The sequence below is a fragment of the Gossypium hirsutum genome, chromosome A06, assembly GCF_007990345.1.
Source record: "Gossypium hirsutum isolate 1008001.06 chromosome A06, Gossypium_hirsutum_v2.1, whole genome shotgun sequence".
NCBI lineage: Eukaryota > Viridiplantae > Streptophyta > Magnoliopsida > Malvales > Malvaceae > Gossypium > Gossypium hirsutum.
The window spans coordinates 96,582,463-96,654,551 of NC_053429.1; the positions used below are offsets into that span (position 1 = coordinate 96,582,463).

Here is a 72,089-nt window from a genome sequence, read left to right on the forward strand (position 1 = left end):
GCAATTGCCTTTTTAGTCCTCTCCCTTCTTCACCTATTATCTTTCATTGAAATCCACTCTCGTAATCCAACCAAGTATGATTAATTTCATGCTCAACTAATCTCTGTTTAGCTTTAGGCCAGTTATTATTCCGCTAGAGAATTGTGATAAATAAACCCACACTAAAACCTTACAATATGATCTTCATTATCTCTCCGGAATATGGGATCCCTTAAAGTTAATTCAATTTCAACTCAAAAAATAAACGTTGAGTTGGAATAGTTTTCCATACAATTCAAAAAATGAGACGGTTGTTTGCCACGTTCTGGTTCCCACGAACAAATTAACGGGTCATGGTGGGAAAAGGCTAGTAGGATTCTGTTAAAGGAGATATTGATTGGATTTAAACGACTCACGCGGTTGAAGTTTTTAATTTGAGTTGGGATTTCCTAAATCAAAAGGCTACTGATATCTTAAATTGTAGACATGATAAGCCATAAAAGTAAAATGTTTTAATCCCATTCTTGATGCGTTTTTGGATGATTTATTATATTATTTAGTGAATTTGATGCTCCTAATCCTTTAACTTCATGTTTCTATACTTAGGAGAGTTAAAGGGAGCAAAAGAAGCGAAAAACAGGCCAAAATCGGACAAAAAAAGTTATTTTTACGAACCACACAGCCTAGGCATTCCCACACGGACTAAGCACACGCCTGTTTGAGCCACACGGGCTAGCCACACTCCCATGTACCAACTCGTGTCGATTTCGAACACTGTTTCCCTAACACACGAAAAAAACTAATTTTTAAGATTTCTGAGCATTCTAAAGTTTATAAATACACACTAGAAGAAGACCTAAAGGAAGTATGCATATAAGAATGAAGATTCTACTCGAAGAACGCCAACGGATTCAATTCAGAAACAGGATCTCATTCAAGATTGAATATCTCCATTCAATTTCTCTAGAAGTTTTTGGGTTTCTTTATGTCTTTTTGTTTTCCTAATTTTGAGATGTTTTCTTTTCAAATTATGAACTAAATTCCCTAGATACCTAGGGAAGATGAAACCTAAGATGGATCTTATTATTTGATTTTCTGAATTACATGATAAATATTTGTTTCTTGTTCTCAATTATGTGTACTTATTTCTTGCTTTAATATTTTCAGGATATTAATTCAAGTGTGATGTGCTTATTTTAGTGAAGCAAAAGTCAAATCTAGCATAATTGGGTGGAGTTGCATGCAATCCTAGAAATACGACGACATAAATCTACTAGATTAGAGTCAAATCTAATAGGGGAATCCATAGATTGAGTTAATGCGACAATAGGGGTTTTAATTAGAAAGAGATTTCAATTAATCAACCTAGAGTCAGTTGTTCTTATTCTCGAGAGAGATATTAACATAATTTAAGGATTTCTACGGATCAGGACAAGTGAATAAACTATCTAATTCAGATTCAAAATAATAAGTGAAGTCTTGGTGGATTCTTTCCTGGGTATTGTCTTTCTCTTTGGTTATATTCAATTATTTTCTCATCCTATTCTCTGTCGTGTTCTTAATAATTAGTTTAGTTAAATTCAGATTAAAAAAATCTCCTTTAGTTTATAGGCTAGATAATAAAATGATAGTAATTACTAGTACTTTTAGTCCTCGTGGATACGATATTCCCGACTCATTATAGCTATACTACTATTCGATAGGTGCGCTTGCATTTGTCATGACTTTAGTTAGTGTTAGTGAACCACTCATCAAGTTTTTGGAGTTGTTGCCGAGGACAAAGATATTAGGAACGCTTGATTTTTATTTATTTAGCCATTTATTTTTATTGCATTTTATTTTTATTTTTTATTTCCTAATTTTTCTTTTATTTTTTTGGCAGGTTCCTTTAGTTTATGACTAGAAGAAACCGTCGGGACCACTACTTTTCGACAATGAAATTGAAAAGACAGCTCACAAAAATCATAAAGAAGTAAGGCAAAGTCGATAAAGTATAGTAGAAGAGCAAGAGGACGTTATTAATATTACTGAAGAGATGGTTAATAATCATAATAATCATCTACCCTCTGTGGTTGTTGCAAATCATGTAAATCTGAATCTTGCTCCTCGTACTATGTACAATTATGCCAAGCCCTCATTAACTGGAGCTGAATCTAGTATTGTGAGACCTGTTATTGCTGCGAATAACTTTAAACTGAAGCCAACCACCACTCAGATGATTCAACAATTTGTTCAGTTTGATGGTTTGTAAGATGAAGACCCAAATACTCATTTGGCTAACTTTTTGGAATTCTGCGACACTTTCAAGATAAATGGCGTTTTTGATGATACCATTTGCCTTTGGTTGTTTCCCTTCTCGTTAAGGAATAAGGCTAAACAGTGGTTGAACTCCCTTCCACGAGGTTCTATCACTATATCGGAGCAAATGACCGAAAAAATTTTATTAAAATACTTTCCACCGGCTAAGACAGCTAAGCTGAGGAATGATATCTCTTCCTTCAAAAAAATGGATTTAGAGACCTTATATGATGCATGGGAGAAGTATAAGGATTTATTGAGAAGGTGCCCTCACCATGGATTACCTCTATGGCTACAGGTTCAAACTTTTTACAACGGTTTGAACCCTTCAACTAGGCAATTGATCAATACAGTCGCTGATGGGACTCTGAATAACAAAACACCTAAAGCGGCTTATGAGTTTATAGAAGAAATGTCACTGAATAATTATCAGTGGCAAGTCATGAGGACAAAGCTGATGAAAGCAGCTGGTGTTATTAACGTTGATGCGGTCACCATGTTATCGAATCAGGTAGAACTTTTGAATAAAAAGATTGATGGTTTATATGGCTCTACGCAGGTACATAAAACGATACAGTGCGATACAAATGGAGGAGGGATGAACAATCCAGAATGCCTATCCTACAGCTCTAGCACAGAGAACAAACAAGTCAACTATATGGGTAATAATTCTAGACCTTAGAATAATCCCTATAGTAACACTTATAGCACAGGTTGGATGAACCATCCTAATTTTTCTTGGGGTGGTCAAGGAAACCAAAGACCACAACCCCTTCCAGGCTTTCAACCACCTTATCAGCAATAGAAGAAGCCGAACCTTGAGGAGATGTTGACGAAATTTATTTCGGTGTCAGAAACCTATTTCCAAAACACCGAGACAGCACTTAAAAATCAACAAGCATCAATTTAAGTGCTCGAGAATCAAATAGGTTAGTTGGCTAAGTTGATTTCAGACAGACCACAAGATAGCTTGCGGAGTAATACCGAAACTAACTCGAGGGAGCAGCTTCATGCAATTACTATGAGAGATAAAGAAGGGTTAGTTGAAATTGAACCAAAACTAAAGCAAGAAAGTGTGGTAAGTCAAGGTAAGGTTGAGGTGAGCCACAGTAAACAAAAATCGGAAAGTAAAGAGTATAAACCTCAGTTTCATCTCCCATTGCGACAAAGAAAGGCTACACAAACGAACAACTTGGTAAATTTCTTGAACTTTAGAAAAAGTTGCATATTAATTTAGTGTTTATTGAAGCACTTTCGCAGATGCCCAATTCCATAAAATTTTTAAAGAAGCTTTTAGCAAACAAATGGAAGTTAGATGATTCGTTGAACGTGGAGCTAAATGTAGTTTGCTCAGCTATCTTACAGAATAAACTATCCAATAAGTTGAAAGATCCAGGGATTTTTACTATTCCTTGTTTAATTGGTAGTTTAAGTGTTAATAATGCTTTGGCTGATTTAGGGGCTAGTATTAATGTCATGCCCTATAAAATGTTTAAACAACTAGGTCTTGGGAAACCCAAACAAAAACTAGGATGAGTATTCAATTAGTAGATAGAACTATTAGATTTCCTAGGGATATTGTTGACGACGTTCTTGTTAAAATTGATAAATTCATATTCCCAGTTGAATTTGTTATTTTAGACATGGATGAGGATAGTGATATGCCTTTAATTTTAGAAGGACCATTTTTAGTAACTGTCAGAACTATTATTATTGTTGGTACAGGTCAACTCCTACTTCGTGTAGATGATGACATGATTAAACTCCAATCTCGTGATTCTACTAAGATGATCGAGTTGATTATACGAATTCTATTAGTACAAGTAACCTTGTGGCTCAACATTCTTTACAAGAAACTCCGTGAAAAAGTGAGATAGAGCCACAGCCTAGCTTATATGACAAAAGTAGGTCAAGTTATGAAGAACGAATGTTGAAAATCGATGAACTAGACGAATGGCGGTCACATGTCAAGGAGAAACCAAGAATACACAATGCAAAACTGAAGCGACTCCATGACGAGCTTAAGGATGAAAGAAACCACTTCAAGGTTGGGGACCAGGTACTGTTAGATGAAACGGTACTTAAATGCTTTCCATACGGTACAGTCGAGGTAAATCATTCTGAATTGGGCACTTTTAAGGTAAATATCACTCGACTCAAACCTTATTTTAATAATATAATTGGCAGCGAGAAAGAGGAGTTTCGACTTTGCGAACCACCGTAACATGCAAATCTGAGGTAAGTCGAGCTTAGATTTTAAATAAGCGCTTCTCGGGAGGTAACCCGAGTGTTAACATTCCTAAATTACTAATTTTATCTCATGATATTTTTAAAATTAATTAATTTTTTAAAAAAATATTTTTTAAAACCCACACGGGCATCTCCTTGGCCGTATGGATCTTTTGAATTAGCTTTAAAATTTGAAAAAAATCAACAGCGAGTTACACGGCCGGGCAACACAGTTGTGTGGAGCCTGGGACTTAATTTTTCTAAAAATTGATAGACACGGCCTAAAACAGTCCACATGAGTGTGTGACACGGTAGTGTGGACCGCTAATAAACCGTAATTTATACATATTTTTACCCCATGCTTAACGCATTTTATGGATGATTTCCCATTAGAATTGGTGAATTCGATGCTCCTAATGCTTTAATTTCATGTTTTATACTTAAGAGGGCATAAGAGAGCGAAAGGAACGAGAAACGGGTCAAAAATAGAGAAAATGGGCCAAAGTACGAAATCAACACGGCCTGGACCTCCTCATACGGGTAGACCACATGGCCGTGTCAATTTGGCAGGCTCAAGCACGGCCTGAAGTAATCGCACACGGGCATGTCCCTGCCAAGCCCAAGTTGAGTCCAATTCGGAAAAGGCTAATTTTGAGGGCTCTTAAGCATTCCAAAGCCTATAAGTACACCCTAAAAGAGAAAGAAAATGGGGACAGAGAATAGGGAGTAAGGAATTACTCCAAGGAAGCCGATTGATCCATCTCAGAAGCTGGATTCACTATCAAGATTGAAGATCTCTCCTAAATTTCCCCTTCAGGAGTTTTGGGTTTTCTTTATGTTTTGTATTCTTTATTATTCTGAGATGTTTTCTTATTTAGTTATGAGTTAAAACCCCTAAATACCTAAGGGGAATGAAACCTAAGATGAATATTGTTATTATTTTCTGAATTGTATGATAAATATTTAACTTGTTTTTAATTCTTGGTTTGATATCCCAGGATACTGATTCAATATAACCTCTTATTCAGAGGAGGAATAGACCCTGTCTAAGAGTACATTTGTCATAATTAAGATACACAAAGAACGAGAAATAGGACAATACTTGTGACAGCCCTAAATTGACCCTAGTCGGAAAGTGGTTTCGGAACCACTAAACCGAGTCATAAAGATAATTAACCGTCATAGTTGATGCTCATTATATGTACATATGCATGTGTGAAAATTTCATGTTTGAATTTTGTTAATAGTAAGTGAATTTTATCAAATAGGACTTATGTGAGAAAATTTGGAATGTGCTAGGCAAATGTAAAGTGGCCTAATAATGCATGTTGTGAAATGATGGGTTTGCATGTCAAATTACCCAAAAATTAAAGCATAGTGGCCGGCCATGCTATGGGTGGAAACATGTTGTAAACATGTTGTGTTAGTGAGTTATGTTAGAAAGAATAAAAAAAGGGGTTAGGATTAAAGTAATGCAAAAAGGTGGAGTGATGAAAAAAAATGGTCTCATCCATGCCCCCCCTTTTGCCATGAATGGAAGAAAGGAAACAAAGAAAAAAAAAGTGTTCATCCTTGAACATCTTTGACCGAATAAAAGAAAGAAAGGAAGGGAATAAGCTTGGAGAAAAATCGGCTATGAAGGCTCACTAGATTAAGGTATGTTTAATGTTGCTTTAAAAGTTCATACTTCCCTTGGATGATTAGTCTAAATTCTAACTATCTCATGGATGGATTTGGGATTATTAGAGAGTTAGTATTCGACTAAGAGGCTTCAAAAGTTTTAGTTGAAGCCTTGAGACTATTAGCATGTTAGCTATATGGATGTGTTATAAGGCTTGAGGCTTTAGGTAAATTTGAACTCATCACCAAGTTCTTTAAGCAATCCAAGCTAAAAGTTTCGATATTGAGGTATCTTGAGCATCCGGCCATGGTAGGAAGTAGAAGGGAAAATATGGTTGTTGTTAGATGAAGTAGAGTCTAACAAATGAGCACATATGTGCATTAGTTGCTAGATGGAGAAGAATCGGCTAGCAAGTTGTGTGCTAAGGCGGAACATAATTTTGTATATTAATGAGTAATGCATGTGTTGAATTGATGGAAAGGGAGAGGATGCTTTACTAGTGTATATATGTGTATTGGCCAAGTTTTGAACTTGAAACAAAATGGTGTTTAGTCAATACAAGTGACCATACTTGTAAAATGTATTAAGTGTTGCAATCGGCCTCAACATAGACATGTATGTTCGGCCACATGAATGAGTACATAAGTTGATGTGTATGTTCGGCCATAGGTAAGCATATTGATGGCTTTATCTTGACTTAGAAAATTCGGCTAAGGGGAATATTAGCTAATATGTTGAATTCGATTCGTGATTTCGTACATATGTGACTCTAATGTCTAATGTATATATGGGCTAAGTACCTTGAGCTTCTCTTTTGATGTTCGAATGAATTGTATTAAATTGCTTAATGTGATTAAAAATGCGTATGACCATTTTGTATTTGAGCTAAAGGTGGCCATATGACCCATCAAATTCATTGTCATGTTCGGCCATAAGCTAGCATAATGAGACTTTAATAAGTTAAATTTGTTTGAATTAGCTCAAGAGCTTAGAGGACCAAAGTTGGATAAGGGAAAGGAAAAAGTGATCGAATAGCCGCCGAAATCGTTCGACAACATCCGAGGTAAGTTTTCGATTAATGGAGCTTAGATTATGATTCAATTAGATTATGTCTTAAGTAAATCAAAATCATGCTCTTTGTATGTGGCTATTGAGCCGAAATTTGTAAGTGTGATAAGTGTTTTGTGTTTGAGCTTTGGTAATGAAAATGAAATATGGATGTGTCATGATTTATTGATATATGTGCATGGTTATTTGAATGATATCCGGGCTAAGTCCCGAAGGCTTTTGTGCTAGGTGACTATAACTGGACTAAGATCCGAAGGCATTCGTGCGAGTTGCTATATCCGGGCTAAGACCCGAAGGCATTTGTGCTAGCGATTATATCCAGGCTAAAACTCGAAGGCATTTGTGCTAGCGACTATATCCGGGCTAAGTCCCGAAGGCATTTATGCTGGTGACCACATCCGGGCTAAGACCCGAAGGCCTTGTGCAAGTAGTTATATCCGGCTAAATCCCGAAGATTTCTTGAGTTTGGGAATGAGCGATCTGCTGTAATAATTTCAATTAATACGCTCGTAAAATCTTAACAACGAGGTATGTGTTGTACATGCATTGGATTAATTGATTCCTCTTAAATAGCATTCGCTCAGTCGATTAAGGAGCTTCCGGTTTTTGGTTAAGTTGATCCCTTATGTATGAATATAAGGGTTGGAAATGTGAAGTAGGACTGATTTTTGAGAATATATGTGTATATGAAATTATCCATTTAGTTATATGAATGCTATACTTCAGTTGAGCCTAATTCTATTGCTCAAAACTTACTAAGCATTAAATGCTTACTCCGTTTCTTTGAATCTCTGTTTTATAGATTTTGGTTCGTCAGCTATCGGACTCGGGAGTGTCGAAGTCAAAGTCGCCCACACTATCAAACCCCCTTTTGGTACATTTTTGGTTGAACTTTGAAATGGCATGTATAGGACTACCCTTTTTGTTGTGGGTCATGTACCCTTTAGTTTTGTACAAATTTGGATAGCCATGCGAAAATGGCTTATATACACTTTGAGCTTAGTATTATAATCGTCTTGTATGATGTTCATTAAGAGGTATGGAAATGTTTGGGAATGATTAGCCATTGGAATGGTTAATCATGATCATATTTTGTGCTATTTATGCCAAAGGGCTAGTTGAATCATGGAAACTATGTAATAGGTAAAGTCTACCTTAAAAATAGATGCTGATAGCAGCAGTGACGTGAATGTGAAAAATAACTAAAAATAGTAGAAATGGAATTAAATAGTTAATAAATTATGTAATCGAACCTTGATGAATCTATTTTCATAGGAAAGTAACGAAACGATCATATGAATAGTATTTTAAGAGATATTTAAGTTTTCGTGAGACAGGGCCAGAACGGTTTTTGGATTCCCTGTTCCGACTTTGGAAATTCATTATAAATTAACAAGAGATAATTAGAAGTCATGCCATATATGTATAGATTCCTTTTCGAGTCTAGTTTCTATAGAAATAAGCAGAATCAGTATTGAAACCCTGTACAGGGAGATATCCAAGTCGTAATGTGCAAAGGTCAGTGTAGTCAAACCCTGAAATAGGGGAGACTTTAACTAATAAACTGTTCTAATTGGCTCGACCAAAAATTCTAGAAAAAAAATTTGTAGATGAACATACAAGTCTAGTTTCAGGAAAAATTTACGAAACTGGTTTTCAAGTTTTGAAACTCAAGATATGATTTTTAAGGCGACAGTGATGCAGTAACCAGCTTGTCTGGAAAATTTTCAAATGGACTGTGGAAATAAGTGGATTAAGCCCGTTAACCCCTCGTGTCCGACTCCGACAATGGTCTCGGGTACGGGGTGTTACAATACTCGACCTACAACCGAAGAGATGGCTAAAAACCAAGACAATCAGCTACCTCCTACAATTGCGGTTAATCAAAATCCTGCTCCACGCACTATGTATGATTATGCTAAACCTTCTTTAACAAGAACTGAATCAAGCATAGTTAGACCTGCTGTAGCTGCAAATACTTTGAACTAAAACCTAACACTATTCAAATGATACAGCAATTTGTTCAGTTTGATGGTTTGCAGGATGAGGATCCCAGCGCTCACTTAGCAAACTTCTTAGAACTATGCGATACATTTAAAATTAATGGTGTTTTTTATGATGCCATTCATCTTCGGTTATTCCCTTATTCATTGAGAAAAAAAGCTAAACAGTGGTTGAACTCATTACCACGAGGGTTAATCACTACTTGGGAACAAATGTCCAAAAAATTTCTATTAAAATATTTTTTGCCGACTAAAATGGCTAAATTATGTAATGATATCTCTTCGTTTGTGCAGATGGACTTAGAAACTCTTTACGATGCATGGGAGAGATACAAAGACTTACTGAGAAGGTGCCCTCACCATGGGTTACCGCTTTGGCTACAGGTTCAAATGTTCCATAATGGCTTGAATCCTTCGACTCGACAAATGGTTGACGCAGCTGCTGGCGGAACCATCAATAATAAAATACCTGAAGATGCCTATGAGTTTATAGAGGAGATGTCACTGAATAACTATCAGTGGCAAGTCAGGAGGATTAAGCCAACTAAAAAAGCAGGCGTTTATAACGTCGATTCAGTTACAATGCTGTCAAATCAGGTAGAACTTCTAAATAAAAAGATTGATGGTTTACTTGGTTCTACTCAGGTACATCCAGTAATGAGGTGCGAGACGAATGGAGGAGGAGCATGCATAAAGTATCAACCCTTCAACCCTAGCATCGAGGAGGAACAAGTCCAATATATGGGTAACAATAACTCTCGATCCCAAAATAACCCATATAGTAACACTTACAATTCAAGTTGGAGGAACCACCCAAATTTCTCATAGGGAGGTCAAGGAAATCAGAGACCACCTCCAGGCTACCAACAACCACCCTACCAACAGGAAAAGAAGCTAAACCTTGAAGACATGCTGTCTAAATTTATCTCAGTGTCAGAAACCCATTTCTAGAACACCGACATAGCACTTAAAAATCAACAAGCATCGATCCAAGGGCTCGAAACTCAGATAGGCCAGCTTTCCAAACTAATCTCCGAACGACCACAAGGTAGCTTGCCAAGTAATACTGAACCCAACCCAAGGGAACAACTCAACGCGATTGATGTTCAAGATGAAGAAGGATTCGTTGAGCCTAAGCCAGAACCGAGGCAAGAAACTATGGTAAGCAAAGGTCAAGGTAAGGTAGGTCACAATAAAAACAAATCAGTGAATGTCGAATATAAACCTCGTGTGCCATACCCCAACGCGACAAGGAAAGACCGCTCAGATGAACAATTTGGTAAATTCCTTAAACTCTTAAAAAAATTACATATTAACTTACCATTTATTGAAGCGCTATCGCAGATGCCAAACTAATGAAATTTTTAAAGGAGCTTTTAGCAAATAAGAGGAAGTTGGACGAGGCATCGCATATGGAGCTAAACGCAGTGTGCTCAGCTATTCTGCAAAATAAGCTACCAAACAAATTCAAAGATCCAGGGAGTTTTACGATTCCTTGCTTAATTGGTAGTTTAGATGTTAATAATGCATTAGCTGATTTAGGGGTTAATATCAACGTCATGCCTTACAAAATGTTTAAGCAACTAGGTCTCTGGAAACCCAAACAGACTAGGATCAGCATTCAATTAGTAGATAAAACTATAAGATTCCCTAGGGGTATTATTGAAGATGTCCTAGTTAAAATCGATAAATTTATATTTCCCGTTGACTTCATTGTTCTAGACATAGAGGAGGATAGCAACACTCCTTTAATTCTAAAAAGGCCTTTTTTAGCAAATGCTAAAACAATTATTGATGTTGGCACAAGTAAACTCACACTCCGTGTGGGAGATGAAACAATCATCCTTCAAGCTCGCAATTCCGACAACACATTGGAAATCAAAGGTGATCGTCTAAACCATTCGACTAAAACTGACAATATGGTGCAACCTTCTTTGCAGGAAATGAGTCTGAAGGAATTACATGAGTCATTCTCAAGCAATAATATAGGACCTATTCATGAAGATCGAAGGCTACAAATCGAGGAGCTAGATGAATGGTGGACACATAAATCGAGAACACACGACAAACTGAATCTACGATAGAACGAGCTCAATACCTTTCCAAATCAACTTAAGGTTGGAGATAGAGTCTTATTAGATGTCATGGATCCCCATATTGTCGTTATCACACCGAATGAAGAAATCCCTCTTATGGTACTTAACATTTTCCCATTCGGTACGGTCGAGGTGAGTCATCCCAAGTTCGGCACTTTTAAGGTAAACAACACTCGTTTAAAACATTATTTTGATGAGATTGATAGCAGGAATGAGGAGTATAAACTCCTCAAACCACCATGATCATTCAACGGAGAGGTAAGTTGAGCTTAGACTATAAATAAGCGCTTCTCGGAAGGCAACTCGAGCACTAACTGTATTAACTTCTTTAAAATTTAGACTTCAACACCTAACTTACTAACGGAGCTCTTGAATACAGGTTTTCCACAGAGACACGGCCAAGCACACGGGCGTGCTTAGGGCCGTGTAAAAATAGGGCAAAGATTTCCCCAAACACGGGCTACGATAAAATGCCACGACCGTGCGACATGGCCGTGGTCGAACCTGTCAAAACAACACGAGCGTGCGACACGCCCATGTGGAAGAACTATAGGCGAACCTGTTAAAAAAGCACGGTGTGCGACACGCCCGTGTCTAATACCCGTGGACAACACTATCAAAATAACACGGGCGTGTGCAGAGCTACACGACCGTGGGAGAAGTGAATCACATCACACACGGTCGTGTAACATGATCATATAGCCACATGGCCTAGACACACGGGCGTGCCCGAAGGCTGTGTGACTATATCTCACTTTGCGACAAACACGGGCTGGACACGAACCACACGGGCGTGTAAACTGGCCGTGCCACTTGAAAAATTAGATTATCTATCTTCTTTTATTTTTCTTTCATTAATTTTTGAAGATTCTTTTGTTTTTAAACATGGCTTATCTTTATGATTACTACCAAATCATTCCCCCAATTCTCCTTCTGTTCTTCAAAATCATGTTTGTCCTCCAACTTTATTTCCAACAACTCGCTCTCGCTAATCCAGGAATTTCATCCATTTTTAACTCAGGAAGTTTCACTTCCCTCCCTATCTTATTTTTATATTCTTATATCTATATTTGTACATTGAGGGCAATGTACATCCTAAGTGTGGGAGGGTATTTATTCCATTATCAGAAAAATCCCTGAATGACTTTCTTGTTCTCTTGAAAAGCTCTCATATCATATTTAGGATAAATTTTGATTGATTTATGATTGTGATTGACATATCTTGAATTAAAACATAGGCATTTGTGCATTGATTGTTTAAACTTTAAGACATTAGAGAATCAAGCATGATAAGTTTATTTTTAAGAATTTAAAATCTTAGGTTGTTTCCCCAAAGTATAGGTATTACATTGAGTTGGAATTCACAAGTTTTAAACATCAAAAAGCCATAATTTTTGTGAGATTTTTGAGCCTTTTGAGCATCTATTAATTCTTTCATGCTCACTTTTATTGTTGCTTTGAGTGCGTCAGTATTGAACTGTTATTCTAGAATTTGCTTGATTATGCATGTCGAGACCACACCATTTGATTTGATATGTCAAAATGATTAAGGGACTTAGGATTAACCCACTCATGCCATGAAAAGCCTACCTCCACGATTAACCTCTAGTAAATCCTCTTGAGCCTAACAAGCCATTTCTTGTATTACCCTTGATATTAACCCTTAACCCATTATTTTTGAAATCCCCTAAATTAATCCCTATTTTTGTCGAGATCTGAGTTGAATAAATCACTTAGTTATGTCTTGTTCTTAATAGTTAGTCTATGTTATTTAACTTGTTATTTAACTTGTTCTTAAAAAAATGTATACATATTAGTAGTGATCTTCTGTTTGTAAGCTTCAGTATTTAAATTCCATAGTCAGAGAAGGAGTTATGTTGTACGTAAGTGATGATTAAATATTTTTTCTAGTTAAGTAATTTTTCAACTCAATCTCGATTCTAACCCTTTCTTTCAGCTTGTGACCACACCCCCTAACCAAGCCTCATTGCAACCCTCTAAAGACCTTTTGATTGATGTATCATCTTAAATTATAGTGGTGGAGATTTGATTTTCATGCAAGCCTATGGTAATGACTTTTCATTATTGACTATTGAGTGCTTCATTTATTGTCCTTAAACACCTTGAGTGATTTGAGTGAATCTTTAGTGAGAATGTGAAACTCTGTGATATTCTAAATCAAAGGTAATTACTTAGATGAGGGGAGATACCAATGTTTGCATGATTAAATACTCAACTTGGAATGTTTGAAACTTTTATGTTCTTTTAGTTGAATTCTCTATGTAGATTACCTATGGTTTATTTTGAGATATTATCGATAGAAATTATAAGTTGAGAAGAATTTATTTTTTATTATGAGTTGAGAATTTTGCTTGAGGACAAGCAAATGCTTAAGTGTGGGGATATTTGATAAACCGTAATTTATACATATTTTTACCCCATGTTTAACGCATTTTATGGATGATTTCCCATTAGAATTGGTGAATTCGATGCTCCTAATGCTTTAATTTCATGTTTTATACTTAGGAGAGCATAAGAGAGTGAAAGAAACGACAAACGGGTCAAACACAGAGAAAATGGGCCAAAGTACGAAATCAACACGCCTGGACCTCCTCACACGGGCAGACCACATGGTCGTGTCAATTTCGCAGGCTCGAGCACGGCCCAAAGTAATTGTACGCGAGCGTGTCACACAGGCATGTCCCTGCCGAGCCTAAGTTGAGTCCAATTCGGAAAAGGCTAATTTTTGAGGGCTCTTAGGCATTCCAAAGCCTATAAATACACCCTAAAGGAGAAAGAAAAGGGGGACAGAGAATAAGGAGTAAGGATTTGCTCCAAGGAAGCTGATTGATCCATCTTAGAAGCCGGATTCACCATCAAGTTTGAAGATCTCTCCTAAATTTCCCCTTCAGGAGTTTTGGGTTTTCTTTTTGTTTTGTATTCTTTATTATTCTGAGATGTTTTCTTATTTCGTTATGAATTAAAACCCCTAAATACCTAAGGGGAATGAAACCTAAGATGAATCTTATTATTATTTTCTGAATTGTATGATAAATATTTAACTTGTTCTTAATTCTTGGTTTGATATCCCAGGTTACTGATTCAAGATATGCTCTTATTCAGAGGAGAAATAGACCCTGTCTAAGAGTACATTTGTCATAATTAAACGGAGTTGTTTGCGCGCCTAGACATAGGGTAACAAGATTTTTTCGTATTAGGGTGAAACCTAATAAGGGGATCCATAGATTGAGTTCATGCAACCCTAGGGTGTTAATTAGAGAAAGGTTTCAATTATTCAATCTAGGGATTAGACGTTATTAGTCTTGAATAGGGATAATAACATAACTTAGGGATCTCTATAGAACAAGTTAAGTGAATAAATCGTCCAATTCGGAGCCAGAATAATGAGTACAGTTTAGGTGGATTTTTCCTTAGGTATTGCCCTAATTCAATCGATTTTCCCAAAAGCAATTCCCTAATTCTATTCTCTGTGAATTCTTAGTTTAGATAATTAGTTAGTTAAAAAAAATTCTTTGTTCTTAGGCTAGATAATAAAAAGACTGTCATTACTAGTACTTTTAGTTCCTTCAGGTTTGACAATCCGGTCTTACTAAAATTATACTACTGTTCAATAGGTACACTTGCCTACATCGTGATAATAGTTAGTTTTAAAAACAATTAATTATAAATATTTAAAACCTATCACGAAATCACACGATCAACTGCACAGCCTGGACACACGTGTGAAACCTGGAGCCCAAATTTTCAATTCTAAAACAAGTTAGAGAGTTACACGGACAAGGTACATGGTCGTGTATGACGTCACAAGGCGTATGGGAGGTCACACGGGAGTGGGAAAAGCGAAGGAGATTGCACACGCCGTGCGACACGGCCGTGTGAACCATACGGCCTGGACACACAAGCGTGTCTGAGGCCATGTGAAGGCTAGGCTTCCATTTTTAATTGACACAGGCTGAACAGAAGACCACATGAGCATGTGACACGGTCGTGTGGCCCAGCACAGGCCTAACATGACCGTGTCATCTCTTTAAAAAATTAAACCCTAATTTTCTTTTTATTACTTTTGTCTTCTTCTTCAACTAATCCTCTCTTAAACCGCCGCTCTTACTTCCGACGAACTCTTCGACCACTGTCCTTCCCACGCCCGTGCACCCTAGCCCCAAACTCCCTTATATTTTCCCTCGTACGAGCCACCCTTTACCCTTCTCCTTTCTTTCCTTTCTTTCCCCATCTTTTCCCCAACCCCCACACCCACAAACCGCCCTCAACAGCCAAGTACCCCTCTCTCCTCTTTCATTTCTCTTCTTTCCCTCCCTCAAACCGCTAGTCACTCTTCCCTCTCCTCTTCTCTCCCTTGTCCGCCCCTCACCCTCGCGCACTCAACCTTCCCCCACGCGCACCCCATACCGCCAACGGTCCTCCTCTTCACCCTTGCTCTATTTTATTTTTATTATTATTATTATTATTATTATTATTATTATTATTAGTTCTTTCTCTATTATGATTCTGTTCTTTTTCTTAGTTTCACTGATTTTATTTATTTGTTCGTGTTGATTCAGATTCTTTACTGATGATTTTTTTGTGTTTATTCTTGAGTTCTGAACACTTTTACCATTTGATCTGATTTTATTTTATTTATTCTCTTTTAGTTTATTCTTTCTTCAGTAGTATTGTACATGTAGTTAGTTTTAGTTGATTTTATTTTTCTTCTTGCTAGTCTTATTCATTCATGTTTCTTGTTGACCATTATTAGTATTTTTTATTATTACTGATTTCTATTTTGATGGTAACATTTTATTTAGTAGTATTCTTATGTTTCCAGTCTATTTCATTATTAGTCAAATTGATGAGCTTCACTCAGATTTTTTATGCCTCTATAATGATTGTTCGTCCATTTTATTTTTTCTTGATTGCTTTCTTACAGATTCATTATGACGAACACATGTGGCAAGTCCAAGACTGCCCCGGTGGGACTTTCTCCTCGTGCGTTTTTGTCGAGGCCCATCATCCCTATCTTTAATTTTCGACGGGCCCCCCAGGAGGATTTATATCAGCTCCATCGAATACGGCCCACTCAGTCTAGGTCGCTGCATTGATTGGGCTATTTTGGAGCAGGTCTGACTCACTGATGACGTGCGCGCCATTATTGCCACAGCTCCGTGGGACAAATTCTTTTCCATTATCGAACCCACCTACGTAGAGCTTACCTTTGAGTTTTGCACGACATTCTGGTAAGTAGGCCAGTTACCATCAGTTTTCAACTTGGTGGTTTAATGCGACATATGAGCGTCCCCGAGTTTGGTACTGCTATGGGACTCTACACTGAGGAGTTCATGAGCGCGAAAGACTTTCTTCGACTTCATCGGCATATCCATCGTTCGCCATCATGTTGCTAGGCAGATCTTACAGCGAGCCAAACACCATATAATGTGAGTCACTCGAAGGCGACTTCTCTCTTTCCGGCATTACAGTACATTCACTCACTTTTAGCTCACACTTTAACAGGTCGGAGAGAGAGCATCAGAGTCGTTAGCACTCATGACACTTATTTTCTATGGAGCATGGCGCACAGGCATATATTTGACTTGGCATACTTCAGCACTCTATCCTTCTACCATCAGACTGACCGCCATAGGAAGGGCCCCATTTGTTTAGGCCCTTACGTGACTAGCCTTGACCGTCACTTTGGTCTCTTAGACACACCAAAGTAGTCCTCCACACTCACACTTGTCGGCTAGATGTCCCCACAGGGCATCTCAATCATGATACACATGAGGATGATCGAGCGGCGTCGTGGAATGGACCCCCTTCAGTACCAATTGTTTCATTTTAACACTCAGAATGAACCCGAGGACTTCACTGATGATGTTCCTCCCTATCACAAGGACCTACCATAGCCTCCACTTTCAAGTCACCGACCTGTTCCTTCTGCTACTAGCTTCTGAAGAGTATCCACTGAGGAGTTCACTAGCTTCCATCAGTACTGTATTCAGCGGTTCGACAGTATTGATGTAACATTGTAGCAGATTTGTCAGCATTTCCATATTTCTCCTCCAGCGCCGACGACTTACAATGCTAATGCGTTTGATGATGAGGACCATTGAGTCCATTTGTTTTTATTTTCTTTTATTTTTATTTTTATTGTTAGTTTTTATTTTTATTTTTCTGTTTATTTGTATTTTCCTAGACTTTTAAACTTTTATATTTTAAACTATATTTTATTTATTATGGTTGTTTCTAATTGGGTTCGAAACGCTTTAATCTTCTTTAGCATTGTGTTTATTTTCTTATCAGTTGCTCAGAATCATGCACTACATCTACATTTATCTACAATTTCGCTTTTCACTATTTTGGGGATTTCATCCATTATTCAGGGCAGTTTCAATTCTCTCCCTCTCTTATGATATTCTGTCTCTACTATGATTATCTATGTTTGTACATTGAGGACAATGTACATCTTAAGTGTGGGCAAGTTATTTATATGATTATTAGAAAATCCCTGAATTATGTCTTGTGTTCAAGTAATTTTCTCAAATTACTATTAGAATGAATTCTTATCGATTTGTGATTTTCATTGATATGTTTTAGATTAAATTCATAGATATTTTTGCATTGATTGTTTAAATTTTAAGACATGAGAGAACCAAGCATGATAAGTCTATTTTCAGAATTAAAAATTTTTAGGTTGTTTCCCTAAATTGAGGTATTACCTTAAAGTTTGAAAATTGTAAGATTAATATCAAAAACCATAATTTTTGTAAGATTTTGAGCCTATAAAGCATACACTTTTCTTGCTCATTCTATTATTGGTTATGAGTGTGTTAATATTGATTTGTTATTCTAGAATTTGTTTCGATTATACATGTCGAGACTACACTTTTGATTTGATATACTAAGATGATAAAGGCACTTAGGTTTTAACCCACTTATCCCATGAAAAGCCTACCTTCATAATTAATCATTAGTGAACCCCTTTGTGCCTAAAACACCATTATTGATTTACCCATTAACCTTAACCCATAACTCTTTTTTATTATTATTCATTGAGAATTTTTCTCATTTTATTGACCCCCTTTTTTTGTCAAAATTTGATTTGATTAGTTTCCTAGCTATGTTCTTTTGCTTTGTTTGATGAGTTATATATTATTGTTCTCAAAAAAATGAAAAAAAATTATATACATATACATTTATAGTTATTGATTATTACGTAGTTCTATGTTGATTGAGCTTGAACAGTTATATTCATATTTTGAGAAGAAGCTTGTATTTTATTGAATAGTTTCGATTGATGTAATCCAACATTTGTTTATTTTTCTAGATTGGTAATTTATCAATTCGATCTTGATTCTAACCCTCTTTTTCAGCTTTATCCACACCTTTAATCCAAGCTCCATTAGAACTTGTTAATGACCTTTTGATTTGTGTATCATCTCATTTTATAGTGGTGGGGATTTGATTTTCATGCAAGCCTATGGTAATGACTTTTCATGTTTGACGATTGAGTGCTTATTTTTGAACCTTAAACACTTTGAGTAATTTGAGTAAATCTTTAGTGAGGATATCAATTCTTGATGATTTTTGAATTAAAAATAATTACTTAGATAAAGGGAAATACCTATGTTTTCGGGCTTTAAAAATGTTCGACTTGGATTGCTTATGTCTTTTGTGCTCTTTTAGTTGAATTATCAATATGTGATTATTTGTGAATTATGATAAAACATTATCAATGAGAATTATGAGTTGGGAAAGATTAGTTTTAATTATGAGTTGAGGATTTTGCTTGAGGACAAGCAAACGCTTAAGTGTGAGGATATTTGATAAGCCATAAAAGTAACATGTTTCAATCCCATTCTTGATGCGTTTTTGGATGATTTATTATATAATTTAGTGAATTTGATGCTCCTAATCATTTAACTTCATGTTTCTACACTTAGGAGAGCATAAGGGAGCAAAAGGAGCAAAAAATAGGCCAAAATCAGACAAAACAAGCTATTTTCAGCAACCACACAACCTGGGCATTCCCACACGGGCTGAGCACACGCCCGTGTGGCAGCCCATGTTGATTTTAAATACTGTTTCCCTGACATGCAGAAAAAGCCAATTTTTAGGGTTTCTGAGCATTCCAAAGTTTATAAATACACACTAGTTGAAGACCTAAAGGAAGCATGAGGAGAAGAACGAAGATTCTACCTCAAAGAACGCCAACGGATTCAACTCAGAAGCAGGATCTCCTTTAAGATTGAAAATCTCCATTCAATTTCTCTAGAAGTGTTTGAGTTTCTTTATGTCTTGTTTTTTTTTCTAATTTTGAGATGTTTTCCTTTCAAATTATGAACTAAATTCCCTAGATACCTAGGGAAGATGAAACCTAATATGGGTCTTATTATTTGATTTTCTGAATTACATGATAAATACTTGTTTCTTGTTCTCAATTATGTGTACTTATTTCTTGCTTTAATATTTTCAGGATATTAAATCAAGTGTGATGTGCTTATTTTAGTGGAGCAAAAGTCAAATCTAGCATAATTGGGTGGAGTTGCATGCAATCTTAGAAATAGGACGACATAAATCTACCGGATTAAAGTCAAATCTAATAGGGGAATCCATAGATCGAGTTATGCGACAATAAGGGTTTTAATTAGAAAGATATTTCAATTAATCAACCTAGAGTCAGTTGTTCTTATTCTCAAAAGAGATATTAACATAATTTAGGAATTTCTATGGATCAAGACAAGTGAATAAATCATTTAATTCAGATTCAAAATAATAAGTGATGTCTAGGTGGATTTTTTCCTGGGTATTGTCTTTCTCTTTGGTTATATTCCAGTATTTTCTCATCCTATTCTCTGTCGTGTTCTTAATAATTAGTTTAGTTAAATTTAGATTAAAAACATCCCCTTTAGTTTATAGGCTAGATAATAAAAAGATAGTAATTACAAATACTTTTAGTCCTCGTGGATACGATATTCCCAACTTACTATAGCTATACTACTATTCGATAGGTGCGCTTGCCTTTGTCGTGATTTTAGTTAATGTTAGTGAATCACTCATCAAGACACGTGTTACTTGGTTAAGTAGTCAATAAAGGTTGGTTTACAGGGCGTACCGAAATCAACTACATAAGGAAGAGGTGGAGGTTAAGGTGGCATTGATCGCTATAACCAGCTTATCATTTGGAAGGAAATTTTCACTTTCAAGGATCAACTCAAGTCTAGAATATTCTAAGTCTAAGGCTAAGAATTGGCACATTTGATTATCTAATTTAATTTCAGTTATTTAATTTTGCATTTATAATTCAATTACTATTTTGTTCTTTTTCTATTTTAACCCTAACCAACTAAAACCCCCTTCGTGTTATTTTTAGCACAGCACGTTATAAGTTGTGGGTACGACAGCTGCCATGACTTTGGAATCTGGTCACGCAAAAAACGATATTAGGAATCCAGCCTCTATGGAATCGGTCTTAATTTTCTATACTACTGTTTAATTTAGTTAGAGCATAAGAAATTTATATTTAATGACGTAGATAGCTAAAAGCCAAAGATATAAAAGGTTTGAAAGTAAGTGGTTCTACCCTCTTTTTTACCTATGTAAAATAGAATGTCGATAATGACAATATATCGCAAAGAAAAGAAAGAAAAATTGAACGTAGATTTTACATGAAAACCCTTTTAGGAAAAAAAATCACAGGTAGAAGAGATGAAATTTACCAAGTCAAATTCGAATGATTACAAGTAGTATAGACTGCGTCTATTTATAGGTTTAGAAAAACTTATTCTAATTAACATTTAATAAAAGTAATGTAGTAAAATTGAAACACCTTATTCAAATCAATATCAAATAGAGGAAGTAAACTTCTATATAGATTCTTCTTGTGCAGCCTGTATCATACCGCGGGGACAGAACCCAATTACAACCCTAGTCCTATATCTTACTTATTGGGGATCTACGATGGACTGCAACTTTCACTCTCGTAAATCTCTCTCTTATCACTTATATTTTATTTTAATAAAAATCTAGATCACACCCCTAACAATCTAATTTTAGATGTTGAACTTCTCCTTCGTCCCCTTTTTATCTAAATATCTTGGTGTGTGTGTTTTCATAAATAATTGATGCTTTTTGAAGTCAAATGGAGTACTACTCTTAACAGGTTGTCAAACAGAACTTTTCTGAAAAACATAAATGAGATCTAATTTAAAATGCTATCCCCACTAAGATATTTCTTACAAAGGTCATTGAATACTAGTCGGTTCCCCTATAAGTCGTAAAGCTGATCAAAGAGATCCATACTGTTTTATCTTTTATGGGGGCTCATAAAAATTCAAAACTTCAAATGTCAAATCAATGGAATTGTGCATCAAGTGAAAAATGGATATGCAGCAATGAGTTTCCTTGAAATTTCTAGTTACCAGGACGGCCAACTACAATGTTGATGTTCTTTAATTGGGCGGGGGAGGGGGGAATTAAAACTAGAAGAGCACCATGCATCACATTTGTCAATTGAATTCATAAAATTATATTAAATCAATCAAATTCATAAGGTGACACTGAAACTGTCACAACCAGAAAGAAAGAATGGGACTATTTACATTCTAAGGGCTTCCGGATTCTTGCAGGCAACAGACCTGTAGATCAAGGTAGGTAGCTCTTGGCAAGAAAAGTCGTTCAACTAGCATGCAACTGCTAAGGGGTGCTCACTACTATTGACAAAATCCTGAATCTGGTTTGATTTCATTGGAGTTATTAGATGTAGATGAAGAGTAGAAGGAATGAACACTGGTTGAATTTTGGGTCTGGCTTCTACTTGAACTGTGATCTTCCTTCTGTTGCTGCAGATCTCTCATGGCCTTGAACCTTAAAGCTTCAGTAAAGCTGCTTGGTTCTGGTATTGAGTCAGGAACCCTCATTCGCCCTTCAAGCATGTTTACCACCTCGGACATTGTAGGCCTAAGTGATGCAGATGCATTTGTGCAGAACAGAGCTACTTTAACCATGAGTTGCACTTCTTCTTTTTTGACTTCGGACCTTAACCTCTCATCAAGAAGTGCTATAAAGTTTCCCGATTGTTGCAAATGGCATGCCTGCAATACAGAATAATATCCGGATATTTGGTGTTACATTCCAGTATAGAAGAAATCTGCAAACTAGTACACAAAGTGGTCCATCAAAAGAAGAAAGAAGGCAAGTACCCAATCCAAGAGACAAACAAACTTTTCGCTTGGCATGAAGTTATTGGTGTTCTTCCCACTAACGAGTTCCATTGTTAGAACTCCGAAACTATATACATCTGCTTTGTGTGTCAGGTGGCCCCATAATGCATATTCTGGTGCCATATATCCTCTGCACAATAAAATTGTGATGTTTTATGCAAAGCACGGTTTTTACGCAAGTCACTTAGTAGACATAAAGAGGAGGAAGTTTGTTGACTACCAAAAATTAGGGAACTCACATGGTTCCAGCAACTCGGGTGGTGATGTGGGTCTTCTCCTCTTCATCGAGCCTAGCCAATCCAAAGTCTGATATTTTAGGGTTTAAGTCACTATCGAGAAGCACATTAGTAGCTTTAATGTCTCTGTGAACAATCTTGAGTCTTGATTCTTCATGCAGAAAAGCCAGACCTTTAGCTATACCAATACAGATCCGAAGCCTCGTAGGCCAGTCTAGTTCAAGCTGATTATTTTCTGAACCTACATATCATGCCAAGAAGGTATAACTTGTATTAAATTTTATCCATGTGAAACACGACATTAGTTAATAATGTCTTAATTCTTTAATAGTTACAAAGAGTGAAAAAAAGGATGAGAGCATGATGCAGGACTCACCAAACAAAGCACGTGCAAGGCTATTGTTTTCCATGTACTCATACACCAGTAGCAATTGATCCCCTTCAACACAAAATCCATGAAGCTTGACAAGATTCGGGTGTTGTAAACACGATATCATCCCAATCTCATTCAGAAATTCACAATTTCCTTGCCGTGATTTAGAGGACAGCTGCTTTACTGCAATCCTGGTTCCATCAGATAACTGACCCTGAATCCCGAACTTTATTAGAATAAAGTAAATATTAGTAATAACAGGATCGTCATATAGCATTTAGCTAGGCACCTTGAACACGGGACCAAAACCTCCTTCTCCAATCTTGTTAGCAGGATCAAAGTCATCAGTGGCAACTTTAATCTGTTTCAAAGTGAAATTCCCCAATGACGAGTCTTCTTTGGTATCTGTCCAAAAAAAAGCTCCTTCTTATCTACACATGTATTGACTACAAAAAGAACTTCCTTTCGACTGTCAGTTGCTTACTATCTAATTCTATCATTTTCATGACAGGTAATTTAATTGCATCATTGACGAAAAAGCTACACTAAATCGAACGGATGAAGGACCTTGCTATTGCACTCACTGTTCCTGCAATTGATTTATTTAAAAGGAAACGGGGAAAAGGTGGAATAACTCCACTTAACTGGGAAATATACAAGAGAGTTCGACCAGCAGAAATGTAGAAAGTCTGTAAATGCAAAGAATTAATTTCTAAATAACACATCACCAACAGAATTAGAGGATGTACACTCCACTTAACTGGGAAATATAAAAGAGAGTTCGACCAGCAGAAATGTAGAAAGTCTGTAAATGCAAAGAATTAATTTCTAAATAACACATCACCAACAGAATTAGAGGATGTACCTTCTTTCCACCAATATTTCACAAGCAAATGGCCTTTCCACCAAAGAATTCCAAGTGTGAAGAGGACAAGGCATGATCCTAGAACCCCAACAACAATGGCATATGAAGATCCATTGTTTTTTCTTTTTGAGCAAGGTTTAGAATCTGCCCAACACAGCAATGTTAATTAATAACGCAGAACGGAAAAAAGGCCTAGCAGAAATCTTTTAAAGAAAGTTTGTGTTCATTTATGTTTTTCAGGGAATGGGGTCTCAAATTAAAAAATGCAAGTGCTGAAGGGGCGAGGAAAGACTATACAAGCAGGTATACCAGATATTACAGAAATAGCTGATACAAGTGGCCCATAGGCACTTCTTTGAGGAATCCTTGTTGTTCCTTTGCCATCCCAGAAGAATCGAATCTCCAAGAAATTAGTTGTCACACTTACATTTGAAATTTGTTTAACTAAAGGCTTTAGTGAACCCTTTGCCTCTGATTCAATATTGAAGTCTTTCCACACTAATTTTTCCTGTGACGATTGAGGTTAATGTACCCACAATTTACTCCAAAAAAGGGAAAAAAAAAAGGGTCTTCAAAAGCATGTTTAACTGATCACCTGAACATAAATGTCAAATATGCGCCTACCAAGGCTGTTATATGCTTCATCTGGAGTAAACTGTAACTCTGCAAAATTGAAAGTTATGGTGTAATTTCCATTCTCTAAGCAATAATGGAAATAAGTGAGCGATATTGGAGCTCTGCGAGCTGTTGTGTACAGTTCTGAGATGTTTGACAATGGCTTTGATACGGTGTAACGTGTATTTTGGAAATCATTGTCATCCATGAAGTCTCCAGTGCTACTAAATCCCCAATAACTATCTTCTTTAATATAATATTTTGCTGCACCACCTTCAACATCACCATCTCCTTCATATAATATGTTTGTTTTATGTTCCTTGATCCTTGTGCCCTTTCCACCACAATTAACATGTAAACAATTTGAATCTGCTACAAAGCAAATAATCAGTATTAAAGAAAGAAATAAGGTAAGTAATATATTTAAGGAATACAACATAAAGCCATTCTTTTACAGCTATGGTACTGTCATGAAATTTTGTACCAAACTCAGCACCATTGTGAATCTTTAATCTGATTGTTCCATAAATATATTGCTCCTTGGTGAATATGAACTTGGACTAATCAATTATCTATTAGTTTATTTTACTGTGTTCTTCATGTATGTTAGTGTTTCAAGGCTGCAACTATTTTTACAAAAAAAATAAGACTAAGTGCTAGGGAGATTTGTTAGCTTGTTAGTAGGAGTAGCAATTTGAATTTATTTTGTATATAAGGGCTGCTTTGTTTATCAATTAAATCATCCCTTCATTCATATTTTGTTCTATGCTTCAATTAGTTCTTTGCTAAACCAACAATGGTATCAAGAGCTATTTTTCTTGAGAGACCTGTGAAAAAAGTTTTGTGAAAGTTTTGAGAGAAAATTTAATGGAATCGGGATCGAGTAACCTGTCCATCTTAACCCCACTTGTGTTTGATGGAGAGAATTATCAAGCATGGCTACATGGAGGGTTGTGATTATTAGGAAGCTGTCGAGGAAGACTATAAGGTGGCTCCACTTCCCAACAATCCATGAACCAGATCAAAATGCACAAGGAGAGAAAAACTAGGAAGGCTAAGGCAAAGTCTTGTCTTTATGCTTCAGTTTCACCAGTCATATTTAATAGAATTATGGCTTTTGGATCAGCGAAGGAGATATGGGACTACCTCAAGGCTGAGTATCAAGGAGATGAGAGGATCAAGAGCATGAAGTTGTTGAACTTGATTAGAGAATTCAATAGGCTACAAATGAAGGAGTCTGAGTCAATCTAAGAATACTCGAACAAGCTGATAGATATTGCCAACAGGGTAAGAGTTCTTGGGACTGATCTCTCTGATTCTAGACTAGTGCAAAAAATACTTGTCTCTGTGCCTGAGAAATATGAAGCAACTATTGCCTCTTTTGAGAACACTAAGAACTTGAATCAGTTGAGAGTAATGGAGCTAATCAGTGCTTTACAGGCACAAGAGCAGAGGAGACTAATGAAGCAGGAAGGAAGCATAGAAGGAGCTTTGAAGACTAAGATGCAACAGAGTGAAAGAAGAAAGGATCAAAAGTGGAATGGAAAGAAGAGTGGTGGCGGTAGTGGTTCAAAAACTGCTGCAAAAGGTAATGGTACTGGAAATTCTCACAATTATTCTTCATGTAAGTTTTGTGGAAAACAGAATCATCCTCATTTCAGGTGTTGGAAAAGGCCAGATGTAAAGTGCAGAAGGTCTAACTCGATGGGGCACATTGAGAGGTTTTGCAAGGAATCAAAAAATCAGCAACAAAGTGGAGCACACGTTGCAGTTAAAGAAGAAGAGGAACAACTATTTGTTGTCTCTTGCTTCTCATCAAGTACTCCATGTGAAAATTGGTTAGTTGATAGTGGTTGCACCAATCACATGACTTGTGATGAGAAGCTGTTTAAAGTTCTTGACAGGTCATTAAAGTCAAGAGTAAAGACAGGAAATGGAGAATACCTAGAAATGAAAGGAAAAGGCACAATAGCAATTGAGAGTTGTGCTGGAACTAGGTTGATTTTAGATGTTTTGTTCATGCCTGAGAATGATCAAAACTTGTTAAGTGTGGGGCAATTGGTAGAAAAGGGATTCAAGGTAATGTTTGAAAAAGGAATGCGTCTAATCCTTGACTCTTGTGGCAATATATTGTTCAAGATCAAGTGCAAAAGAAGAGTTTCTCATTGAATCCACTCGATGAGGAGCAAGTGGCATTCAAGTGTCAAGTCAATGACTTTGAATTGTGGCATAAGAGGTTAGGACAATTTCATCACAAAGGTTTGCAGTTCATGCAAAAAAATGATATGGCAATTGGGCTACCAGTTTTGGAGGAGTTAAATTTGAGCTGCAAAGCTTGCTTGACTGGCAAACAAACAAGGTTGCCTTTCAAAAACTCAACTTGCAGAGCCAAAAAGAAGTTGCAATTGATTCACACTGATCTGTGTGATCCACAAGCAACTCCTTCATTTAATGGTAGCAAGTATTTCATTATATTTATTGATGATTTTACCAGAATGTGTTGGTTTTATTTTATGAAGCAAAAATTTGATGTTGCTGATGTGTTTTTTAAGTATAAAAGATGAGTTGAGAATCAAACTGGTTGTAAGGTTCAGGTTGTCAAATCTGATAATGGGACAGAATATACCTCACAAAGGTTCAATACTTTCTGTGAGGAGATGGGGTAGAGTATCAACTCACTGCTCACTGCTCACTGCTCCCTACTCCCCACAATATAACAGAGTTAGTGAGAGGAAAAATAGGACCATTATGGAAATGACTAGGTGCATGCTGCATGAGAAGTCCCTACCTAAGGAGTTTTGGGCGAAGGCAGCTAACACAGCTGTATTTTTGCTAAATAGATTGCCTACAAGGGTATTGGAGAAAAAAAACCCTATGAAGCTTGGATTGAAATGAAGCTAACTTTGAAGAATTTGAAGGTATTTGGTTGTTTAGGTTTCTATCATGTTCCACAAATTAAGAATGACAAGTTGGGAGAAAAATCTGAGCATGGAATATTTGTTGGTTATAGTTTGGTGTCAAAAGCCTAAAGAATCTATCAACCTCACGGAAGATGATTGTGAGTAGAGATATTCAATTCCTAGAATATGAGCAGTGGGATTGGACAAGTGATGCAAAAGAACGAAAATAAGAGTTCTCTCTTAATCTTAATGAACTGGTGGATGATACACCAATTAAAGGTACAAGATCATTGAGCGAAGTTTATCAAAGGTGCAGTGTAGCTATTTTTGAACCTGCAGGGTATGAGGAAGCCAAAGATGATAAGGAGTGGATGGAGGCAATGAAGGAAGAGTTGGGTATGATAGAGAAAAACCAAACATGGGAACTAGTTTAGAGGCTTGCAAACAGAAAGGTGATTGGAGTTAAGTTGGTTTTTAGGACCAAACTAAATCCTGATGGCTCAATGAACAAGTATAAGGCCAGGTTGGCAGTGAAGGGATATGCACAAGTTTAGGGAGTTGATTTTTCTGAAACTTTTGCACTTGTGGCAAGAATGGACACAAATAGAATTCTTTTAGCTATGTCAACTCAACAAGGTTGGAAGGTGTTTCAGTTAGATGTGAAGTCAGCATTCTTGAACGGAGTATTGAGCGAAGAAATATATGTTTAGCAACCAGAGGGCTTCATCAGACCAGGTCAATAAGGGAAGGTTAGGCTCTCTATAGGTTGAAACAAGCTTCCAGAGAATGGTACAGCAAGATAGATGAATATTTGCTAAACTTAGGCTTTGTAAAGAGTTTGAGTGAATCCACTCTCTTTTTAAAGAAGTTAGGTACAAATTTAATCATTGTATCTCTCTATCTAGATGACATGTTGGTGATAGGAAATGATGCAACTCAAATTGAACTATTTAAGAAGGATATGATGGAGGTATTTACAATGACTGATCTTAGTGAGATGCATTACTTTCTGGGAATAGAGATCAAGCAAAGACAAAATAAGGTGTTTCTTTGCCAAAAGAAATACATGAAGGAGATTCTGAAGAGGTTCCATATGGAAGAGTGCAAGAGTGTGAACACTCCAATGAATCAGAAAGAAAAACTTCAAAAGATGGATGGGGCAGATCCTGCAAATGAGAAGGTGTATAAGAGTCTTGTTGGGTGTCTTGTATACCTCACATCCACTAGGCCAGACATCATGTGCACTGTAAGTGTTTTGTCCAGATTTCTCCATTGTGCAAGTGAAATTCATATGATTGCTGCAAAAAGGGTATTAAGATATTTGAAGGGGACACTTGCATATGGAATCAATTTTAGCAAAGTTGAGAAGTTCAAGCTATGGGGTTATTCTGATAGTGATTGGTTCAGATCACTAGATAATATGAGAAGTACTTTAGGCTATCGCTTCACGTTTGGCTCAGGTTGTTTCTCTTGGTGTTTAAGAAAGCAAGAGATGGTGGCTCAATCAACTGTGGAAGCTGAATTCATTGCAGCTACAACTGCTGTGAACCAAGCCTTGTGGCTAAAAAAGCTAATGGATGATCTGCATTTGAAGTAAGAGGGGAGTATAGAAGTGTTTGTGGATAATCAAGCTACTCTAGCTATTTCACTTAATCCTGTATTTCATGGAAGAACAAGTATTATATGCTGAGGGAAGTACAGAAGACAAGTCAAGTAAAGCTGGTTTATTGCATATCAGAAGACCAGGTGGAAGATATTTTTACCAAGTCTTTCCATGTTAGTCAATTTGAGTTTTTAGGAACAAATTTGATGTTTGCAGCACTTGAGTCAGGAGGAGAATGTTAGTGTTTCAAGGTTGCAATTATTTTTTTAAAAAAAATAAGACTAAGTCATAGGGAGATTTGTTAGATAGTTAGTAGGAGTAAGAATTGTTAGCTTGTTAGTAGGAATAGCAATTTGAATTTATTTTTTGTTGAGGTTGTTATTTGGGACTTGTATATAAAGGCTGCTTTGTTAATCAATTAAATCATCCCTTCATTCATATTTTGTTCTATGCTTCAATTAGTTCTTTGCTAAACCAACAATGTATGACACTTTCTTTATTAATACTATGTCCAGATAAAGTATAAAGAAATTCCAGGATAAAGTTTACTGATGACTTTTCAAAAACCTTAACTTAGAAACTCAGTAACCTCAAAACAAATAACTATTTTTCGTATCCATTATCCAACTTTCCAACTCATACAATTATGTGACAAAATTTACTTATTTATCAATAAAAGTTAATAGGATGCATATAAGTTATAAACTAATTTTTGTACATCTTGCTGAAAATGAGATAAGAAACGCTAAGAGAGAGATGACACTAATCATCACAACACTGATTCACTTCATATGAAAGAAACCTGGGTAAAGAGCTAAAATACACGTGGTCAATCCAACAAAGTAAAGGGTTGAGCGGACTAAATTACTGGCAGTTCACCTATTTCCTACTCCTGAAGGAGACAACTTACATTGAGGACACGTGAAATCCTTCTTGCATGGAAGAGCTCCCCTCCTGTTAAAGAATTTGAGAACTGAAAATAATTAGCACGATGTTTGAACAGTACAAACAAAAGATCTTGAAGGCACCAAACATTTTAAGGGAAAAAGAAGAAAGAGAGAAGAAAGGGAAAGAAAACTCTTACAAGTTGTTCCTTGACGAAGAACTACGAAACAAGTTTAAGTTCAGATTCCTAAGGAAAAAAGACGAGATATTTGTTAGTTCTACATCATATCAAAGATGAAAGTATAAAGGAAAGACTAAAACAAAAGTAGTCTAACATGTTCTCCTGACAAACAGGTTTCTCAGGGCCTTGCCATTCAAAGTTATTGTATGAAAGATCGCTGCATCCAAGCATGGAGAATCAGTATAAATTTCCAAAGAAAAGATCAAAATGAACTTAAATAACACTATTTGATTATTCAGAGATTCTTCTTTTTGCTCTTCTTTTTTCCCTTTTGGTTTTTTACGAGCAGTGCCCTCAGACAAGGGAATAAACGGAAATGTGATAAGAAGTATCATAGGCAGAAACATACATGCTACTTCCTTGCTTCAGTATAGAATCTGGCACATCTCCGCTTAGCATATTGCCACTTAAAAAGCTAATAAAAAACCACACTAGATGGTCAGTATTTCCTATCAATCATGATAAGAGAAAAGAATCAACTTCAAAATATGAAGAAACTTAGAAAAAGATTATTATTCATTCTGCTAATTAGTTTACACCTATAAAGAGAGGAATTCACACAAACAAGGAAAACAATACCTAAAAAACAGTAACTTCCTAAGAATCAGTGACTGAGATTAGTTTCTATTTACAAGGGAACTCCTAGTAATAAAGTAAGTTTTTTGTCCTTAATCTTAGGAATTCCAACACTCCCCCTCAAGCTAGAGTGTAGATGTTTATCAAACCCAGCTTGCTAATAAGTTCTTCAAACATGTTTCTGTTCAAACTTTTAGTTAATACATCTGCAACTTGTTGTCTAGTAGGTAGGTAGGTGATGCACACTTCTCCTGAGTGTATTTTTTCTTTTATAAAGTGGCGATCTATTTCCACATGTTTGGTGCGATCATGATGCACAGGATTATGTGCTATGCTGACAGCTGCCTGGTTGTCACAGTACATCTTCATAGGCCTGGTGTAAGGCACTTTTAGTTCCCCCATAAGTCTTCGTATCCAAACTCCTTCGCATATACCATGAGATAGTGCTCGATACTCTGCCTCTGCCCTGCTGCGTGCTACAACAGACTGTTTTTTGCTTCTCCACGTCACGAGGTTACCCCAAACATAACTACAATAGCCACTTGTAGAGCGTCTATCGTTAACAGAACCTGCCCAGTCTGCATCAGTGTAGACTTCCACATTCTAGTTGGCAGTTTTCTTGAAATGCAGGCCTTTACCGGGAGTCCCTTTTAGATACCTTAATATTCTATATGCAGCTTCCAGGTGCTTCTCCCTCGGGGCATGCATGTACTGACTGATAACACTTACACCGAAGGCTATGTTTGGACGGGTGTGAGATAGGTAGATGAGTCTTCCTACTAGTCGTTGATATCTCCCCCTGTCGATTTCTTCTCCATCCTCATCAATTCCCAATTGTGAAATTCCATAGGAGTTTCGGCTGGTTTGCAGCCCATCAAACCAACTTCTGACAATAGATCAAGCACATATTTCCTTTGGGAGATGGAAATACCTGTTTGGGACCTTGCTACCTCCATACCAAGAAAGTATTTAAGATTCCCCAAGTCTTTAAGCTCGAGCTCTGTACCAAGAAATTCTTTCAACCTCACAATTTCGCTTGAGTCATCTCCGTTAATATTATATCGTCCACATAAACGATGAAGATGCAGCATTTTCCCTTTTCCGAGTGCTTGTAGAACATGGTGTGGTCTGCCTGCCCTTGAATGTAATTTCTGCTGGTCATAGCTTCTGCAAATCGGCTGAACCACACCCGTGGAGATTGTTTCAGCCCATACAAGGACTTCTTCAACTTACACACTTGGCCCTTGCTTTCTTCAAACCCGAGTGAGAAATTCATGTACACTTCCTCACTTAATTCTCCGTTGAGGAAAGCATTTTTTACATCCAATTGAGTCAAGTGCCAATCAAGGTTGGCAGCAAGAGATAAGAGGACTCGAATGGTGTTTAGCTTGGCAATCGGTGCAAACATCTCGTCGTAGTCAAGACCATAAGTTTGAGTAAAACCCTTAGCCACAAGTGAAGATCCATTTGCATCCTACTGTTTTTTTTCCCTTAGGTAGATCCGAGACTTCCCATGTTTCATTGTTTTTGAGGGCCTTCATTTCTTCCATCACAGCTTATCTCCACTCAGCTGATTCAAGAGCCTCTTCTATATTTTTTGGAGTTTTTACAGAATCAATATTAGTCACAAAAGCTTTGTAAGACTTAGATAAATTTCCATAGGATACAAACCGAGAAATAGGGTGTTGAGTGCAACTCCTTGTGCCCTTTCGAACTGCAATTGGAAGATAGATAGATGGTGACGGAGGTGAGACTTCTGTTTCAGAACAGTCCTCGGTTGGGGATGCAATTGGCACTGCTCTATCAATTTCAGGAGAACGATTCCGTCGAGAGTAAACCTGTATTTCGGGAACCTGTTTTTGTTGTTTTTCTTGATCAGAGGGCTGTTGTACTTCGGTGGTGGTATTGTTATTGGGAAGGATCGGGCTAATTTCTTACTGTATAGGGGAAAAAGTCTCTAAATCTGGGATTACCATAGCACCTTGGTTGTTAGGCTTGTTTGTGATAGTAGTTGTAGGATCATGAGGTATAATGAGGAGAGTATTAAGGGTCTCATCTTCATTAAAAGTCTCCCCCTGAAGATGAGATGCTGCAAAGTATGGTTCATTTTCAAAGAAGGTAACATCCCGAGAGACAAACATTCGGCGCAAGGTTAGTGAGTAACACTTATAGCCTTTTTGTGTGGGGGAATATCCAATGAAGATGCAGGTGTAGGCTCGAGGATCAAGTTTGGGTTGATTTGGTTTATGGTTATGGACAAAAACTTTGCAACTGAATATTTTGGCTGGAAGATTAGGAACACGAAATAGAGGAAAGGACTTTAGAAGGGTATTTAGAGGTGTTTGGAAATTGAGGACCTTTGATGGCATTCGGTTTATGAGATAGCAGGCAGTGAGGACAGCCTCTCCCCACAAGTATTTTGGAACATTCATGGTGAACATTATGGCTCGAGCTACAACAAGAAGATGTCGATTTTTTCTCTCAGAGATCCCGTTTTGTTGAGGAGTGTCAGGACAAGAGCTTTGGTGTATAATGCCTTGGTCAGAAAGGTATGGGCTTAGGACAGAGTTAAAGTACTCTCCCATTGTCAGTGTGGAGAGTATGCATGGTAGAGTTGAACTGGGTTCGAACCATTGAGTGAAAATTTTAGAATAATTTGGGTGTTTCAGATTTTTCTTTGAGGAGATAGACCCAACAAACCCTAGTGTGATCATCAATGAATGTTATAAACCACCTAGCCCCTGTAATATTTTTCACTCGGCTAGCTCCCCATAGATCACTATGGATTAATGAAAATGGTTGGGACTGGATATATGGTTTTAATGGGTATGGTATACGGGTATGTTTGGATAATTGACAAATTTCACACTTCAAGGAATTAGTACTTTTATTTCGAAATAACAGCGGAAGATGTTTCTTCAAATACAAAAAGTTTGAATGCCCTAACCTACGGTGCCATAACATAATCGTGTCCTCTTTTGAAGTGGATAGAGCCAATCCTCCTTGTGTGCTGTCTTTATTCCAAACATATAGTCCATCATCAAATTTAGCAGTGCCAATCATTCTCCCCGATTTCTGTTCCTGTATCACACAACCAATTGCAGAAAATTCAGCAAGAAATTTTTCATCCTTAGTAAGTTTACTAATTGAAAGTAAATTGCAGGACAAGTTTGGGACATGTAGGACTTTATCAAGAGAAAAATTCTCTATTATTTGTACTTCTCCTACTCCAGCCACAGGTGAGTAAGAACCATCAGCTATGCGAATTCGGAACTTGTCATGACAAGGGGTGTAGGTGTGAAACAAAGTGGAGTTACCTGTCATGTGATCGGAGGCACCCGAATCGAGTATCCAAGAGGATTGATTATTTAATTCAAAGGCAATATTGAGGGCAGTACCTTGGGTGGCTAGAGATCCATGAGCAGTGGAAGTACCAAGTATCTTATGGAGAGTCTCAAGTTGGGTTTTGGTTAGGCGAACATCGAGAACATCATCTGCAGCAGTGGAGGATAACAGGGCAGTCTTATTATCCTTCGGTTTTTTTTCAAGATAGCCATGAAGTTTGAAGCACTTTTCCTTTGTATGATCAACACGGTTGCAGTGGTTACACCATGGCCTGGTTGATCCAGAATCATTTCCAGCACGTGGTTTTTGTGGCTGTGGACCTCTAGAGATGAGGGCAGAGGTCTCAGTAGACCGATTGCCAAGAGTTGTCACATGTTTAGGTTCCTTTGAGTCTCCCATCATGACAAGATGGCGCTTTTCTTCTCTTCGAACTTCTGCAAATGCTTCACCGATGGTTGGTAGAGGTGATCTGCCCAGAATTCGGCCACGGACCTCATCTAACTCACGGTTCAGTCCTGCTAGAAACTCATAAAGACGTTCATTGTTGAGGTGAGTCATAAACTTGGTGTGTTCCAAGCCTTCACCCCAATCTGCCTCATAGTACATATCCAGTTCCTGCCACAAAATTTTCAGATTGTTGTAGTTGTGAGTTACTTCAAGTGTCCCTTGTCGGATATCCTTTAACTTAAGCTTGAGCTCAAATACTTGGGAGGCGTTTCCAAGATCCGAGTAGTTTTCTTTGACTGCATCCCACGTGTCTTTTGCAGTTTTGAAAAAGAGATAGGTGCGGCTTATATGGCCTTCCATCGAATTAATTAGCCAAGCCATTACAATTGAGTTGTTGAGTTCCCAAGTGGCATAAGTCGGGTCAGCTATGGTTGGTCGTGGAATTTCTCCATTGATGTATCTTAATTTGCCACGACCACGAATCACCATAAGGACCGATTGGGACCATTGCAAGAAGTTCTTCCCATCTAGCCGATGATTGGTGATTATAAGAGAGGAATTAAGTTCACCTTGAGTGATTCCCTGATTGACATTCTGAGTTATTTGTGAAGTCTCAGTTTCAGACAGAGTTTCATTGAAGTCACCCATGGGAGGAGGACAAAACCGGAGGGATTTTTAGGGAGGGAGATTAAAGACGAATGAGCAGGATCGAATGAATCCTAAAGCTCTGATACCATGAAGAAACTTAGAAAAAGATTATTATTCATTCTGCTAATTAGTTTACACCTATAAAGAGAGGAATTCACACAAACAAGGAAAACAATCCCTAAAAAACAGTAACTTCCTAAGAATCAGTGACTGAGATTAGTTTCTATTTACAAGGGAACTCCTAGTAATAAGGTAAGTTTTCTGTCCTTAATCTTAGGAATTCCAACAAAATAAAATTTTAATTTCCCATATCAATGTCAGTTTTTAAATGACTCGAGACTGGACAAATTTAACACTAGATCTCAGTTATGATTGCTCTTATCCTATCATTTTGCATACACCTATATTTCTACCTTCTACAATAAAGAAGTTAAAAATGCTTATTCAGAATATTAAAACCATCCTTTTTCTGCAATGAAGTCCAAAAGTTAGTAAAATGCAGCCACAATTTCAAATTTATACTTACACAAATCTTAGATGATCTGCACTTATCCTGGTTGGAATTTTCCCAACTAACTTGTTGAAACTGAGATCCCTGTTGCAATGGTGAGATAATTTCAAGAAAGTGCCCAAAATTTCAAACATGATTTTGCAAACTAGGAGTCTCAATGAATCAGTTACAAACTTGCTTTTTGAATCAAAAGGATACAAGTTGATTGCGGGCAATAACTTGGCGATAGAATATCTATTCAAGAAGGATCTTGAAGTAGACTTTAACCAAATAAATAATAAAGAACTCTACTCCAGAATATTACGTCCAAAGGAAGTAACAGGACTAAGGCATGAACTTCACTTTCATATACATGTCTAGATGTATCTTCCTCAGTTAAAAATAAAAGCAAACTAGTTCTAAAACCAAGAAACAGAGAAACCAGACATGTTATTGTTGACATGCCACCAATTCTAGAACTGCCTGAAATTTTGGGCTTTTAAGCTATCTTAGACCATTATAACTGACATCCCAAATTCATTATCTAAGTGTTAATTAAATACTAAGCACCCTTTGGCCAAGTGATATATTCTTATTTATAAACCTGATGCTCTACAAATTTCTAAGCATAAAGACCGTGACGTTTTCAGCAGAAGATTTGCAGTCCTTCAAGTGTAGAATGAATAACATGTCTGCAGCCGAAGTTTGAACAATGGCCACTTTACAGCACGATGGTAGAGAACAATGTAATTATGGCTGTCAACCAAATGTTACTGAGGCTATAGTTTTAGTTTCTTAAAAAGAGAATGACGGACTTATCTACCAGAACCAAAGAACAATTACAACTTTAGTTTCTTAAAAAGGAAGTGAATGCAAATAGAGGAAGGCAAGGACACTTCATGCCCTAGAACCTTGCACTTGTTTTACTTACAACATTTCCAGATTCTTCATTGCCCAAACGTAATCAGGGATCTCTCCAGAAATGTTGCAACTCCTCAAAACCCTGCAAAAATATAACAGGCTTAGGTTCAGTCAAAATGGATCCTATATAGATGGCACCTTCAAAATATTTGATAATGTTACACTAAACATACAACGTTACTAGGCCTTTCATGTCTCTGAGCACAGGAAAATCCTGACTTGGCCCATTTATATCACTAATCCTCCTGCGCAAAAGATAAGTACAACATTTACAAACCCATCAGTGAAAAAAAAAAGCTAGTTGTGCAATATTAAGTCAATGACTGCAAGTAACGGACGCATTACACTCACAGCACAAGTAAATTTCTCAAAGGAGATAGATTCACAGGTATTGGTCCCTTGAGCCCGCTTGCATGCATTTCTCTGCAATAATTCCAAATAAACAAGTAAAAATGTAAGAAAACGAATATATGCATATGTACATATATTAAAAATCTGAATTTTATTTTAACTAACAAACTTACAGTCTGCTGAGTTGTTCCCAGTTTTGTATGAAACCAGGTATCGTTCCATTAAAATTGTTATCATTTATCCTACTGCAATAGACAACAAAATGCTGTTGGTCCTATGATCACATCGAGATACATGGTTTAAAGTACAGGCAAATTTGAAGAAACTTACAGATCAGTTAGATTTTTTAGTAGACTAAACGTCACTGGCAAATTTCCAGTTAATTGATTGGAGGAGAGCATCCTGAAATTAAAATAAACGTAAAAAAAATGAAAACAAATCATTTAATGTTGATGACGGGCAAGTAAAGTGATTAACTGATTGTACAAGAGCATCCTGAAATACTGGGTTTTCCCTTACAATGTAGTCAAGTTCACTAAATTCCCAAGTTCAGGTGGTACAGGACCCGAAAATTGGTTTGCTTCAAGACTCCTGATTAAGAAAGCATCAAACATCCTTCATAAATTTCCTACCGAGTGAAAAAGAAAGATGAAAAAAGCTATAATTTTGTAGGATATATAGCTATACATATAAAAAATGCAGAGTTTGCTATTTTGATTTTGCATTGTACCTTCTTTCTAGGACTACAATCTTCATAACATCCTCAAAATATTAACTAAAACATACAAAAAACTCAAGTTCTGAACATACAGATATGTGAGAGTGGTAATATTTCCCAGGTACTTCGGAATTTCCCCTGACAAGCGATTTACTAGAAGAGAGCTGCACAAAAACTTCAGGTTAATATACCATATGAACAAAAAATTATGTTAAAAGTTTCAAAAACTTACATAGAAGTCAACTTCATTGAAGCCCATTCAATTGGAATGGTACCATTTAGGTAGTTGTAAGCAAAGTCACTGATAAAAAAGTAAGGTTACTTAGGACAGTTATCTACTATTTCTGTAGATTATATAATCAGTATGCACAATATAAACATCATAGTTAATCATTTCAAGAGCTCTTACATTTCCCGAAGGTAAGGAAGCTTAACCAGTTGAGGGGGAAGTATTCCAGGAAGGTTATAACCTTTGATCGCTCTAAAATACATAAGCCAAGATGTATTAGTACAACAACAACAAAAAGAAACAGATACTGATAGCCCTAAAAGCTTCACTAAAGAAACCATAAACTACATAAATTATTGAAATAGATACTCAAATAGCTTTACTGCGGTCATTGATTTTAAGGGTGTCTGCAGATATGAATATCGAAACCATGCCTCAAAAGGAGAATCCATGCAAATATAAGCTACTTCGATTACAACAGCCAAAACTACCCTCAAATGTTGTCATTGACAACCCCCTCAGGTTCACTTTAGTTAGAAATAGCCATGCATAAACATACTGGACACATGGAATAAATCACCCTTAATCAGATCAAAGAATTAAAGTAAATTAGCTAGTAACAAAATGAAGGAATAATACATTCTTACGACATGACAAACAGTGCCATCCGCCTCACATTCGCAAGAGATCTCATGCTCGGAATTTTTTGGTGGCACTAGCGTTACCCCAACCATTTCAATTTCACAGGAATCACCAATAAATTTCCAGTATGTGGAGCCCATTGCGGTAGTAATCTCTTCCAAAGCATCAACTAGGAGACATTCATAGTTCCATAAGCATCGCAGCAATATATATGAATGTAAAAATGAACAAAAGCATCTTAATTGGATCAGCATTGTAATTTGTAAACCTATAAACTGGATAAGAAGGGAAGGAAAATATTAGGATTATCTGCTTAAACCAAAACATCTCAATCACCCATAACATTAGTTCACACTCAGCGGTCAAAACCAAAAGACTATTCATCATTGACTCAATATTTACGACTCTTTGATTCCTTGTGGACTATAGACAATTCAATACCTCAGGCACAAGTATCACTTACAGATAAGCTTTTGAATAAAAATGGAAGTTTTAGTGTCATTATGAGCATGACAGAAGGGTACCTAAGCGGAAAAACAGTAGTTAATACCACCTACTTTCACCATAATCATATACTTCGTAATGAACCCAAGGAATTTAAAGCAGCAAGATCCTATAAGATTCCAGTTTAGAGATAAGCTCCTGCAATGGGTTTTAATTTGAGGAACATCCAACAAAAACTAAACCAAGTAAAAACTTAAATCCATTTCCACTTTCCTTTCATTTTAACCAGCGAACCCCCCATAAAAAAACATTTTCCCACACTATCTCATCAACCAAATAAAAACTACACTACTAAAATCAAATCTTGAACTCTGACTCACCTTCTTCTTCGGGCACCTTCGACTCAGAATATCTAAGCAAGCTGAAACAACCCACTGCAATGATCCAGAAGACAAAAAGCTTCCTGGTAACCATGATGACCGTAACTTTTAAAGAACCTATGAGAAGCAGCTCTATTAGAGTTCGACCCCCTTGAAAATGTAGATTAAAAAGCTAGCGTTTGTAATTATAATAGTGCCAGTAAAGTTAGAGACTTGATAAATCCAAAAAAAACCCAGAAATCGAGATACTGGGATGTATATTATAGAAAGTAGATACTGGGAAAGTAAAAAATACATTTGGTATATACTGAACTGTTAATTACATGAAAATGGAATTTTTTGTCCGGAAATGTTGGGATCTTTTTAACAGGGTAGGAATGTCTTAATCGTTTTTAATTGATATTTATTCTATTTTATTTGCTGCAGTAAATTCACGTTTTTTATATTTCCATAACAAAGATTTGCTGTTTAAGTTAAAAGCAGCAGCCATGAATGAGTCTTTAAGCACGAAACCACCTTTTGGGGTTGCTAAGCTGCCTTTTCTTTGGACTAAATTATGTATGTCTGTTGTCTCCATTAATTAAAGAGAAGAGAAGTCGAAAAATAGGCTAGTACTTTGAATTATATGGTCTAAAGTTAGGCAAGGATGATTGTTACCAAACTTTTTTTTTAACTACATCATTGCCCGCTAAGTGTTTGTTTTAATTACTTAATTAAAAAAATCTTAATTTAATCACTGAATTATTTAAAAAATTTTATTTAAATTACTAAACAATTCAAAAAAATTTATATAAATTACTGAATTATTAAGTTTTTTTTTTAATGTTTCGCCAAGAAGCTTCAAATGACAATTCAAATAAAGTTGTTTGAATTTTGACTCGCAGATTCACGATATCTAAAGTTATTCCATGAAAAAAAATAAACAGTAGAATAAATGAAAAAAGTAAGCTTTTAATTGGTACAGACAGTTAAAACAAAAAAAGTTATATAATATCAATTTTAACATATCAGTGATTTAAATGAAAATTTTTAAATAATTTAATAAACAAATTATAATTTTTTAATCAAATAATTAAAACGAAAAATTACTTAATAATATAATTTTTTTATCAAACATTAATAGCAATTGGCTGCTACTCGGACTCCATCTTGAATGAAATGAAAAAAATAGGATTTGATATTGAAAGTGGGTTGGGAGTGGCACATAATATTTAGATTCATTAACTGTTGATCCCACAGACTAAACAGTGAAAGGAAGTTGACTTTGTATTACGTTCAAAATAGGTGGGCTGCTTCTAGTTTTCCCAAACCCAAATTCATTAATTTGCCTGGAAGGGATGGATATAATTCCATATTTATCATTTGTCCTTTTTCGTTTTTTACTACCACAAATTTGCACGATTGTTTTACCATATGCTTCGATCTTCCTATCTATAGGTTGAGCCATCACCCCACCATATATGCATGTAATGTAATTCACACCAGTCTTTGAAATTTTGTAATTAGAAAACACCTTAATTTGATTTTTTTTTTTAATTAAGGATTAGATTATAGTGTTTTTTTTATTTCTTTTCTTAATATTTTTATTATTTTTTTAAGGATTAGCGGAAATCAATTATAAACTTAATATATATCATTTTTATTTATTTTAAATATATTTATGAAAATATATAATATTTTAAATATATAAAAGAGTTGGCTAATCATTTCACATTCAATTGATTTAAGGTAATCAAATGATTAAATTAATGTTGAAGGTCGCCATTTAAATGGATTAAATTCGAAAAATGAATTAACCCTATGCTTGGATTACACCAAAATAAGAGAAAGGTATCAAAAGTAAAATAAAGTAACACTCTTTCCCTCATTTGGAAAATTTTCCCTTATTTGATTAGTTTGTTTTATTTAAATAAAGGGAAAAAAAGGCTGAATATCTTTTCCTTTTCCTTTTCCTTTAATTACCTAATTTATTTTATTTGCCTTAATGCTAGAGAACAGAAAGTAATATTTTTCTAAGATACGAAATTACAATTTTTATCTCATTGACTTTTACATAAAATCATTAATATTCAGACAAAATATTGTTACATCATTTTTTTTCTTACTTCAATAATTTTTTACCCAAACATAGGTAAAAGGAAAACAGAATACTCACTAAATAATAAAACCCTAACCATAATTTTATCCTAAATTTACTAAGCTGATATTATTTGATCTCATAAAAGTCTCCTCTCTCATTAACAATTTGTGAAACAAAGGAAGATTAATGAACAAAACATTTAATTTCTTTCGCTTCTGGTTTGATTTCCATGGTGGGCCAGTGGTTTCCGTAAGAGACCATCAATTTCAGGAACATTACATATGAGTTTGATGACCCTAATCAACTACCATCTTGTGAGGTTCTTCAATTTGTACAAAATAAATAAAAAAACATCCCACCTTACCTCACACCATGTTTCAATGGAACCTCACAATCACGAGTCAATAGTATAGGCTGTACATACAAGAAGATTAATAAATCCAACTATGAATGCTGCTATACAGACATTGTGGAAGAGGCGGTCCACGATGCAGCTGACATTGATGTCTGGCTTTCCATTGCTTTGAACCTTAAGTAGGACTCCTCAATCTCATTACCAGATGCTGAGCTGCTGCTCCACTTACTATTATTATTGTTCATAGACTTATGATGGTCTCTGATGGCTTTAAACCTCAAATCTTGATTGTAACTACCAGGATCGGGGACCATTTCCGGGATGCCACTCCTTCCTTCTAGCATGCTTACTACTTCCAACATAGTTGGTCTTAATGAAGGCGATCCATTTGTACATTGAAGTCCTATTTTAATCATCCATTCTGCTTCTACCTTGTTGTTAGAATTGTGTGACCCAAATTCTAAGAGATTGCTTGCAAGTCAAGTTAAACAAAAATATATTTTCTTTCTAGAAGATTTAGTATTTATTAGTATAATATATTTAGCATTTATTAGTATAGTTTATTTGACTTACTAATTTAGCCTATAAATAGGTTCCTTTACAATCTTAGAAATTAAGAGACACCCATTAGATTAGAACTCATAACATATTCAGAGAATTTTGTGTTTACGTTTGAGGGTTCTTTGTTTTTCGGGTTTTCGGGGTTTAGTTTTTATCTCCATCTTTTGTACTCTTCATTCTTTTGCCATTATAGTAAAATTATCTTTGCTCGTAGTTTTTTATCCTCTTTTGAGGGGTTTTTCCACGTTAAATTTGTGTGTTCATCTTCTCAATTTCTTCTACTATTTTTACTTGTTCGTTGCTTATTCGGGACGATCCTAACAAGTGGTATCAGAGCTAGTTTAACTTTCATAGATCAGCCCGATCAGAGATGGCAGCAACAAGGTTTGAAATTGAGAAGTTCGATGGTGAGACAAATTTCAATCTGTGGCAAGTTCGGATGATGGCAATTCTAGTTCAAAATGGCTTGAAAAAGGTTGTTACAGGGAAAAAGCCTGAGAATCTAAATCAAACAGAATGGGAAGAGCTTGATGAAAAGGCCTTGTCTGCAATCCAGTTGTGCCTCGCGAATACAGTATTGCAGGAGGTATTGATGGAGAAGACCTCATTCACCTTGTGGAAAAGGTTAGAAACTCTTTATGCGACTAAGTCTCTGGCTAACCGTTTAGTGTTGAAACAACGTCTATTTACGTTTCGCATGAACGAAGGTGAGCTTCTTAAAGATCACATCAGTCAATTCATTACTCTTTTAAATGATTTAAAGAACGTTGAGGTTCATATTGACGATGAAGATCAAGCTATGCTATTATTGTGCTCTTTACCCTCTTCATACAAGTCTTTCAGGGAGACCCTGATTTATGGCAGAGACAAACTCTCGTTCGAAGATGTGAAGGGTCATTTGTTGAGTAGAGACAAACTCGACAATGAGTTTGATTTGAATAGCAAAGCAGATAGACAAGCTTCCGTTTTGGTAGCATCAAAGAAACGAGACAAAAGGTGTCGCTATTGCAAAAAGTTAGGTCACGTCAAAGCAGATTGTTATAAACTGCGAAATAAAAGAGCTGCTGAGAGTAACGAGGAAGATGTAGCTGGTGCTAATTTGGTCGATGAAGGCGGTGATGATTTCTTGTTAGTATCAACGAGCGATAACTCCAAGCTTACGTCTGAGTGGATCCTAGATTCAGGATGTTCTTTCCACATGTGTCCCAATAGAGAATGGTTCTCCACATACAGTTCAGTTGAAGGTGGAGTTGTGCACATGGGAAACGATTCATCTAGTAAAATAATCGGTATTGGTACTGTTAAAATTAGGATACACGATGGGACGATTAGGACACTCTCAGATGTCAGGTATGTACCTGATTTACAAAAGAATCTCATCTCCTTGAGTATTTTAGACTTGAAAGGATGCAGAATCAACATCGAGTCGAGCGACATTAAAGTATCTCGTGGAGCTCTCGTTTTGTTAAAAGGTAAAAGAACCGGCAGTCTTTATATTCTGGAAGGTTCTACAGTGACCGGTGAAATCGGACGTCCCTCGTCCGTTACGGAGTCAAAGTCAACTCATTTGAAGCGGAGGCAACTTGGTCATAGGAGGGAAAAAGGTATGACCGTTTCGTTGAAGAGAGGTTCTCTTTTGGATGCAGGTTTTGAAAAGTTAGGGCACTGTATTCGTGAAAATCAGACCCGGGTTAGTTTTGATTTGGCAGTGCACAAGTCGAAGGCTAGAAGTCTTCTAGCTTCTAAGCATAAATTCGACTCAGTTAATTCCCTGCATAGTTCAAGATAGGCCCGTGGCGGGTTTTGGCAAAGATGGCATTGAAAGAATTTGTGTCAAGGTGGAGATTGTTAGAATTGTGTGACCCAAATTCTAAGAGATTGCTTACAAGTCAAGTTAAACAAAATATATTTTCTTTCTAGAAGATTTAGTATTTATTAGTATAATATATTTAGAATTTATTAGTATAATTTATTTGACTTACTAATTTAGCCTATAAATAGGCTCCTTTACAATCTTAGAAATTAAGAGACACCCATTAGATTAGAACTCATAACACATTCAGAGAATTTTGTGTTTACGTTTGAGGGTTCTTTGTTTTTCGGGTTTTCGGGGTTTAGTTTTTATCTCCATCTTTTGTACTCTTCATTCTTTTGCCATTATAGTAAAATTATCTTTGCCCGTGGTTTTTTATCCTCTTTTGAGGGGTTTTTCCACGTTAAATTTGTGTGTTCATCTTCTCAATTTCTTCTACTATTTTTACTTGTTCGTTGCTTATTCGGGACGATCCTAACACTTGTTATATTCACCTCCCAGCTCTTCATCCACCAACTCTAATAGCTTCCCGTTTTGCTGTAAATTACTGGCCTATAACATACATTACATAACAATAACTAAGTTGTTTGCCGAGTCTTTCCAAAAAAATAAATCTGAAACACTTCATGTTATGTGTGTGTGTCTATATATAGTAATGATTACCCAATCAAGAAGGCAAGTATATTTATTCTCTGGTCCATAACTCATATTGTGCTTCCCACTGGCAATTTCCAATGCAAGAATTCCAAAACTGTAAACATCTGCCTTGTATGTCAAATACCCCCACAGTGCATACTCTGGTGCAATATATCCTCTGCATTGAAATTACATCACATGTTAAGAAACTCCATGTTCAGAACAGATTCATCAACTAGAACCAAGATTTCAAAAGGGCTTACATTGTTCCGGCAACTCGTGTGCTGATGTGGGTTTTTTCTTCCTCGTGAAGCTTCGCCAATCCGAAGTCGGATATTTTAGGATTGAGGTCTCTATCAAGAAGAACATTGGTGCCTTTGATGTCTCTATGAACAATTTTGAGTCTAGACTCTTCATGGAGAAATGCTAGACCCTTGGCTATCCCAGTACAGATCTTGTGCCTGGTTGGCCACTCCAGGTTGATTTTACTATTTTCAGGGCCTAAACAAAAATCCCAGAACATATTAGACAGACAGTTGTCCACTTGCTAAGGTTTTTGTTTTCCATCCAGGTAAATGATTGATGAACTTACCAAACAAAGCCCGAGAAAGGCAATTATTTTCCAGGTACTCATATACAAGCAACAATTGATTCCCTTCAATGCAGCATCCATATAGCTTGACAAGATTCGGATGTTGTGAACACGATACCATACCGATCTCGTTCATGAATTCGCGATTTACCTGAGTTGATTTTGAAGATAGCTGTTTCACTGCAATTACGGTTCCATCAGCAAGCTGACCCTGCAACCCAACAATGAAAATCAGATGCCTAAACCCTAAAACTGAAATACAATGTTATATCTGGTTTCTATACCTTGTAAACAGGTCCAAATCCACCTTCTCCAATCTTGTTTGCAGAATCAAAGTTATTGGTGGCAACCTTAATTTGCTTTAAAGTGAAAGAAATGACTTGAACATCTAGTCCTTCAGGATCTGTAAACGAAGACAGGACTTATGCACCAAACTACATAAGTTGTTCGTCTTAAAATGGCAAAAGCTGAAACAATGCAAACCTTTTTCTCGCTGGTTCTTGGCTTTGAAATGGTATCTCCACAAAAGGATACCTGATGCAAAGACCACGAGAAAAGCTCCTACGATACCGACAACGATTGGCACAACATTGTTCTTCTTCTTTGACTGATCGAAAGCTGGATTTTCCAAGGAGATTGCTGAAATGAGCGGGCCATGGGTTCCTCTGTCAGGGATTGCTTGAGTTCCTTTGCCTGCCCAGTAGAAACGGATCTCTAGTCTACCATTTGTTACACTAACATTATATGATTTTGCAAATGGGACAAGAGCTGCTTTAGCTTCAGCTTCTATATCGAAATCTTGCTCTTTAACCTCATCCTGCCAGTGCCAGTGCCACATTAAAAACAATCCAGGCTTACATTACTGTTGAAAAGTTATTAATACAAGTATGCATCTCAGTTTTGATCATTTTACCTGAATATAGATATCAAATAATCGCCTTCCAAGGCTTGCATAGGTTTCGTTGTTTGAGAATTGAATCTCAGCAAAATGTAGCGTCACATTATAGTTCCCATTCTCCAAACAATAGTGATAATAAGTAAGCGATAACGGAGACAGTCGTGCTGTAGTGTATAATTCAGAGAGGTTTGTTGACTGGACAGCTTTAGTAAAGCGTAATTGTGAGTTCACTTCATCATCATCGTCTCTAAAATCTCCGGTGTTACTAAATCCCCAGTTATCACCATTCCGATATAATGTTGCAGCACCACCAGATCCAAACGTTCTATCTCCTCTCCTATATAAGTTTTGCCATTTATTGACACATCATCGCCACCACAGTTTACGTACAAAGAGTGTGAATCTGAAATGGGAGACAATTAAGCACTAAACTACACAGGGAGGAGCATGGCAGATGCTACCAAAGTCGCTGTTACAATCAGGGATTTAAATTGATCTCGCTGTCTTGTTAGATGTAATCCCTGATTGCAATTGAAGATGCTAGTGGAAAATGAGTGAATAAAATTATTACTGAAAGAAACATTTTCTGCATACTTACATTCCTCACATTTGAAATCATTCTCGCATTGAAAAACTTCTTCCCTGTTATGAAGATATAAAATGGATGATGGATTAGCTCCAAAAGGGTTTAGAGTTCGGGGAAAATTACTTAATGTTAAGAACAACTTAGCTTAAACTTTTGAACTATTTAATCAAGAACTAAGGATGGACTATGCCTACACTGTGCGATCCATATATTCGTGTTGTGTTCATGCTTAAGGAGTTATATATAGATATAAATTTTGACATGATAATAATTCATGTTATATTGATTTCAACATGTTCATGTTCGTTGATGCAGTAAGAAAGGCAACTTAAAGATTACTTGATGAGGAACTGTGGAACAGATTGACATTACTCCTATTTAAAAACAAAAAACACAGTAAAATTCAGTAATTCTGCATTAGAAAAGCAAATAGGAAGTAAACATTTCTCTGCAATTAAAAGGAAAAAAACCAACAGTGGCTGACAAGCAGGCTGTTGAGGGCTTTGCCATGCGAAACTATTGTAAGAAAGATCCCTGTCAGCAAATATGAAATTGGAATCATCTTCTTAGTGCAGTTTCAAGTAACCAACAAATATTCCAGTAGAAAATAGATGCATACACAGTTGTTCCTGTCTTCAAGATTGATTGTGGTATATTTCCAGTGAGATTGTTTCCAGTTAGAAAGCTGATTCATCATGTCAAGTCAATATTTCAAGCTTTAGAAATCATAAACTTGACAAGATATTAGATGAGTTCTTGGGAAGTAAATGAAACTTACAGATTTTAATTCTCCAGGGGGTATGACACCTTCAAGTTCTCCATTTATACTGTTAAAACTGAGATCCCTGTCCACAATCATAGCCAAAAAAAAACATCATTATGTTACCCAATACTCGTAAAAATCCAAAACTTTTTACTACTTCATTAAGAATACTCACAGAACACGCAGTGCAGTCATTTTCCAAACATATTCAGGGATCTCCCCAGAAATGCTGCATTTCTTTAAAATTCTACATCCAAGATTTTGGCCATTTCAAATATAATGATCTGGAAGTGATTTAATCATATGCCTTTTTTTAAAAAAAACTATTAGAAGATCTGCATTGAACGTTACATTCGCTTGATGCGTGTCATCTTTCTCACATCAGGAAATGGCTGGTTTGCTCCATTTATATCACTTATTATCCTGTAAATAAGTATAATATTGAGAAGAAAACATTTAGCACCAACAAAAGTTCAGTAAATTGATGTAATATTGAGAAGCTTTTACTTACAAAATTGTCAAGTTTTCCAAAGCAGAAATGGATGATGGAATAGGTCCTTCAAGTCCACTACCTTGAATTTCCCTGGTTGTCCCAAACAAGTGAAAAATAAATAAGAATTTGATACTCGAAATCACTTTAGAAACCTCTTGAAAGTTGTGGATATCTTACAGTCTTGTAAGGTTATTCCAGTTCTGAAAGAAATCTGGTATACTGCCATTGAAGTTGTTGTCATTTATCCGACTGTGCATTTCACAAAATTAATGTTAACAAGTTGATTAAAAGAACTTCTTCCCATTTCGTTTTGTTGTGTTTTAATTCAACTTAGAATAAAAAGCTTACAAGTCCCTCAAGTTCCTTAGATCCGCAAGTTCTGATGGCAAATTTCCACTCAATCTATTAGATGACAATCTTCTGAAAAAACACAAAAGCATTACATCGTTCAAAGACTACTAAGAGACATATTCAAAACTGAAAAGAAAGCAATCCTGTATAGTTCAAATACAAAGTCTTCAATGTCTTACAAAGTTTCCAAGTTCACCAACTGCCTGAGCTCCGGTGGGACTTGTCCTGAAATATTGTTTACTTCAAGGTCCCTGTAAGATACTTAAGCTAAGGTTAATTTTCACAACAGGTTTGGCTCTAAATGGATTTCAGTTTCAAAATTAGAAGACTTAAAAGCTTACAAGTACTTAAGGGTGCTAATGTTCCCCAGAGAGCTTGGAATTGATCCGAATAATCGGTTTCCGAAGACAGAGCTGCATGAAGATTATCCAGTTAGCTCCATAACAACCAATTACGGTGAATTAGAAGGCAACTGAGTTTAACTCACATTTTCTCCAACTGCATTGAACCCCATTCAGTTGGTATGGAACCATTGAGGTAGTTATAAGCAAAATCACTGCAGGCAATATTAAGATTGTTGCAATACAACCTAAATTTATATCTATGCAGGTGACACCATGTCAGAGATTAAAAAAGAGTTTGTGTTGCTTACATCTCTTTGAGGTTAGGAAGATTTACTAGCTCTGATGGAAGTTCACCAGGAAGGTTCTGACGCTTAAATATCCTGAAATCATGTACACAAACTCACCTTTGACAGTCCGGAACTCGTTTTAAAAACCAAAGAATTTGGAAAACCTACAAATGTGTGACATGGCAGGTATCATTCTCGCAGTGGCAAGTAACATTTCTCTCAGGGACAAACCCTATATCTACAGTGGCTGTGTCATTCTCTTGGCAAACATTTCCATCAAAATTCCAGTTTATAGCTCCCATTGTTCTGGCTATTTGATTCAGCACTGTCACTGTATAATAACACAATTCCATCAAAAAGAAATCCCAAAAAGCATAACAACAAGAAGAACATACCCTCATCTTCAGGCAGCGTGGCAGCCTCAACTTTATGTGTTCCAATCCAACTCAAGGCTAGTAAATATGATAGCAGAATCAGGGTCTTGAATCTCTTGATCAACATCTCTTCCTGTTAAGCTTTCCTGCAAAACAAACAGAAAACTTTTCTGGGATTATGTACAGTTCCTTTTTCTTAAACAACTAGTCCTTTGGTTTGACTTTATGTAATGGATCGGGGAAAACTTGTGACTAAATTGCAGATGGCTATACTAGTCAACGGTTAAACTGCTTGCAAGGAAAGTAGCCACCATCAATATTATTCTTGACCTTTCATCACACACTTATCGCGTAGCCTGACCTAACCACGGTTTTGAAATACCTTGTCTGATTCTAACTCAAACTTTGCATTTTTCCAGTGATTTTTCATGGGAATTCAGGGACGTGTGCCGTTTTGACACGGTAGGTTACTTTATATTTTCAAACCGCATGCAAGACAAAGATCAGTACGTTGTTCCCTTTCTGGATAAATATATTATATTTGTACTCAATTTTCAGTTTTTGACACTCAGAACTCATTGATTGGCTAATTAAGAAAAAAAAAAAGCAAGAAATGGGATTTTTTATAAAAGTAATCTAAAAAAATTTAATTAATTATATAAATGACTTATTTTTTTAATTAAACACGTAAACAACCTAAAATCTACAATAGCAGTTGGTGGAGTCAAGGAGTTTAACCCCACCAACATGCCACGTCAGTAATCTACATTAAAAAATTTATTTTTTAGTAGAACTATGTAGAATGGCGTCATTTGTATAAATACTAATGAAATACTATAATTTTTAAAAGTATACGAGAAGACTTTAACAATTTTATCTTTTTCTAATAGAGCTAGATAAATTGACACCACTAAATTTCAAAAATTTTCCTGACACTCTATTACTTTATTCTTTTTTTCTACTTGTTTTAAGTTTTGTCCTATTACTTTTTTCTATTACTTTGTTTTATTACGTCATATTTGTCCTTATTTATTTTATTTATTTTATTACTTTTTTTAAGATTTTATTTGTTCTTATTATTTATTTATTTATTTATTGATTTTAAAAAACTTAAAATATATATTTGAAATATTTTATAATATATTTTTTTAAAAATTTTAAATATATATTTGAAATTATTTTTTTAAATTTTACATATTAAATATATTTTTTTAATAATATAAAACATTTAAATATTTTAAAGATATGACTTTTCAAATTTATTATTAGTTTATAATATTTTTAATGTATATTTTAAGTTTTAAATATTTTTTAATTTGTTTTATAATATTTTAAATTATAATTTTTAAATTATTTTTAAAGATATTCAAACATTTTTTTAAATTCTATTTAAAATTTAAACAATAATAATTTATTTAAAAATGAAATTTGAATTAATTAGAAAAAATAAAAAAATATTTTTTAAAAAAGATTTATTTGTTAAAAAGTATAACTTTATTTAAAAAATATATATTAAAAATAAAATTTTAAATGTAAATTAAAAAATTAAAAATATATATTATAACTAGTCACATCGTGTCAATGATGTGATCAGTCATAAAACTAAATATTAATTTTTTAAAAAAAGATAAATGTTATATAAGGGGGATTTGGTCCATTTCAAATAAAAGAAGAAAAGAGGGAAAAAATGAGAGTAAATTATTTAAAATTTTTATTTTGTATTTTTATATTTTATAGTTATTGTAATATAATAATTAATTATATTGTATTTATGCTTTTTTTTTATATTATGCAGATATTAAAATATCTTCTGGAACAAATACGGATCACACTTCATCGACGATCAATGAAACAGTAAAATTAATTATAAATTAAATAAAAAAATCGTTTTAGTTTCTCTTTTTTTCTTTCTAAGCGCTACTTTGCTCAACGTGTTTTGATTGCATGAAATTGATCTCTATTTAGTTGTTATTATTCCTTTTTAACTATTTTTTGCATGAAATTAATCTCTACGTGTTAGTTATAATTTTTTAATTTTAGTACACATTCATAAATTTATATATTAATTTTTTAATATGACGACCTTTCTGCTTAATTTTACTGTTTACTGTGTTTGGTTCCATTTATGGGGTACAAAAAATTTATATTTGTCCTTAACGAATGAATTTTTTGGCTTTTTTATAAAGTTAATTTTTTGGTGGAGCCATGTAGAAAATGGGAAACTTTAATAAAAATTTTCCATTTTCTGGTGAAGCCAAATAAATTGGCGCCACCAATTTCTAATGTGATTTTTTTTTAAGTTTTCTAAAATTTTAAATATATTAAAAAATGTTAAGTATAATTAATTTTAAAAGTTTAATATATTAAAAATTTTAATATACTTAATATATATTTTTAATAGGTAAAGACAAAAAAAAATTCTTAATATATTTAAAATTTTAAAAAACTTAAAAAAATAAACATATTAAAAAATATTAAGTATAACCAAATTTAAAATTTTAATATATTTAATATATTTTAAAAAAATTAAATATATTAAAAAAATGTTAAGTATAACCAATTTTAAAAATTTAATATATTCAATATATTTTTCTATAAGTAAAGAGAAAAAAAATTTTAATATATTTAAAATTTTCAAAAACTTAAAACAATTTAAATATATTAATATTTTAAATATGTTAAAAGAAAATGTTGAGTATAACCAATTTTAAATTTTTAATAACCTAATATATTTAAATATATTAAAATTTTGAACATATTAAAAAAATTTTAAGTATAACCAAAAAATTTTAAGTATAACCAATTTTAAAATTTTAAAATATTTTTTAATAGGTAAAGACCAAAAAAGGTTTTTTAATATATTTAAATTTTTAAAAGGAAAAAGGGGTGGGCAACTTTAGAAACTGGTGGCCCCAATTTATTTGGCTCCACGAAAGAAGGGAAATTTTATTTTAAAGTCCCTCTATTTTTTAGAAATTGTAGTATTTTTCTAATATTTATACAGGTGGAGCCATTCTACAGGGCTTCACTAAAAAATTGATTTTTTTATCTTGGTTGCTGACGTGGCATGTTGGTGGCGCCAAACTCTTTGGCTCTATCAACTTTCACCGTAGATTTTAGGTCATTTACATGTTTAATTAAAAAAAAGGATCATTTATGTAATAAATTTAAATTTTGTAGGTTAGTTTTATAGAAAAGTCGAATTTTATTTTTATAAAAGTTCTCGTATGTAAGATAAATTTTTGAGTTTGAATATGCCTAGTTTATATTATATGTAAAACTCTATGTATTATTATAGATATCAATTCAATAAAAATAAGTCTTTTTTTTTATATTTACCCATACCACCTATAGTTTTTTAGGACATTATTATTATTTTTATGTACTTTTTGTAGTTATATAGTTGCCTTTAGTTTTAATGCTTAACTATGATTAGGACTAGAGGTGTGCATGGGCTAGGCCAGGCCCAGACAAAATTTAGGCCCGGTTTCTAGGCCCGGGCCCGGCCCGGCTCGAAATATGGGCCAAAAAATTTGTCCAAGCCCTGCCCGAAATAAAATTGTTAAGCCCGAGCCCGGCCTGGCCCGGCCCATATTAATTTTTTTTAGCTTATTTCATTAAATAAAAAAATTTTAAAATATAATAAATCAAATATATTTAAAACAAATATTAAAACAAGAAACAAATAAAAAATGATACTAAAACAATTCTTAAAATAATACACAAATTGAAAATATAATAAAAAATGATTATATTAAAATTGAAAATAAAATATAAATATGATTAAAAATAAAAAAAAATATATATTTAGTATATAATTTGGGTCGGGCCGGGGCCGGGGCCGGGCCAAAAAAGTTTTGCCAGAGCCCGGCCCGTTTTCTAAACAGGCCTCATTTTTTTTGCCCAAACTCATATTTCGGGCCTATATTTTTACCGAACCCTCCCATTTTTCGGGCAGGCCTTCGGGCCGAGCCGGGTAGCCCGACCCATGCACACCTCTAATTAGGACATAATAATCACATTTGTTTTCTACGTGTTATTATTAATATTTTATGACAAATTTTCATTCTATTATTAATATATTATTACTTATTTAATTTAACTTAAATAAAAAATACTTTATAGTATAAGTGTGATTTTTTTTTAATTTTAGTCTTCAATATATAATTTTACGTTTAAATTATATAGATAATTGATTTATCATATTTTTATAAAAAATTTATCGGGTTTTGAGGTTGTGGTTTCATTTTTCCCAAGTATGATCCAAACGAGCAGATCTTGTCATACTTACAATTGGCGGGATTTAAGGACGTTGCATTGATCCAGAGGTTTGACCTGAGGGCGAACTTAATATCCTCCTTTGTTGAGCGGTGGTGTACGGAGACCTATACCTTCATTATGTCATGCGGGGAGTGCACTATCACATTGGAAAATGTCGCTATACAACTTGGGTTACGAGTTGACGGTGCTGTGGTCACGAGTCGAAGCAAAGTGTTGGAACCTTCAGTACTATGCCACAGATTGCTTGGATGGTCCCCTAATGATGAGGAACAAAATTTCACGTGCTTGACATTGGCATGGTTGAGAGCAAATTTTAAGGAGTTATCGAGCACTGCCACTGAGCACGAGGTGATGTGTGCTGCTCGAGCCTATATTATACAGCTGATTGGGGGTACTTATGCTTAACAACATGTCTAATAGGGTCCACTTAAAGTACTTGCCTCTATTGGAGGACTTTTCTCATGCCGGTAGTTATAGCTAGGGATCGGTAGTGTTGGCTGTATTGTACTATGAGCTTTGCCGAGCAACAAAACATGGGATTAGTAACATGGCTGGTTGTCTGGGTCTACTGCAGTATTGGGTTTTATACAGGATGTCGTTTCTAGCGGCTGTTAGACACCAACCATATTCGTGGCCACTTATAAATAGGTAAAAACAAAATAATACTTAACATTTAACGACTCATAAGTGTGGATAATATTTTCTAAATTTTAGTTGCTAACGTGTTTGTTTCGGTTTCAGATGGGCCACGGCTCCGAGAATTAGTGCGATCCAAACATTAATCATTTACCGTCAAATGATAGAGGCGTACGCCGGAGAGAAAGTAATATATATTAATATGGTTTAAGTAACGTTGATTTAACTTATCCACTTGCAGTATATAATGTGACTTGACTCTTTATGTGTAACACTCCAAACCCGTATCCGTCACCAGAATAGAGTTACGAGGCATTACCGAACTTATACACTAGCATTTATACATAACCGAGTCATAAATTTGCATTCCAAATCAAAACTTTTCAAATTTCACCATAAAGTCCCTAATATGGGCCTATGGGGCCCAATACATGATTTAGAAGTGATTTGGAACTAAACCGGTAACTTTGAAAAACTTTGAAAAAAAATTCTTGAAGTTAGGGGCACATGCCCGTATGGCTCCTATGGCCTTGTGGCCAGCCCGTGGGCAATTCTAACTTGCAATTTCTTAAGCATCAAAGGGGCACACGGCCTGGGCACACGTCCATGTGGCTAGGCTATGTGGTAAACTGATTTTTCACTATTTTCACGCTATTTTCACACGATTTTGTCACACGACCATGCTTGAAACTCGTGTCATTCACACGACCAAAACACACGGCCGTGTCTTTTGCCCGTGTACTATCATGACTTCATATTTAAGGATGCAGGGGACACACGGTCATTTCACACGCCTGTAGGCTTACTGTGTGTCACACACGGCCTAGACACACGCCCGTGTGTCTAGCTATGTGGACGAAAATATGCCGTTTTAGGCCATTTTTCTCATCCTAAACTTAATCATTTTCCTGTACCAAAATTTATAAGTATATACCAACCAATTCAACAAATTTATAACATTCAAAACAACATGTTTTTATATTAATCCATAACATACCAATATCAAACATGCTCCACTAGTCACTCTAATGACTTGATTACAAACCAAAATATTAAGTTGTTATTTGGCCACAAAAGCTTATACATGCCATTATAACAAAATAGATTTATCACTTTTACCAAAATGAAGGGATTGATAGTGTGATGATAGCTCCGACCCAATTCCAACCTTCACGAGCTTGGAGCACTATAAAACAAAAAAAAAAATAAACCTAGTAAGCATTAATGCTTAGTAAGTTCATATAACCAAACTACACTTACCATTCGTGTTCATCAAGTAATTCATACATTAAGTAATATGTCCATTAACTTAGTCAATTAGCAATTAAGGCCCATACACAATTATTCAACCAATTGATTAGTTTCCAAAAATACTAAAATTCATAGATGAGCTCATCATGCCATTTCTCTTTATATCACTATGTATGTCGTTATTTATATCACTATGTATGTCGTTACCGCTGAATTATTGAATTCCGATGGACCCTTCCTTTTCCAGTTGTACACTTGAGGTGTACATTCCTTTCCAAGTGGTACACACAAAGTATACCTTTCCTTTTCATATGGTATACACAAAGTATACCTAACCTTTCCAAGTGTACACACAAAGTGTACATAACCTTTTCAAGTTGTACCATTTGGGTATACAAATCCTTTTCAAGTATTACCCTTTCAGTTTACATTCCTTTTTATAATGAGATCAAAAGATTATCCTTTCGGAACAACCTTTACTGCAACATATGCAGGATCTCATATACACAGTAATCACCTGTCCAATCGGAAATCAATATTCAAACGGATTCATGTAATATTTCATCATTTACATGTAAATCACAAATCAACATTGGTTTATTTCATGTACATACCAATTACAAATCATGATGCACATAATTCAACAATCAATTCAACACATTTACATGCTTAATTTAGTTATACGAACTTACCTTGACAATTGATCGTATCTACTAATCCGAAACTTTTTCTTTCCCTCGATCTTTTTCTTTGTTCGACACTTCTAGATCTATATAAATAAATTTAATCATCAATTCTATTATTTTTACATTCAATCAAGCCCATTTCACATTTTAGGCAAAAGTACCATTTTGCCCCTAAACTTCTAATTAATTCTAATTTCGTCCCTAGGTTCGGAAATTGAAATTCATGCAATTTACTCCTTATTCCAAGCTTATTCAAAATTCCAACATAACTTTTATAGCACATGTATTTCATAAATTTAAAAAATTTTCCAAGAATTTCACTACTTTGCAATTTAGTCCCTGCACATGTTTTCGCTAAAAATCACTTTGTAAAAGTGGGTTATCTATCAATAATCTTTCATTTTATATTAAAAACTTTCAATTTACAACATATTCATCCATGGGTAATTTTCTAAACTTTAATTTCTTTTAAATTTAATCCCCCAAATAAAGAGATTAATCTTTCCCGATCTTAAAAATATAAAAATCACTAAAAACGGGACATAGAACTTACCAATTCAAGCTTGAGAAATTCCCTTTCTCTCTTCTAGGGTTTCCATGTATTTTATGGAGAAGATGATGATATAAAATAAGTTTTATTCTATTTAATCTTTTATCATATATTAATTTATTCACTTTCCAATTTTGTCCTTGCATCTTTTCAATTTTCCATGGATGAGTCACTAAAAAATATCTACATGTTTTTTATCAATCGCCTAATTTCCATGTAAGGACCTCATATTTTGAATTCTCTAGCTATATAATCCCTATAGCTATTAGTATACAACTTTAACATTTTATTCAATTCAGTCCTTTTTGCAATTAGACACATAATTGATAAAATTTTTCTATAAAAATTTCATATGATATTCCTATCATAATACCTATCATTTTATGAAATTTAAATAATTTCATTTTTCGGACTCGAATTTATAGTCCCGAAACCACTATTCCAATTTCACTAAAATTAAACTGTTGCATTATTTATATTGTGCAGTTCTTGTAGACGCCGCATTCTACACTGAACATTTATTCCTCAGCGGGTTCACGCTGAAGCCCATATGTGGTGCATTAACACGCCGATGCTTAACTTCTCAACCGTTGAGTGGTACAACGGTGATCGAGTTATGCGACAATTTAGGTGTAGACAATTTGTGTTGGTCGAGCGACAAAAATTTGCTAATGTCCATAGTAAAACCATGAGGGGGAAACATACAACAGATTGGAGCGTGGAACATTAATCGTATATAGCACTATGGAATGTCCGGTACGACAAGTGGCCTAAGATGCACTCCTGCATGTTTGACTTCAGTCCCTCGACTGAATACATACAGTGGTACATGACTCGATGGCACGTTTATTTATATGGTGGACAACTTATGATAGTACCGAGTCACGGCTACAAACGTGGAAATCAACCTATAGGGGAGCTAGAGGATCAACATATGGCGGAGCCTGACTCGGAGGACCAACCTTTGAACACATCGGACCAATGGGTTAACGTTTTTTGTGATGAGTCGTAGAGAAGTTCATATCACTCTGACATTGGCGGTTCAAGTTCATATCATCCGGACATGGGTAGTTCGAGTTCATATCACCCGAATATAGGCGGTTCGAGTTCATTTCACCCAAAGCAACCATCGATATCATTTGATATGTTTGGTAATAACATGTACTCCACCCTGCCTCAGGCCACGCTCGATCCATCTGATGTGTACAATACACCCCAATATCCACCCTGTCAATGAAGGCCCGTGAACTGCTATACCCCGAACGACGATACCACTCTCAGTTCTTTCCAACATTCCCCAACATATAATGTCGGTGTAGATTTGACAACCTTTTAATCAATCGACAACTTCATGCTGTATTGTTTAATGGTAAACACACAGTCTGCCTTGTTCTCGAACGTTACCCAACGAACAACTCCTCGAATTGTGAATTTGACACCAATCTATGAGCGAGTACTAAATTGGCATACTCAAGGATGAATGAGTTGCATCTGGATCTACGTTCAACATGTCGCCCCCAGGTTCATTTCGTAAAATAATGCCACGACTTAGGTTACTGAATGAAGGGCCGTGAACATCTTTAACCTCCTCCGGTCACTAAAATCTTCAACGTCTTGATCAAAATCTTCACCATTATTGGTCATTTCTCTGACATTTGCCTCTGTGCTTATTATCACCTCCGGATGTATTTGTAGATAGGGACTAGGGGTAGGGTTATTATACGAACTTCCACCATAGTTAGGATTTTTGGGTATCTACGATGTCCCTTCACATTCTAATTGATCTGTCCATCCAACATTAAGATCAAAGTCAAATTCGCGATTTTGACTTATTGGACTAACATTCTCAACAGGCTCTAAGTCTGCTAACTCGGCAAATAATTCAACTGGTTAGGGGTTCTCACTCCTAGCCGACCACCATATTTCTATCATAGTGCCCAAGTCATCATCATCTAACAGCTGCGTCTCACAAAATTTGAACGGATCTGTAAAGATTGGAAACTTGTAAAATAATTTGGATATCGCCCCTCCACAACAGATAGCTATTTTTGCATTGATCTTCCTTTTCATTTCTATTAACTTCACAGTTTTTTTGAATCGCAAACCTACTCTTTGTCGACCTTGAAATACACAACCAACATCTCCTTCTACAATTTCACCATAAAAAAGAACATACACCAAAAACACCTCATTATTCACCTTGAATAGATATTTTGAACTCTCCTAATGAACACAAAAATTTGATCATTCTATATATGGTAGAGAACCAAGAGGTGTAGCCATAAAGAATAACTGCACCAAAATAAAATATTAAATATTAAATTTTTATATTAAAAACATATAAAAAAAAGTACACTATAAAGTGATGGAGCCATTCTAAATGGCTCCACCAAATAAAATATTAATTTTTAAAATTTAAAATTTAATTTTAAAAAACGTTTGAATATCTTTAAAATTAATTTTAAAATTAATAGTTTATAAAAATTATATTTAAAATTTAAGAAATATTTAAATTATATATTTAAAATATTATAAAAAAATAATAAATTTGAAAGGTCATATCTTTAAAAATAATTTAAAAATCATAATTTAAAATATTATAAATTAAAATAAAAATATTTAACATTTAAATATACATTTAAAATATTATAAAACTAATAATAAATTTGAAGGTCATACCTTTAAAATATTTAAATATTTTATATTATTAAAAAATATATTTAAAATTTTAAAAAAAATAATTTCAAAAATATATATTTAAAATTTTAAAAAATATAATATAAAACACTTCAAATATACATTTCAAGTTTTTTAAAATCAATAATAAAAAATAAATAAGAACAAATAAGAACAAATAAAAAACTTAAAAAAAGTAAATAAAAAAAGGAATAGGATAAATAAAATAAATAAGGATAAATCTAATGTAACAGAATAAAGTAATAGGACAAAACTTAAAACAAGTAAAAAAAAAAAAGAACAAAGTAATAGGTTTCAGGAAAATTTTCGAAATTTGGTAGCGCCAATGACTCCACCAAAAAAAGGTAAAATTGCTAAAGTCTCTTTTATACTTTTAAAAATTATTAGTATTTCCCTTATATTTATATAAGTAGCACCATTCTACATGATTTCACAAAAAAATTAATTTTTTAGTGTAGATTACTAACGTGGCATATTAGTGGCGCCAAACTCTTTGACTCCACCAATTTTCACGATAGATTTTAGATTATTTACGTGTTTAATTAAAAAAATAGGTCATTTATATAATTAATTAAATTTTTTAGGTTATTTTTATAAAAAAGCTCAAGAAATGTGAATGGTTTACCAACTACCTTTTTAACTTGGAAGCGGATCTATCAAAAAGTCGAGGCTTTTTTATAAAATTAACCCAAAAATTTTCATTAATTACATAAATAATTCATTTTTAAAATTAAACACGTAAATAATCTAAAATCTACAGTGAAAGTTGGTGGAGCCAAAGAGTTTGGCGCTACCAACATGACACGTCAGCAACCAGGATAAAAAAATCAACTTTTTAGTGAAACCGTGTAGAATGACGCCGCATGTATAAATACCAAGAAAATACTATAATTTCTGAAAAATGGAGGTACTTTAAAAAAAATTATTTTTTAGTGGAGCCAAATAAATTGGTGCCACCAATTTCTAAAGTTGCCCACCCCTTTTTCCTTTTAAAATTTTAAATATATTAAGAAAACCTTTTTTTTTGTCTTTACCTATTAAAAATATATTAAAATTTTAAAATTAGTTAATACTTAAAATCTTTTAATAGGTTCAAAATTTTAATATATTTTAATATATTTAAATATATTTAAATTTTAAAATTGTTTATACTCAACATTTTCTTTAACATATTTAAATTTTAAAATTTTTTAAGTTTTTTAGAATTTTAAATATAGTAAAAAATCTTTTTTCTCTTTTCATATTAAAAAAAATATTAAATATATTAAAATTTTAAAATATATTTTAAAAAACTATATTGAATATATTAAAATTTTAAAATTGGTTATACTTAATATTTTTAATATATTTATTTTTAAAAATATATTAAATATATTAAAGTTTTAAAATTGATTATACTTAACATTTTTTAATATATTTAAAATTTTAATATATTTAATTTTTTAAAGTTTTTAAAATTTTAAATATATTAAGAAATTTTTTTTGTCTTTACCTATTAAAAATATATATTAAGTATATTAAAATTTTTAATATATTAAAATTTTAAAATTAATTATACTTAATATTTTTTAATATATTTAAAATTTTAAAAAACTTTTAAAAAGTTCACGTTGGAAATTAGTGGCGCTAATTTATTTGGCTCCACCAAAAAATAGAAAATTTTTTTTAAGTCCTTTCATTTTTTCAAAAATTATAATATTTATTTAATATTTATACAGGTGGCGTGATTCTATATGGTTTCACCAAAAAATTAATTTTTTTGGTTTGTTGGTGGTGCTAAACTCTATAGCTCCACTAATTTTTACGGTAAATTTTAAATCATTTACATCTTTAATAAAAAAATATAGCATTTATATAATTAATTAAAATTTTTAAGTTAATTTAAAAAAAAGAAGAAGCGAAAAGTCCATCTTGAAAGCAACATGTACGGTCAGGAAAATATCTTTGTTCGTACAGGGATCATTTTTGTCGGGAGAACAAAAAATAGGTACTGTCATTAGCCTTTAAAAATGACTCTATGTTAGTTTCATACTGATCATGTTCAGAGGAAGATTGATCAAATATCATGTTGGAAGCTGACGACCATTGGACTGTGATGTTTTAAACCCTAATAATTTTCAAGATTAAAAAATAGTTTCAAAGTTCAACCATTTTTAGTACACCACAAGATTACGTGGTTTACTTTTTTCTTACATCACCCTGAAATAAAAGTCTTTTATGTTTCTTTTAAGATTCAATCTCATCGTCATTTTCAATTTTATCTATTCACACCCAAATTAAATTTAATCAAGATAATTTTGATTTGTGTATATTGCTCGACGGGTCGGATCATCACAATTAACGGGAGGAAATCTTAGCGACGCTGGGTATGCATATGTTTCTTATGTTCCCTTATGGCCTTAAAACCTTAAGAACTTGCTTTTTATATTACTAATTAAATTAATGTTTTATTTTACTTAACTAACCATTCTACATCATAATCCACTCACTCATTATATAAAATGGTTAAATAATCATTTTGGTCCTTGGGTAATTGCTACCTAGGTCTTCAAGCATTTTGTTGATTAAAATTTAATAGCGATTAGACTTTTACAATTTAATTATTAAGCCTTAATTAATCATATTTTTTGTTAAATTACTTAACCGAACTTTAATATATTTTCATAATAACTCCATAAATATTTTTATTTTATATTTATGGGCTCGGTTTATGAAAATGGGGTTTCAAAATCGCATTTTCCACATCACTAAATTTTGGGTCATTACAAATTTAATCCTTTATACTTTTAATTTTCTCATTTCTACCCCAACATTTTTCACTTTCTTACAATTTAGTCAATACCTCAAATTTATTTATTTCAATACACGAGTCTTTTCAATTCCTTTCTATATCCAACTACCTTCTTATTTAACATTGATAATTCCTAGTTTATTTATTTCAAAAATTCTAACATGTATTGTCTCGTATTAGCATTATTCTCAACTTAAAAGGGCTTTTGGGATGTTAAACTTAATGCCAAATTTGAAATTTTCATCAATAATCAACCAACTACAATTATAACAAAGCAAGCCAATGAATAAGGAGAGAATATACAATGCAAGTAATCACCATCCATTCACCAAATAAAATTCAACCATCTGTTAATACAAATCTTCGGTGAGGAAAATCTCAAATACACGAACAAAACTCGAATAGAAAATGAAGAAATAGAATAAGGCTCCAAGGTGTGTATCAAACCACTATCTTTAAGGCTATATTCGCCCCCACCTATATTAGGTGTGCAAAAGAGTTTCAAGCAAATTAACCTTGATGATATAATGAAGCCAATGACTATTTGCATTTTGCACTAACGAGAATAGTCCACTAAGCACTGAGCAATGAATAACAAGAAACTTAATTTCTACAAAGAATTTCTACAATAACTCTTTATAGAACAATCTAATAATATTAGAAAATGAGGAAGGATAGAAAGAACTTTTAGAACTTGTTGGTGTGATTTCCAAATGAAATCTCATTCCTATTTATAGGAATTTTCATATCTCTTCATAGAGACATCTTTCAATTGGTGTCTTTCTGAATAATAATGTCTTTAAAAAACATATAATTATTCATTTAATATTATAACTATTTAAATAATATTATTTGAATAGTTATAATTCTTTTTCAAAAATCAAATGATATAACTTTTGACCAATGACCAAAAGATTTATCTTTTGATTAATTACACCCATTCATTTATAGTTATTGGAACACTATAAATATTTGAAAATTCTCTCACAATCTCCCCCCATTTTCAAAATATTTTAGATTTTGATATTCTTGAAAATTAATTTGTATAAATGAAAGTACCTTACCATTGAACCTTCACTTAGTGAAAATATGTTAAAGCTAATTGAAATTACATGGTAGACTAAGCTTTGAACCAACTATTCCATTTGATTGATTGAACACATCTCACACATGATTTCAACATCGGTCAATGCATAGTATCTAGAGACACTATTATGGCCATGTGTTTCTGTCCTCTTTTCATAAGTGTTGTCAGAGCCAAGCCCTTAAGCTCTTAGAAACGGCCACACTTCCACTCAAGTAGGTAAATCCCATCAAAAGTGTTCCTGTAATTATAACACTCTAATATATTTATGTTATGGATTCATTAAGAGTACATAACTCATTCTTCTATTATCATTACGGGTACCTAGCACTTTAATTTTAGGATGGATTTATTTATAGTGCTAACAGTCACATACTAATGATGTATTTTATCTCATTGAACTCAAAACTTGATGTTATAACAAGCGTTGAGTCGAGTTTCCATCATGGGTCACTCTAATTAATGGGCTTGAGTCCCATCCCCTTTAAGGTCTTTTTGATTGCATTTCTAGCAAGACTTTTTGTCAAACGATCCGTCAAATTTTCACTTGACCTCACATAATTAATAGTGATCACTTCATCAGATATTAATTGTCGGACATAACTATGTCTTAATTCAATTTGTCTAGATTTTCCATTTTATACTTGGTTATATGTCTTTGCTAGAGTAGCCTTACTATCACAACGAATAGGTGAAATTGGCTTAAGCCATAAAGGTACATCATAAAGTAATTTTCTTAACCATTCTGCTTCTTTAGATGCAGCAGCTAATGCAATAAATTTTACTGTCATAGTGGAATCAATAATGCATGTTTGTATCTTGAAACCTCAAAAAATGGCTAATCCACCAAGAATGAAGAATCATCCACTAGTAGATGCATGATCTTCCAAACTTGTAATCCAACTAGCATCCGAATACCCTTCTAAAAGTGGAGGATATCCATTATAGCACAATCCATAGTTAATAGTTTTTTTTAAGTACTTAAGAACTCTAATAAAAGCTTGTCAATGCAAAATACTTGGATTACTTGTATACCTACTCAATTTTCCAATAGTATATGCAATATTTGATCTTTGTACAAGTCATTATGTACATAAGACGACCAATCAGACTTGCATATTTCAATTGATCAATTTTCCTACCAGCATTAGATACTAATTTTATTTGAGGATCCATGGGTGTAGATACTGGTATACAATTGAAAAGATCAAACTTTTTAAGCACAATCCTAAGAATAACATCTACTACACCCATATCATTCATAGCAAAGTTGTTTGACAAGAATTTCTTTGTGTTTTCTATTTGTTCCAAATCCGTGCCAAAAATGAACATGTCATCTATATATAAGTAAATTATGACACCTTTTTCATTTTCAAATTTACTATATATGTATTTATCGGATTTATTTATTTTATAGCCATTAGCTAAAACAACCTTGTCAAACTTTTGGTGCCATTACTTTGGTACCTGTTTAAGTCCATATAGAGATTTAATAAGCTTACATACCTTATGCTTTTGTCTTGGAACAAGAAATCCTTTTGGTTGTTCCATGTACACTTCCTCTTTCAATTCACCATTTAAAAATACAATTTTAACATTCATTTTGTGAACAACCAAATTATATTTTGAGGTAAGTGATATTAAGAGTCTAGTTGTAGCAATTATTGCTACTGGAGCATAGGTATCAAAGTAATCAATACATTATTTTTGTGTAGAACCTTTGGCTACCAACCTTGCTTTAAATTTATCAATGGTTCTATCGACCTTCATTTTCTTTTTGAAGATCCATTTACAACCTATTGGTTTGGAACCAGGTGGAAGATCAACTAAGATCCGAGTTTGATTTCTCATTATTGAATCCATCTCATCATTTATTGTTTCTTTCCAAAAAGCAGAGTCTTGAGATTTCATTGCCTCTTCAAATGTAATATGATCAAATTCCATATTATAACAATAAGTTATTTTATTACATATACTTTCACCTTTTCCTTCTTCAAGAAACATAATGAAATCTAGTCCAAAATCTTTGACCTTTTTAATCCTTTTACTTTTTAAATCTTGACAAGATTCATTATTATTATCAATTTGTTCCAATGGAATCTCATTCTCATTTGAAGAATGAATCAATTGTTGTGGTTATAATTGTCTTAAAATATAATTAAATCTATTTTCATCAAACATAACATCTCTTGATTCAATAGAAGTATTAATTAAAATTGAATCATTTGGTTCAATTACCATGAACCTATATGCGTTGTTATTATGTGCATATCCTATAAATATGCATTTAATTCCTCTTTCACCTAACTTTTTACGTTTAGGTGTTGGAACTTTGACAATAGCTCTATAGCCCTAAACCTTCAAATAATTAAGGTTTGGTTTCCTTTTCTTCCATTGTTCATAGGGGGTTACTTTAGTTTCCTTATTAGGAACTCTATTCAACATATGACAAGCTATTAGAATAGATTCTCGCCAAAAACCTTGTCCAAAACCTGTATATGATAATATTAAATTTACCATTTCAATCAAGACTATTTTTCCTTTCAGCTACACCATTTATTTGTGGTGTATAAAGGGCTAAAACTTGATGGATAATCTAGTGGATTCAAAATAACTTGGATTATAGTATTCTCTACCTCTATTCGATATTAAACACTTGATAAATGATTCACACTGATGTTAAACTTCAGATTTATAAACTTTAAATTTATCAAACTCTTCATCTTTTGAATACAATAAATATACATAGCAATATCTAGAACAATCATCAATAAAAGTAACAAATATTTATTTTCACCTAATGCAGGAGTATTATGTATGTCATATAAATCACTATGTATCAAATCAAACAACTTTGTTTTCCTTTTAACCTTAGGGAAAGGGTTTCTTGTGATTTTAGTCAACATACATGTATTGCATTTTTCAATATTATTATTAAAAATAGGATTTAAATCTAAGTTATGCATGTCATTCAATTTTCTATAATTAAAATGATCAACAAGAAGATTCAATCATATAAGTATAATTGGTATTTTAATTTTTATTAATAATATTGAGTTTGAACATGCTCTCATACATATATCTTTTCCCTACAAAAAATCTTCTCTTAGACAAAATAAACTTATCTGCCTCAAAAACAAGTTTGAAACCAAATTTATTCAACGTACTTCTATACAAGGTTAAAACTTTTCCAGAAGTGAATTGTAGTTCAACAAACCCTTTGCCTTTGATTGTTAAGGTGGAAGAATTTCCTATGTACAAGACATTGTTGCCATTTTCACATTGTGTAAACTTGTGAACATGCTTTTATCTTTGCACACATGTTTCCTTGCTCCAGTATCAATCCACCATGCATTATCATATTCTGCCATATTAATTTCAAATATCAATGCAACAAAATTTTTGTTATTATCAGCCTTAGAAGATGATTTCCTCTTTAAAAATCGAGATTTATTCTTGAAATGCCCTGGCTTACCACAATGGTAACATGAGCCCTTTTGTTTCTTTTTGAACATAGGTGCTCTATCAGTCTGTTTGAACTTTCTCTTGAATGGTTTAGTAGTCTGTACTTCTTCCGTAACATGCACTTTGGCATTTTCAGATTTAGGTTCTAATCTTGCTTTCGATATTCTTCTTCAATACGAAGATGATTTGCCAAAGCGTCAAGAGATATTTCTTCTTTCTAATGTTTTAGACTTCTTTTAAAGTCTTTCCAAGATGGAGGAAGTTTGTCTATTATGGAGGATACAACAATCATTTCATCCATTTTCATATTATATTGCATAAATTGATCCAACATTTTTTTCAATATCACGAAATTGTTCCATAACAGAATGACCATCAACCATTTGATAACTATTGAAATGACTGACAAGAAATTTCTTACTTGTAGCATCTTCGATCATGTATCTTGTCTTCAATTTGTCCCATAATTCCTTAGCGGTGACCTCGTTTTGGTAGGTGTCGAACAAACCATTAGATAAACCATTCAATATGTGGCCTATGCATATGTAATAAACATTGTCCTATTTTTTCCTTTTTCGGGTTTCAGCAACATATTCAGTTTCATTTTCTTCAAGCCTTGGTGTATCCAAAACATAGGCAATCTTCAAAGTTGTTAATAAGAACTGCATCTTTTTCTGTTATCGTCAGAAATTGTCACTATCAAAACGATCAAGTTTGACAAAGTTGGAAGCCAACTCTCTCTTAGTGTTCTATTTCATTTGTTGTGGAAGTCATCATGAATTATATAACCTTAAAATTGTTAGTACAAATCTCCGGTGAGAAAAGTCTCAAACACACGAACAGAACTCGAATAGAAAATGAAGAAATAGGACAAGGCTCTAAGGCGTGTATCAAGTCACTATCTTTAAGGTTGAATTTGCCCCTACCTATATTCGGTGTGCAAAAGAGTTTCAAGTAAATTAACCTCGAGGATACAATGAAGCCAATGACTATTTGTGTTTTGCACTGACTATAATAGTCCACTAAACACTGAGCAATGAATAATAGGAAACTCAATTTCTATAAAGAATTTTTGCAGTAACTCTTTATAGAACAATCTAATAATATTAGGAAATGAGGAAGGAGAGAAAGAACTTTTAGAACTTGTTGGTGTGACTTCCAAATGAAATCTCACTCCTATTTATAGGAATTTTCATATCTCTTTATAGAGACATCTTTCAATAGGCATCTTTCTGAATAATAATGTCTTTACAAAAAACATATAATTATTCATTTAATAGTATAACTATTCAAATAATATTTTTTAAATAGTTATAATTTTTTTTTTCAAAAATCAAATGATATAACTTTTGACTAATGACCAAAAGATTTATCTTTTGATTAATTACACTCATTCATTTATAGTTATTGGAACATTATAAATATTTGAAAATGTTCCAACACCATCAAATAAAATCCAACCATCAAGAGTAGCAAAGTTAAAATACAATCCTCAAAAACCAATAAGTTCCTAAAATCACTAAAATTTTCAAAAGACGAAAAAAAATATCATCAGCAACATATGCCATGGTAGAACACAACACTAGTATCTCCCCCTTAGTACGAGCATCTCCCTTTCAGCACCATTGCTCCCCATTTTTATCAACAATATTTCTAAGTTATTCATCATCAGAAAGGGCCAAAAGATCAGCACTCAAGGCCTTCTATTTGTCTTGAATCTTCTTCACAACCTTGGTCTGTGCTTTTAACTTGGCAATGTGCCTCTCATTTTCTTTGATGTAGGCAATGAGGTCATGAGGCCTGAAGAAATTGGTACTTCTTAGGCCTGTGGTGCTTTCTCCTATTCAACATCCTCACCTCCACTTGTTCATTAGTTGCATGCTTGTTTTCTAGCCATTTGTGGGAGAATTTCAGTTCAAGCACTGAAACTAAAAGAAATAGAAGGCCACATGTAAGTCTTTAAAACTCTTAGAGTATTCAAATTATATATAATCATGTAATATTTTAACCAAAAAGTTAATGATATTAACTTTTTAGATAATTAATAGGATTATAAAAATATATAGATTAAATATCAAATTTAAACATATTAGAGAGATCAAAGGTGAAATTTAACTATTTTTTTAAAATGAAAAGAAAAAGAAAGCATGAGATAGAGAAAGCCATGTGTCAACAAAAGAAAGGTGCAAATGATCTCCCTTTTATATATAGATATCTATACTGTTAATAAAATCTTTGATTAAGTTAGTGTTATAGGTTAATTGAGCACCAACTCAATTAAGAAATTACAGAAATATTCTTTCGTAATTAAAATAAGTCATATTTTTTTAGGGTATTTTAGTCATTTTATTTTAACAAAAACCAAGAAAAATATGCATACGGTGAGATTTGAATTGGCGTTAATTAAATTAATAAAACTTTAAATTTACCATTCAACCAAAGTTTTATTTTGATATTTTTTTCTACATTTTTTAATATGCACAATTTACTATCTCTACCAATCAACTCAACACTAACTTACAATAAATCACAATACCATGATAAATAATTATAATGCATTTAGTATTGTTAATCTGATGTATTTATGTATTTAAATTTTGTTTAACTAACAATTTAATCTAATTGTTTTATTTTATAGCGTATATATTTTATGTGTTATTATGATTAATTAATTTCAAAGTATTTGTTTTATTATTTATTTTATGTTATTTTTAAATACACATCTATATTTTATGTGTAATAAAATTTCTAATATAAATAATAATTGAAATTGTTGTGATATAAGAATATAAAATAATGTAAAACATGATGACAAAAAACAACAAAAATAACGTACAATATGTAATATCTATAAAAATATAATAAATTATATAAAACCATAATAAAAACTAAGGTACAAAATGACAAACATAAATTTACTTTTAAATTAAAAATAATTGCATTACTCTTATTGTAGTGTTGTTTTAAAATTCACTCAGGGTTCGAACTTCCCTTGCTCCAAGGGAGTAATGGTAAGCATATATTGGGATACTCAGTTGTCCATGGGTTCGATTCGGGTTAGACTCTAATAAAATTTTAGACTCAATTAATAGACTTAAGTTTGACATGACTCAAAAATTAAGTTTAAATTTTTGCTCAAACTCGACTCAACTCATTTGTATTAACTTTTTTTAATTTTTAATTTTTATTTAAAAATTTTTAAAAATATATAATACACCGAATATATTAAAAATATTAAAATAAATATTTTCTAATAAATTAAAAATAAATTAAAAATCTTTATACTTAAATAACATTAAAATAAGTGCAACTTAACAAGCAAATACCTCTAAAATAGTAACAAAATTAACAATAAAATAAGTGTTATACAATATTCAAACATTAACAACAAAATAGTAGCAATATAGTAGTGAAATGGTAGCAAAAAAGTGATAAAAGTAAAAAAAAAAAAGAAAACATGGAAAAACAATAGCAAAACAATAGGGTTTTTTTTATTGCAAATTCAGGTCGGGTTGAGCAAAAAAAAAACTTATCCGAAGCCTGATCCATTTTCTAAACGGGTCTTATTTTTTACTCAAGCTCATTTTCGGGTTTATATTTTTGCTCAAACTCTCCCATTTTCCAAACGAGCCTTTGGGTCGAGCCGGATCAACTCTATGTTGGACGTCATGTGAGTATGTCCCTACCATGGATGCGTGAGTATTAACTCTTTAATTGTAAATTTACAAAAAAATAAACAAAATAATCATGTTATAGTCTTTTACTCTCAAATAATTATTTCTTTTATATATATTTTTAGTTTTCTTATTTGCACTTAAAAAATAGGCATAAAGATTTATTTGACTTTTTAATTTTACAAAAAAAAAGCATTTTAACCTTCCATTTAATCTTTCGTCTTTTTTTAGCATTAAACTTGTATTATTTTTCAAATCACCTCAAAATAGATGAAATTATTAATGTTTGTTTACTTTTCTGACATGGTATATGCACATAGATTGCCATGTTAATAATTAATTAATTTTTTAAATTTAAAAATTTTAAAAATTTAAAATTATTAACATTATTAAAAAAGTATAATATTATAAAAATATATTTTTAATTTAGAAAAATTAATTAATTTCTTATGTCTACGTATATGCTACGTCAACAAAGTTAACAAATATTAATTTCTCCATTAATTTTGGGGTGATTTGATAAAAAAAATCCAAATCCAAATCCAAAAGTTGAAAGAGGCGAAAATTAAATGAAGGGCTAAAATGATTTTTTTGTAAAGTTAAAGGGCCAAAAATAATTTTTTTTGTAAAGTTAAAGGGCCAAAAAAGTCATCATTCTTAAAAGTATTAAACAAAAAAATAGTTTAAAGAAAATTTTGAAGAAAAAAAGGAGTGACTAATTGTGAGAATTTAGGGGTAGTTTTTTTATTAGATAAGTAATTTCCTAAAAGAGCTCTTTTATTATTTAAAATTTAGGATAAATTTTATTTAATTATAAGAAAAACATTTAGACACTCAAATGAAAAAATTTACAACTTAGAAATTTATATTATATAATTCGATCATTTTGATCATACTTTTATTAAAATCTCAAACAAAAATTTTACATAATATTTTTCTTTTAAATTTTTATTTTCCACCTAATTAAATTAAAATCCATGTCATTACTATTCATAAAAAAATAGTATTTTAGCACCCAAACTTTTAATTTAATTTAAATGAGATTTAACCCTAAAAAATTTGGGACATTTGCATTTGTGGGTCTCTAGTGTCAGTTTCTGCCTTGGTGGAGACTTTCCTTTTTCCCCAGACACATCTGCAAATACCACACCAAACCCTTAAATTTTACATTTCAAAAATTAAAAGATCTCCCCTTTTTTTTGTTTTTTATTTTAAATACCCAACATCAAATATTTAAAAAATTAACTCAGAAGTGAACTTATAAGGATAATCAAATGTCACTACTTCAACAACATTCAAAACCTTCTTTAGCATTTCTTTCCCTCTGCATAAATTCCACTCACTTAACCATTTAAAAACTAAAAAAAAAAAAACATATAATCTTATGAAGGAAGAAGGGGGAGA

The 72,089-nt window shown here is 33.8% G+C and overlaps 2 protein-coding genes and 2 non-coding genes across 8 annotated transcripts; all 4 read right to left on the reverse strand.

Moving 5' to 3' along the window:
- Positions 1 to 2,452: 2,452 nt before the first annotated feature.
- LOC121231700 (small nucleolar RNA R71) lies at positions 2,453 to 2,559 on the reverse strand. The gene has a single exon (XR_005929756.1). It is a non-coding gene; the product is annotated as a small nucleolar RNA R71 (small nucleolar RNA).
- A 6,900-nt stretch (positions 2,560 to 9,459) lies between these two features.
- Positions 9,460 to 9,566, reverse strand: LOC121231023 (small nucleolar RNA R71). The gene has a single exon (XR_005929092.1). It is a non-coding gene; the product is annotated as a small nucleolar RNA R71 (small nucleolar RNA).
- Positions 9,567 to 21,810: 12,244 nt separating this feature from the next.
- Positions 21,811 to 39,902, reverse strand: LOC107937786 (probable LRR receptor-like serine/threonine-protein kinase RFK1). Of its 5 annotated transcripts, none has more exons than XM_016870754.2 (24): positions 39,438 to 39,902; positions 38,611 to 38,782; positions 38,152 to 38,223; positions 37,975 to 38,043; positions 37,835 to 37,906; positions 37,544 to 37,615; positions 37,355 to 37,426; positions 37,198 to 37,269; positions 37,025 to 37,096; positions 36,847 to 36,918; positions 36,684 to 36,755; positions 35,789 to 35,857; positions 30,596 to 30,661; positions 30,341 to 30,403; positions 30,205 to 30,252; positions 30,031 to 30,074; positions 24,598 to 24,986; positions 24,312 to 24,510; positions 24,003 to 24,146; positions 23,427 to 23,542; positions 23,141 to 23,351; positions 22,768 to 23,005; positions 22,508 to 22,658; positions 21,811 to 22,399 (listed from the first exon to the last, which is right to left on the reverse strand). In XM_016870754.2, exons 1-24 carry the CDS (start codon positions 39,529 to 39,531, stop codon positions 22,019 to 22,021), a joined length of 3,030 nt encoding a protein of 1,009 aa, XP_016726243.1. In that variant the 5' UTR covers positions 39,532 to 39,902; the 3' UTR covers positions 21,811 to 22,018. The 5 variants fall into 5 exon arrangements, with proteins under 5 accessions (XP_016726243.1, XP_016726241.1, XP_016726244.1 ...); XM_016870752.2 differs by having other exon boundaries at positions 24,598 to 24,989; XM_016870755.2 differs by having other exon boundaries at positions 24,598 to 24,989; positions 38,611 to 38,888; positions 39,438 to 39,576.
- Positions 39,903 to 44,720: 4,818 nt separating this feature from the next.
- Positions 44,721 to 49,697, reverse strand: LOC107937781 (probable leucine-rich repeat receptor-like serine/threonine-protein kinase At3g14840). Its single transcript, XM_041115433.1, has 21 exons — positions 49,592 to 49,697; positions 49,428 to 49,527; positions 49,218 to 49,289; positions 49,053 to 49,121; positions 48,907 to 48,978; positions 48,745 to 48,816; positions 48,563 to 48,634; positions 48,392 to 48,463; positions 48,233 to 48,304; positions 48,073 to 48,144; positions 47,897 to 47,968; positions 47,737 to 47,803; positions 47,549 to 47,643; positions 47,433 to 47,492; positions 46,388 to 46,709; positions 45,958 to 46,291; positions 45,759 to 45,877; positions 45,475 to 45,685; positions 45,146 to 45,383; positions 44,910 to 45,060; positions 44,721 to 44,798 (listed from the first exon to the last, which is right to left on the reverse strand). The coding sequence occupies exons 1-21, from the start codon at positions 49,695 to 49,697 to the stop codon at positions 44,721 to 44,723; spliced, it is 2,526 nt and encodes an 841-aa protein (XP_040971367.1).
- Positions 49,698 to 72,089: the final 22,392 nt, after the last annotated feature.

What these genes read in the sequence shown, in the direction of transcription:
- LOC107937781 (XM_041115433.1), bottom strand. Translation starts at nt 49,697, where the DNA reads ATGTTGATCAAGAGATTCAAGACCCTGATTCTGCTATCATATTTACTA. An exon ending in TTGGTGAACTTGGAAACTTT is followed by an intron (nt 48,635 to 48,744) that starts GTAAGACATTGA and finishes GTGTTTTTTCAG; the next exon opens with AAGATTGTCATCTAATAGAT. An exon ending in GATTTGGACCTGTTTACAAG is followed by an intron (nt 45,686 to 45,758) that starts GTATAGAAACCA and finishes GTTGGGTTGCAG; the next exon opens with GGTCAGCTTGCTGATGGAAC.
- LOC107937786 (XM_016870752.2), bottom strand. Translation starts at nt 39,531, where the DNA reads ATGGTTACCAGGAAGCTTTTTGTCTTCTGGATCATTGCAGTGGGTTGT. An exon ending in ATTACCACTCTCACATATCT is followed by an intron (nt 37,616 to 37,834) that starts GTATGTTCAGAA and finishes TTTCTTAATCAG; the next exon opens with GAGTCTTGAAGCAAACCAAT. An exon ending in CTGAAGCAAGGAAGTAGCAT is followed by an intron (nt 30,404 to 30,595) that starts GTATGTTTCTGC and finishes GCTTGGATGCAG; the next exon opens with CGATCTTTCATACAATAACT.